This window comes from Octopus sinensis, linkage group LG8 (assembly GCF_006345805.1).
Source record: "Octopus sinensis linkage group LG8, ASM634580v1, whole genome shotgun sequence".
Lineage (NCBI taxonomy): Eukaryota > Metazoa > Mollusca > Cephalopoda > Octopoda > Octopodidae > Octopus > Octopus sinensis.
Window position 1 is genome coordinate 16,944,970 of NC_043004.1, and position 72,089 is coordinate 17,017,058.

Genomic DNA, 72,089 nt, shown 5'->3' on the forward strand with positions numbered 1-72,089 from the left:
TTATATACATACATATATATACATACATACATATGCAGATAGATATAATATATTTGTATGTATGTATTTATATATTTATGCATAAATATATGTATGCGTGTATATATACGTACACACATACTTATATGTGTATGTACATATTATGTGTGTGTGCATGTATATATGTACGTATGTTGTCCCAGCCATAAGACTGATAATCGTTTACATTCTCATTCGCGGATGTCGTTCAGGAGACTTCCGGCTTCGCAGACTACTAAAGGAGTTGGGGAAATTGCAGCAATTTGGTTTGGTTTCCTTTAACTTCTTGCTCTTACTTAAGTACGAATTCTCAATATTTTATTATCTTTTCTTTTTTATTTTCCATTCCGTTTCAATGTACATCAAAACCAATATGTATCTGATAATAGTAGAAGTTTCGTTATTGGGCGTTGTTGACGTTTTTCGTTAGTAATTCCCTATAATATATTTTGCGATTTTGTGTCTGCAAGTTTTACATTCTATAGCGATTTAAATAAAAACTATGCTCCAAAGTGGTCACTAAACTGTAAAACTAAACATACAATTCATACTTGAAATTTTGGTGGAGAAGACAAATCGATCACATTGCCTCCAGTGGTTAACTGGTACTCAATGTATCGAGTCCGAATGGATAAAAAGTAAAGTCCACGTCCGGGGAATTCGAACTTTGAACATAAAGACCAGCGAAATATCACTTAGTATTTTATCTGGAGTGCATATGATTCTGACAGTTCGTGACCTTAAACATGCAATAATGAAAATATAAAATCCGTACCTAACCATGCATCTGCACCTGGACTGAACTTGATGTCTTCATTTTTTTATTCACAAATACTCGAAATATGCTTATATGTCTGTATGTGTATTGTACAAGGACAGAAAACAGCGGAAAACAATATTAAGATGCATACATTTATTTTTAACATGAAGATTATCCGCTGCAGGATTTTGTGTCAGAGAAAAATCTGTTTATAGATTTAGTGAGTAAAAGTTCATCGAGCTACATGACATATTGTTTCAGCGTAACTTCGCCTCCTCAGTGGTAGACATCGCTTCGGTCATTTGGATCTAGAAACATCTGTTCTTATATACAGAAAATATGATATATTGTTTCAGTGTTGTACTATATCTACAGAATTTATCTATATATTTTTAGCTAACATTTATGTATATAGAGGCGTAATAACCTGCGCTTCATATAGATTGCCTTTATAGTAAGTTACAGCATTGAAACAAAACGCTCTTAACGTATCCGTTGCTTATTCCTCGAACCTGCTGTCAACTATGAGTTATGTATGAAAACTGCTATATTTAATTTATTCGAAATCTTAGTAAAGGGAGAATTATAACAGAGCCTCCGTAAATGACTAAATATAGGTATAAAATCCCAACACAGGACTGTAACAAGTCTAGCTGATACTGTATGTAAAATCGACGAGGGTGTACGTAAAAATAACAGGTTTACATACGCCTCCGTTTGTGTGTGTGTGTGTGTGTGTAATGTTGGTTTAAGATCTATCCTACTCTCCGTCGTCATCTTTCATAGCTTAACACGGTGTGATTTGACACACATGATCTATAAAGAGAATTTATTTCTCCCACGGCACTGTTTCGGCAGCGAAGTTTTTTTCGGTGTTTCAGTGTACACAAACATGCTAAATATAACTGTTCACCGCTTTATTTTAATCATCGTTGCTTAGTATACCTGTAATTATTTATTTATATTTTGACAAAGCTTTCCATACATCAGAAGTCAGAAATTTATGTGTGATCGAAGATGGATTGGGTGTCTGTAACTGATGAAGCCTAACGACGCAGAAACACGTTTCTTATAATCAAATGATGGCGTTCACATCCCAGTGTAGTGTGATACTATACCTGTTGCTCGTAATGTGAATTTCTCTCTTGGGACAGTTTCTGCAGCAGACTTGTTTCGACTATAAATGTACAACGAACGTATTAAATATAATTGCACACAACTTTATTTCTTTGTGACATAATATTAAGGTGCACGGTTTTATTTCTTTTGTACAGAAAGTTGTTGTTAATAAAACAGTAATTTATTACTCGAACTTGATGTCAAGAATACATTATATATGCAAAGTAGTATGTTTATGTCTCTAGACGTCTCATTGATAGTGGCATTACAAACTGGGTATTCAGTTGCTGATGAAATCCCAAAACGAGATTGAAACAAGTCCAGTAGCTCACTCTTTAGCTGCCTACAGATATATAGTATATATATATAAGCTGTGTATACCTCTCTATACAAACTATGTTGGTTAAAAACTGAGTAGATATATTCTGTATATATATTATCATACATATTGTGCGAGTGTATGTGTATGCACGTGTGCATATTAATCCAACGATCGTGTATAGTTAGTATTTGATACATTATATATTACTATTTTTCATTTGTTTAACGTTGCAAAATTTTTCACTTTAATGTTTAGCTATTTATCTTTTGATTCTTTCAGTCTTAGAGTATTTAAAGAGTTAATATATTTTTGCTGTCAATTACTTTTCTGCTATCAGATATTTCTGATTCATCACTATAAAACATACCATTAGGTTATATTTACATAAACCGCAAAGAATAAAATAACTTTATCCATTTACCTGGCTTTTCCTCTTTCCGCTTTGAGGGTGCGATTCTTTATTGCTGGAACAAAGGCCTAGTCTTTTAATTTTCCTTTAACGTATTGAATAAATATCTGGAATATATGAAACTGTACTTCTCACTATGAACAGAAAATAGAGCTAAAGTCTATAAAGTTAAATCATTTTATATACACTATTCTGGCATATTGTTCAAGATTCTTTGTTCTCTATGGTAATTTTACTGTACATTAATTTCATATATGTTACATTGCCGTTTATCGAACGAACGCTACGTTGTATAGTTTGCTGAAGGTTTTTGTTAGTCATAGAAATTCAAAACAAATTAAATCACAAGTCTCCCACCAACTGTGTGAAATAAATTCCATTGAATGAAACTTGTATAGAACATTGGGTATTATATAGTTCAATATTGTTCTTGTGTATCTTTCTATGATGGATCTTAGTTTCAGTAGACAATAGCTGCAGCCTTTCATCACCTATACAGAAAACTGACTTCAAATAAGCAGGTAAAAATATAGCACCTACCAACTCTGCCGTGTTCAATCAAGCATCAGGTTCACCTCAGCTATGTAGGTATACCACACAAACAGAAGATAAAATTACTGTCATGAACTACGATACTTCTAAAAAGAAGCATTGAAATTCCCATAAGACAAATCAAATATAACGAAACGACTGAGAAATTGCATTCAAAACTCTTACAGACACCACAGTTAGAAAATATAGAGAATATAATACTAATGCAGAGACAACATACTGTGTAAACCATGGATTATGTAGAAACTGACAGAACTCTAAACTCCTCAACACAAATCAAAACCAAACTACGAAAACAAACACAAGACAGCACTATGCACACTGACAATCTTTTCACGTCATAGAAAGGAAACGTCGTCATTCAAAATGTAAAGCCACCTCATCATGCGAAAGATATATTTTATTGCAGCAACGAGCTCTTAAGCACTGTCCTTATAGGTGCATATATTCCCTTATATTGAAACAACCGTTACATCTGCAACACCGCCAGAACATTATTAAAATATCGTCCTTAGATCACTTCAATTCCAGGCAAGTGTACACAATGACAATACAAAAGAAACTAACCGTCCATAAGAAAACATTAGTGTTGAACATCTTACTTGTATCTATTCCAAGTCATTTATTCCGTCTCAGATGTGGTAGCCTTCCCAATCTAAGAACATACAAAATTATACTATAATGTGGAGAATTGAATAATTCCCACAGTACTTATACCTGCACGAAACCCTGTATGTTAGAATTGATATTAATGTCTTCCATTAGGCGGATCGATTGAATATCTGGAGCGCAGAATATGTAAATAAGAGTACACGAGCATAAGAGACCGTAACTATAAGATAAAATATCCATGAATTAATAAGAAAAAATTCAGATTTAGCAAGTTTTTTCATTGAATGAATACAGGCAAACGCTGCCATATTCCCGCACCTTTTCTCTTTTTGTTTGTAAGAAGCCATTCTCCCAAACTAAAACAGATTTAAATGTTACAGACAAGATTAAGTTGCAGCCACAGACGGTATTATATTACTATATTAAGGCGGCGAGCTGGCAGAAACTTTAGCACGCCAGGCGAAATGCGTAGCCGTATTTCGTCTGCCGTTACGTTCTGAGTTCAAATTCCGCCGAGGTTGACTTTGCCTTTCATCCTTCCGGGGTCGATTAAATAAGTACCAGTTACGCACTGGGGTCGATATAATCGACTTAATCCGTGTGTCTGTCCTTGTTTGTCCTCTCTGTGTTTAGTCCCTTGTGGGTAGTAAAGAAATAGGTATTATATTACTATATGAAGGGGCCTTTGTGTCCTGTTTTCCACTCGAGCTACATCCATACATAAACCTATATATGCCTAATATATAAACCAAATTATGCCTAATACACCCCGTTTCGAAATCAAGTAATCTTTAAATTTCAAAAGCAACCTGTACACCGTATCTTTACTCACTATAAATGATGGTCGATTGTACCACGAATCAGAAAATACTGACTTAAAAACAGAGGAGGAAATATTAATGTAGTACTAGATATATACTGCCTGAAAATAAGTAGCACGGTCGTAGCAGAAATTATGATAATTGGTAAGAAAATACAATCAGCTCAAACGGATCAATAACGAAAAAGGACAAAAACTGGGAGAGTAAGACTTTACAAAAAACAGAGAGGAAAAGATAAGAGAAGCTTATAAGAAATAACGCATCAGAATAGTTTAGTCCAGAGTAGATAACGCTTGGAAAAAACAATGGTTGGTCAAACATGGCATCCATTTATCATAACTCGTTCCTGTCAGAGCTGATATGAAGGAACGCCTCAAGTCTATAATTTACATCGTTTGTCTTTTACTTGCTTCAGACATTAGTGAGCAGTCATGCTGGTCTGCGGTCGTGCGACTAAAACCTTGTAAGCTTTTAGTCGCACAAATAGATCCTAGTACGTTTTTTTTAAGTCTGCCGTTTAGTTTATCGGTGCCTTTTGCTGAATCGCTAAGCCATTGGAATGTAATCTAGCAGCCAAGGATCGCTTATTTCTATTTACTACAGATATAGCTCCACATATAACATTACTCGTAACTCACATAGGCAAAAGAAGGAGAATAACGAAAACAAACAGTCTTCGGTCAGTTGTGGACGCCTTTGTATATATATAAAGAACTTTTTGTAAAAGTTCCTACCGATGATGGTTCTATTTCCATACCGAAACTACTTGGTAATGATTATTAATTTTTTAAAATAATTATTAGTTACCCTTATATTATTAATAATGAAAATTGTCACTCCCTTATAACAAACCACAGTTCTCTTTCTATGTCAAGTCGACCCTGAGGAAGGAGTACTGAATTATTTGTGCCAGTAAAAAATTGATTTCCACCAGTCTGTCATGGAACTGGTGATGAACTGATACAAATAGTTCTGAGAGCAAACCCGAATTCTATCGCTGAAGCTTCAGTTTCATGTAGATTGTTGTTTATTCCTTATATTATTAATAATGAAAATTGTCACTCCCTTATAACAAACCACAGTTCTCTTTCTGCAGCACTATTTTGTGACACACATGGTAATCTTGGAGGGAAAATACGATTTCATTCGTCTATATGGATTTTGTTTGTGCTGACTATCTCCTGCTATCTCCGATGGCGCGAGATCATGATGCAAGAGGTGGGTTAATAGCATTTGCAAATCTATAATTTATAGGATTGTTGTGCTGATGACGGGAATCAGTTCTTTATAATTCTAACCCAGAAACGCGTCCACGACTGACCGAAGACTGTTTGTTAACGTTATTTTCCTTCTTTTGCCTATGTAAGTTACAGTAAATAGGAATAAGCGATCTATGGCTGCTATTTCTAAATTTTCGGTATGTGGCTAAGCAACGTGTTGCTTAACCCTAATTATAGATATATATATATAAATATTATATATATATATATGTATGTATGTATCTATATATATATCGTGACCATGTGACAGACCAGACCATGAGATGTTGCTAAACATCGCTGGTCACAATACGTTTGCATTGTTTTAGCCTTTGAATGACGCCACCTCGCTGGCTAAGCGAGCAGGCCAACAGAAGAAAGAGTGAGAGAAAGCTGTGGTGAAAGAGTACAGCAGGGATCACGACCACCCCCTGACGGAACCTCGTGGAGCTTGTAGGTTTTTTCGCTTAATAAACACTCACAACGCCCGATCTTGGAATCGAAAGCGCGATCCTACGACCGCGAGTCCGCTGCCCTAACCACTGGGCCATTGCACCTCACACACACACACAGGCACATACACACTTAAATCTAATGCTCGTAGCTTAGTTTTTCCTTGGGGCTGGCCGGATCGGAGCGATCTCAAGATTAACCAGCCGAAATTGCTAGGATGATCCGGTTCTTGACTGAAGATTGAAGGCTTCGAATGTCCCGTCCGTGTATTTTATATCGTCTTCTAAATGTTTTACGTTCTTGTCCCAGTTTGTATTTTTCTACATATAATATATATATATATATATATATATATATATATATATATATATATATATATATATATATACATACATACATACATACATACATATATATATATATATATATATATATATATTAATAATAATATTAGGGAGTAAATCCAAACTTACAGGGAAAAATTAGATTGATTTGCATAATAGTGATTTTATCTCTAATTTAATTTAATATATATATATATACGACTGGCTTCCACACCGCTTGTGTCTATTCACTTACATGGCTTTGGTCGGCAAGGGACTAGAGTAGAAGTCACTTGCCCAAGGTGCTGCACAGTGCGACTGAAGCCTAAGTTATGTGGTTGGAAAGCGAGCTTTTTAACCTCACACAAATATGCTTGCGGATAGGCTTGAAAAAATATTTTTACATTCTCACTTAATTTTCTCAACATTATTTGAGCCTCCATAACAAACACACACACACACACACAAATACACACCACATATACACATACACACACATGCCGAATACGCTTATCAACGTGTTCAGTTAATGCAACCAGCAAACGCGCTTTTGTTTACAATTTTACGTTCCAAAATTGTACTTTGTCCTATCATGTTACTCACATGTATCTAAACCAGCAGCAACAAATGTTGGTGCCATTTTTAGTGAAACGAACATGTCTGTTTATTTACTTTCTTTACAATCTAAATTTCATTTCCGTCAAATCAAATTTTCAACTTTCCCCAAACTGATTCTTTGACAACTACCTCATCGTCACAATATACAAGTCTTTATTTTTCCTCTCTTCTTGATTTCGAACTTTAAGACTTGACTCTGATTGATGTACTGTGGAATTTAATATTGGTGCAATTCTCCTTCCACTGTTTCTATGGGCTTTGTAACCCAGATGGCATTCATTTCCATCCCAGAATGTGTTCTTGACTCTCTGGAATCTTCTCCACTCTTAACGGTTTCTTTATTCTCATCTTGCTTGACGCCTACACAATTCCTTACTGGGTAAGCCTGTTAAGTGCCAAATTAGTCGTTGTCAAGTCGACCCTGAGGAAGGAGTACTGAATTATTTGTGCCAGTATCAAATTGATTTCCACCAGTCTGTCATGGAACTGGTGATGAACTGATACAAATAGTTCTGAGAGCAAACCCGCATTCTATCGCTGAAGCTTCAGTTTCATGTAGATTGTTGTTTATTCCTTCTCGAGCTATACGTGGCTCATAAGGGCCGGTTTCCCGGTTTCCTTGGCGTATAGGTTCCCCACCTGGACGGGACGCCGGTCCATCGCAGGTGAGCTGCAAGATGCAGAAGGAAAGAGTGGGAGAAAGTTGTTGCGAAAGAGTCAGCAGAGGTTCGCCATTACCTTCTGCCGGAGCCGCGTGGAGCTTAGGTTTTTCGCTCATAAACACACATATCGCCCGGTCTGAGATTCAAACCTGCGATCCCTCGACCGCTAGTCTGATGCTCTAACCACTAGGCCATGTGCCTCCACCATGTAGATTATTCTTGGTTAAATAATATTTCATGATTATCTTTCAGTTTTTCGATGAAATGTGGCCATGTATGTGTATTTTCAGCAGATTGGATCGAATCACCCCCTTTTGCTGTCTAATCACGCTAAAAACACTATGGACGCAACGCATATATGCCTTGTTTTATCAAGTCTGAAACAAAACCCCGTTGAATCATTTATAAATAAATGTGATACCCTTATTCAAGCAAGCAATTTTGAAACTAACCAATAGAATTTTTTGAACTTCATTAAGAACGTTTCCGAGACAATACATTAAGAATGTTTCGGAATATTTAGCTTAGTTTTAAACGTTTTTAATCTTGTCCAGTTCTACAGTAGACAAAGAAGAATATATGAATACAAACTCTATTTTGTCTTTTTATTAATAATAAGTGCCGACAAAACCTTTTCTCTAATATTTTTATAGGACTTAGTATTTTATCAATTTAAGAACCATTGTTCTTGATGACGTTCTAAATTTCATACGCCTCGTAACTTCAGAAAACCATTTTCCCAAAGCAAGTAAAACTCCACATGCTAAGTTGTTTTTTCGAACTCACAAGCATTACTTCTGAAAATATCTTTTTTCCTTAATCATGGTTTTTCAAACTACATGTTTCTTTGCTAATCAGCTAAAAAAATCTATGACGGTATGCATCACTGAGTGCATTTCATGAGAAACTATTTTAATCTCCTTACATTCATTATGTCTCTTAAAATCATCACAAGTAGAAAAGAATCAATAAAATGTAAACGGAATTCTTCTCTCTGATTGTGGCTCCATTGTTATTCTAAATTACCATCAATACAGCTAAAGACAAATTTCTTCTACAGCTTGCAAATGTCATAGTGGAGAATCAAATAAATACACTTAACATAGAAATTCGTGCAGTTTTTGTGTGATATTTTATTTTCAGATAAAATACGGTGATCCAGCTGTGGTGGGATTATCACAGAGTTGCATCTATTTGAAGTTTAAGTAGAAACTGTGGTTAGAAGTGACAAATACATTGTGTGTCAAAGATTTTGAATGGTCGGTTAGACAACTATGTACCACCTTATAAAAGAGCTGGATGAAGAAGACTTTAAGCGGTTTTCACAAATTATGTCGGTAAGTGAAGGAACAGAATGCTAAAACTTGTGGCGTTTGTCGTCCCCGTAAGAAAATTGACCAGAGAGATGGAAAAAGAGATAGAAAGGGAGAGAAAGAGAGGGGCGTACTTTTAGAGTGGGTGTTAAATTCTAAAGAAACTGAAGGGATCAATACCAAGAAGATCAATATTTTACTGACCTTACAGCGTAACAATAGTTAGAAGAAAGACACTATAGCGTTCCCATTGTTAATGGCGGATCAAAGTCTTCCTTTGCCAAACGGATGTAGCATGTAACACATTTGTGTGAAAGAGAATCCATGACAACAAGAAATGTTTGTTGCTTCTTGATTCAATTGATGTCAAATGGATCGAAAATATTATCCAATGAACATTAAAGCTATTTAGCTGCTACATTATCTTTGCGTAAAAGGATGGCGTTTCAGTGATAGAATACTAGAGAGGGTAGATTGGGATGGCAGCTTTGAGACATGCCAACAGTTTTATATTGCACTTGCTATTAATGGTAAAAACGATACCAGTTGTTCTGGGGCGTCATAAAATCGATATTATTCAGCTTTGATAATATTTCGCCAATAATTACATATTCACACACGAAATGTTAAGTATTATCACAAAAATGCAGACACTTGAAGCAACATCATATTCATTCTCTTTTAATATGTCTTAACAATTCTTTTTGTTAAACCTTGTCCATCCTTCACCAGCCTTTTTTTATCATTATCATTTTCTTAAACACCTCTACCAAAATAACCACCATCTCTACGGCAAAGATGTTTCTATCAGCAGGCAGACATCTCTCCCTTCTGTGTCTCAAATATTCATTATCAGCTGCTCACCAGACATGATATTGTATCAATCAATTTTTCACCCAAATGTTCGAGCATTTTATTCTTGTATTTTCACTCCCAGACCATCATAAAAGTTATTCTTTTCCACCAGCTATGAGACACCCTCATACTTAACCTAGAAGTGTTCTTGATTTCTTGCGTTCCTTTTATAATCTATTTGGTTTTTCCTCTTCTCCAAACTTTTCTATTTAGGATAGAAATATATTCCAGCTAAAATCTGTTTATTTCAATGAAGGCTTCCTATGTTTTCTCACTCACACACTATCTCTCGCTCTCTTTCTCTCTCCTTCTCTCTCCCTATCTCTCTTTCTCTCTCTCTCTCTCTCTCTTTCTCTTTTTTTGTGTATGTAACTAACTCCCTTTCTAAATATTCCCTATCTATTGCATATGGACGCTAACCTGTTCATTTCTCCATCGTTAATTCCCCTCCCACTAAAGAAGAAACAATTCCGTAGCCATTATAGAAAAATGAAAGCACCTTCTTGAAAAATAATCACACCGAATTTCCAGGAGTAAAACGAGTTCTTTGCTCCATAAGATAATCTACTCAGTAGAAGTTTGCCTATAAACACCATTTCATTCGTTTTCTCATGTAATAATACCCAACATGTCACCAAGTTTAAGGTCAATTCGATGTGTTTGATTGTTTTTGCAGAGTTTTATCAACTGCAAATGTCTGCACCAGAATTCTGTAAGACAATAACTTAATATTCCCTTTCTTCTCTAAACTTCCAGAAAAGTCTTTACCGTTAATCTGTTTGACCCAACTAACCTGAGTGGTTTCAGTCACAAATCTCCCTATACGTTCATCTGTATAAGCTGCAGAACAAATTTGCACAACACCAAACTCCACAGTTGATTAACTCACAGGAATTGCACTTCTTCACAAGCTGACATTTCTACCAACAATTCTGGAAGAATGGAATCGTTTGTTGCGCCACACGACAATTCATGCAATATGGCTATCATTAAATTAAAAGATGCATCTGTGCATCGTACATTCTGCAAACTACATTTGGATTTTCTGCTGCGGTTTCGGATTTCGAGAACCCAGCTATTTAACTTTTATCTGTCTAAATTGTATTGTAAATAGCATCCATGATCAAGTCACTTCATTTGCTGACTGATTTGATTTGAATTTTACTTCGTAAACTGCATAACATTTCTCGCAGTCATTTATAGCTGTAGCTACCTTGTTACCTTGCAAACAATATCTCTACAAAAAGAATCACTCAGTCGCTACACCACTACAGGTAGCGCCATATGTATTGCCTCTATCACTCTCAGACAACAATTTCTTAAACTGGTCAGCTGGCTTCTATTCTCATTAAATCTCTCGCTTTTCCGCACTCTCTCTCCTCTTCTCCTTTTCTGTCTCTCTCTCTCTCTTTCTCTCTCTCCTTCTTTCTCTCTCTCTTTCTCTCTCTCTTTCTCTCTCTCTCTTTCTCTCTCTCTCTCTCTCTCTCTCTCTCTCTCTTCGTAGTTGTATTTACTCCCATTTTCTCAGACTGAGTGAGTTATATGACCCTTTTAACACTCTTACTTTGAATTCTCAAACGATTCAGACTTTTATCTAATTAAAATTCTTCTAAATTAGCAAACACCATATCACACTTACTCAGTTCGTTTCTCCACCCACTCAATCCTCAGAAAATGCACAAATGCTTGTCAACCACCTAACCAAGCGCTAAACACATCAGTCACACCTGCCTCTATTTGATTGTAACTCAACTGAAATACAACCCTTAGCTAAACGTCATAAAGCTTCAGAAATAAATCCTTACATGCACTTCTCATCAATATAGAGAGCCCTGCGTACTGTATGAGTGTGTTTGTTTTTTCTTCCCTGGCTTAGATACAAAAATATATAAAAATGAAACCTTTATGTATTTTACATTGACTTTAAGTACATTTAATACGAGTAATAATCACTTTAACCGTCGATCCTATTAGAATACTTTGTTATATCAACTCCAGAAAATCAGAAATGTAAATCTGACTTCGGTGGAATGGGACCTTAGAACGTAGAGGGCCACTCTAAAAATGCCGAAACGCATTTCTCCCACACTCTGACGAATTTGTTAACTAATCGCTCTCGCATTCTGTATAGTAATCTAAGTATATTTATACAAAATTATCATACAGATATATTTATAATTTAACATAATTCAGAGACAGATCACTATAAATAGTCTGTGATATAAGCTACATTTGATGTTATTAGGTTTAATGTTATTTTATTTATTAGCTAGTGTCACTTATTTTTATCCTAACGGGGTTTTCCCTGCGTAGTATTAAAACTCCGCTGTGCTAATTCGCTCAAAATCTAAAAAATTCTTAATAAAAGAGAAACTAGAATAGCCACTTTGAATGACGTTGCTACAGAATAATCTAATTTAGTCTATTGTCTTATCGCCAACTCAATATCAAGTTTATGGTGAGATGTCGCTTTCTTTTACAGAGTGATAAAGTATTAATTCTTCACATTTCGCTTATTTGTGATTTCTTAATATACGTATCAAATAACAAGACACTAATTCATAAAACAATTCTATGTCACCAGCATCAAACAAATTCAGTCGTTTGATCTTCGAAGTCGTGTCATTTGATATTTCTATGATTCATTCAAATAGTAATAGATTGGTTACGGTAGCATTATAATGTGCTTCATTATACGTATAATGCTGTGTAGCAAAAGTGACAGCTTTTCAGTATTTTAGCTTATAATTTAGCTCTCTTGTGAAGGAGACTATTCAATTATTTTGAGGTATAATATTGTTAGTCTTCAGACACCAGCTCTAGGCGATTTTCATGGGGACAGTGTACTAATAGTATCAATAATTCGTACGTATGAATATATTGTATTATAATTCTGTTACGTATAGGTAGCAAGCTGTTGTGTCAACGTCGTTCGTAGAGCAAGGTTATTTTTGGAAAAATCTTCGTGAAATGATAAGAACTTACTCTAAAATACAGCTGCATTATTCTAGGTTATAATTCTACACATCAACGTGGAAACACACAGAACTATTTAACATGCATGCTTTAAGCGAATCTCCCACAATCTAATCCACTTGGCACTTCAAGATAAAATGCACTAAGGTTCGAACATCTCAAGGTCGACCAAGTCTTAATACATACCAAACTGTAACGTGGGGATTACTGACGTTCGAAAATAATTTCTGAAAAACATGTGACAAACTAATCCGAAAATGTGGCAGATTCCTTTCTGTTCATGTTTCTTTCTTCTTCTTTCCATATTTTTTCCAAATTTTTTATTTATTTATGTTTTGTCTATTTTATCATTGCTTTAAAAGGTCTCTGGAAATTCGTTTCTTTATATATTCTTTCATTCATCTTCTGTTTTTGCCTGTTTTTCTCTTTTTTCTACACTAAAATAGATTCGTGGAAAATATGTACTTCACTGGAAGTCATCACTTGTAATAGCATTTTAATCTGATTACAACTTACATGTTTTCGATTCTGATTAATTTTTCTAAAGCACATAATAACTAAAACATCCTCTAGCTGAACAAAAATTTAAAATAGAAATTTGTTTTACCTATTTGAATACGGTTGCGAAAAATCTCTCAAGTAGATCCTTTATTGACTGGTGACCTTAGAAACGTTTAACCCATTGAAACCAGTATTTTATATACACATGTATATATATATATATATATATATAGAGAGAGAGAGAGAGAGAGAGAGAGGAGAGAGAGAGAGAGAGAGAGAGAGAGAGAGAGAGAGAGAGAGAGAGAGAGACGCGTGTATTTTTCCCTTGTTAACAATTAACACGGAAAAAGATATGAATAGTTACCGGGGTAGCAAAAAATCACACAAGTAAAAAGGTTGTAACTCCTTGTTTTTAAAGGTAGAAATTTTCGGTTTACGTGAATTTTTTTTGTATAATATATATAAATAAATAAATGGAGTTAAATGCAGTTGTTATTCAAAATCTTTTATTTCTGGTATTAGGATACCTCTGATGATATATCCTATAACGTTTTTTGAAACGATATTAATAGTGTTCAGTTAATCACTATACATATCCATCATTTTCTTTTAAAATGTCTTATTGACGAGTTCATTTCTGGTGCTCTAAGATGCGTTCATACACAGATTGAAAAAAGTGATGAAAAGCCTTATATATATAAATATACACACAGATACATACACAGGTGAGCACACAATTGTACTCGACTACAAGAGGTAGACCAATTTATTACAGCTGCAAAATTATCAAAAAACTGTTACTCAGAGTTTCCCGTTCGTCGAACAGTTGTAATAAATCCTCTGGGAGCTCGGTCATCCATAATAATGGTGGTAGATTTAGTACATCACAATATGTTGTCGTATGGATGCAGTACACATAGGACGAGAACAAGCCTCCGTCATCAGGGTTGTGAAGATATCCATACGACAGCATATTTTGATGTACTCAATCTGCCAACATAATTATGGATCACCGAGCCGCCAGAAACAGCTGTTGAACTTATAACAGCCTTTTTAATTTTCTCTGTGATTTGCACTGTATAAGTTGGACCAATTAATATAAAAATCTATATATTCATACATAAAAATTCATCATCTGAAAGTTTCCACATTTTGCTTCTTCTTGTTTTGCATGTATTCATATATACATATTTTGTATTTGATGTTTAATATATTTAATATATTCTGTTGTGTCTGGGGAGAGTCATTCTGTTTTGGCGCGTTATAATTTAACATACTCACCGGTAAAATTTCCACTTATTTTTTTCCTATTTTTCAAAAATTTTTGTTACGTCTTGCAACCTTTCAATAGAGTCATATATATATATATATAAGCAAAGTCAAACACACACACTCAGAGTGTATGTTGTTAGTTTGTGCGTCGGCTGCGGTTTTTAGGCGTAAGCAAATATATTGTTTATGCGCCAGGTTTAAAAGAAACCTGAAAGTCAGTCATAGTCCAGCGAGAGAACTCATATAGATCGCTTCTCGAAGCAACAGACATCGATGTTTCGTCACTGTTGTGCATTATCAATACCACATACTGAACAAGGCCCGCTTCAAGCCATATCGCCGACTTTGACTATATGATAATTTACTAGGGGGGTCTCTAAAGGATCTGAGAACAGCTGCTTGAAATAACCGAAGTTTTCCGTTATATCAAACCCTACAAACGTAAACTTAATGGAACGAAACATTAGATTATATAAACAAGTATGCTCTAAAAATGTTAAATGAAGAGCACATCAGATTTTCATTCCCAAGTCTAGCTTTATCCGAAACAACAACAAATACAAAAGCAGCAACGATTTCTGTTCATTTACTGAAGTAATTATAACTGTAATATGAGTTATTTTAGTTTTTGTTTTTTTATTATTTAAGCTATTATGTTTTTTGGACATAGGTGCATAGTGTCATTTCCTCTAGCATGGCTGAATGCGAACATAAATTATTTCAATCGACAAGAACATCCTTCTAGACCCCTACTGAAAAAAATTTCCCAGATTATCATGGTACTGGATGTATTAAACGAATACGCTAAAATGGTCGCTGTAACCATTTTCTTAACACATGTATCTCCAACATCACCAGATCTTACGGCAACAAAAATAAAGATGGACGCTATTATTTTATTGATAAATAAGTGCGATCTCTAATTGATCTTAAGCATTTTTCTTCATTATTTTCTGGTTGACTTACTTCGTCAATCACGGAATTAACTGGAGGTGGGTTTGTTTAGTGTGGAAGACTTTCTTTTATGTTGAACAATATAGTAGGTTTTCAGCTCCGGTCAACCATTCTCTCATCAATCATAGTTGATATTTGCTTCTAAAATAAATTTACAAAGCAATATCTTATATTTCCGTCAAGATATAGTTAAAACGAAATAAATATTATTTCATCTTATCTACTTATTCTACTTTAGAATGACGATTTAAATTACGATTTCGTAGATTCTATTAAATATTTACTTTGAAGGAGAGAAGAAGCATAACTTTTAAATGTCCTTCATGATGGTGTGGTCAACACTGCGGTCTTCTATTTTGAAATTTTGTGCGACGATACTTGTAAAAGATGTAGGTAAGAAGAGAATTACAGATAGTTGTAATTTGTTCTTTGGAGAAACTACTGGTATATTGGAGAGTATTGTAGTTCGCTTGAAGCATTGTGTATTTTTTGTAAAATATATGTGTCTTGAATGTCACAACAATGGACTATAATAACTGTTATAATTTAATTATCCACAGTCTGATGTAATAATGATATTTAGGAATACAAAATTTCCTCCTTCAGAATTCGCTAAGAATTGTTCGAGTCAATACTATAATCGGTTTTCCAAAGGTTACTGAAATTTTTTCCCGAAGCGTCTCTGCAGTGGTCTCACGAAGCTCCTTCCGGAATACATCATGAGAAGTGCGTGAGCGGCCACGTCTCGAGATTGTCTTTGTTCGCACATCCGCAGCGCTTCTTCTAAGATATGTATTATACGTACAGCTTCTGTTTTTTCCCTCTTTCATTTTTCTTTTAATAATACATGAGCACGTTATCAAAAATGAACCTACACGCATCCAAATGTAGCTAAATAATATATTGGTTACCAACCTCCAGCCTGTTGTTAATTTGGGGTCCTAGTCTGTCTGTGAGGATAGCTTCCTTAATTCTTAGATTACCCAAATTTCTTTCATTGGCCTCAGTTGTGACTATTATACTTTCGTCAGTGTTCCGGCATCTATCTAGATGTTTTCTGAAGGAGGAGGCTCTCGTGTTCAGATGTTCTGCGATGCGAATGTGTAACAGTCTTATTGTACTACCCACATAGAACTTATTGCATTTGTTACATTGTATTCTATACACAACATTTATCCGTTGGCATAAATCTGTGTCACAAATGGGTCAATTAGATAGTGTGCATTGATTGCTGACCCTTGCTCCTTTCTTTAGTAGGTGTCTTCTCAGAGAGGGGCCAGAGTGGGCTAGTTGTATGTCTAGTCCTTCTCTTCTTATTGCGCTTTGGATGGCTGTAGTTATCCTCTCGCTAAAATGGGGTATTTTAAGGAAGCATGGGTTGCTGGGTTTTCTGTGTGTTCGGCGTGTTTGTCGTCTTGGGTACTTAAGCCGATTTACAATGGATATAGGGTACCTGTTGGTTTTCCATATCTCTATGAAGCATGTAGTGTGGGTCACCTTGTCCTCTGTTCTGCTGCACTTGCTCTGGATGCATGCAAGTTCATTTCTGGCGTATCCTATTTTGGCACCTAGAGGAAGGGATGAACCGTACTGGCTGCTTTCCTGTAGAACTCGGTGTGGATCTCACCTTCTTCTGTTATTTTCAGTTGGAAGTTGAGTAGCGATAGGGATCCAGTGTAGTCGGGATGTTCTGTAGGAAACCGTATTTTCATGTCCATGTTGTTGAACTTCATGAGTATTCTGTCTGCCTCTTCACGGGAGGATATAAGTATGAGGATGTCATCTACATACCTGGTGAAGAAGGCACATGAACGGCAGAGGTTGAGTGCTCGACGTTCCAGATGGCTCATATAGGTGAAGACTAGTAGCCCCGAGAGACGGGATCCCATTGGGAGGCCTGTTGGTGTTTTTATATGTGATCATGGAAAGAGAAGTAGGTGTTGTCCATGATGATGAACAATAGTTGATGTATATTAGCTGCGGCGAGTCCGAAGCAGTGGATGCCGGACGCTACTATGCAGTCAGTCAATAGACTGACTACCGGGTGTGCTTGTACCGTTGTGTATATTGAGACAGCGTCAAGATTAAAGGCGTATCTGTTTTGCCTGAGTTGGTCTAGGGGCAGTTGGTGCAGTCTTTTGTTCACTTCGTCGGAGTTCTTGATGTGACTAGAAAAGGTGGAGAGTATGGGTTTCAGGATGTGAGAAAGTGGCCAGGATATCTTATATAGAGGTTCTTCCACACTGGAGACGAAGGGTCTAATCCTTGTGTGTTTTAATGAGGTTATAGAATCTGGATAATATACTGTTCTTTTTAATGTTGTTCTTGTATTTGCTATGTAGTTGTCTCCGTCTACAAATGTTAGTCCATGGGGTGTTAATTCGTTTCTCAATCCTGGCCGCTGTTGTATTTGTCACTTCAGAATATAGTCCGTCATTGCTTGAATGTTCAGTACCAGTCTGTCGTAAATTTCACAATAAATCGCGCAGATTTCTTTCCTTTTATCTGATGGTAAGTAGATAAGGTTTTTATTTTAGTTTTGTCAATGTTTAATGTTGTGCTTTGGTTAAGTTTGGTGTCAATTGTTTTCGATTCCTTCCTTAAGAGGAATTCCGGAAGGAGCTTCGTGAGACCACTGCAGAGACGCTTCCGGAAAACAATTCAGTAACTGTTGGAAAACCGATTACAGTAGTGACTCGAACAATTCCTAGATCTGAAGAAGGAATTATTGTATTCCGAAATATTAATATTATATCAGACTGTGAATAATTAAATTATAGCAATTATTATAGTCCATTGTTGTTATTACAGTGCATTGTTGTGCCATTCAATGCACATTATATTTTACTGGGATATTGTTTAGTGCGATGTTTACAGTATGTGTGTGAGAGACATTCTAAATGATGAGAAAAAAGGATTGCTCTCGGATGAATCTATATCAAGAATCCAGTAACGCAAATGTTACTGTATTCGTGGTTTAAAAAACAAAGGCCAAGGGAAGAAACATGAGTCGGTTTAAAATATTTTTTGCTGATTAGATTGCCGTGTATAATAATCGAACTAAAACTGATAATTTCGAAATAGAACCGATAAGAGCTGAAGTATTTTCTGGCTTTATCTTTTAGACGCAGTTTTCAAAATGTCATATAAGCTGTCACTGTAAGAAATCTTCTGAAATTTGGCGAAGTTCAGGATTGCACACTTTAAAGACTTTGAAGGGGCGCCATCATTGCTGGATATGTTATCGGGTTGAAAAGCTAGAGAAAGTTTACATTTGCCAAGTGTGTGTGTATGATAAAGAGAGAGAGAAACAGAAAAAGAGGGGGTGATATGAATGGAAAATAACGGATACATTGCTGGATTAATCTGCAGCGGCACTAATAGCAGAGACATCTTATTTGAAAATAGTTATTGTAGATAGGGTTCGAACAGTTTACTCTAAGCCCCTTTAACAAAGAAAGGAAACATTCGCTTTTAAAGCAAAAAATGTGAGACACTAAACATAATTTGCTTTCTTAATGGTCGTTCTGCAGAGAGATATTGAAGTACAAACTATAAGAATGGTATTGATCCCCCTGTTAACTGTTTGCGGCGGGTCAGAGCTTTAGCACATTTGTTGTGTAGATAAAAACAAGCATTATATAATGACTAACATATGAATTATACCTGGTCTAGTTATCATTATTCTACAGATGTTGAAAGGAATGCGACTACTGTTCACACCACTGTAGAAATCTCTTCCTATAACATTTACCAACAAAATCAATATCTTCTCTTTTTTCCACAAGAATCAACGACATCATAAGACTGTTGCAAAACGTAAAAATAATAAATTTTCATGAAACTCCACTTTAAATTCTTCTACTCATGTATCAACCGATTCACAAGAGAAATATTTATGTCTAAGTTTAAGTTTTTAATGGCAAACTCACAAATCCTAATAATATAAAATTATAACCCGAATGTATTAAATATTTTCGTGTCACATTGAAAAAAATATTTTCCATTTCAGTCATTTTTCTGTTCCCGCAATGTAGATGCCAAAATCTCATGACTGTAACAAACTCCCGTTATTAACAGTCTCTCTAAACGACCTTAATTCCAAGGATATATAGCATGTTCAACGGGAGCCTGGTGCAGCCTTCTACCTCACCAGCCCTCAGTCAGACTATCCAGCCCATGCCAGCATGGAACAATAAATGCAACACCAATTCTAACCGAAACAAATAATGTAGGTTATTAAACCAATAATGTAGGTTATTAAACCAATAATACGGAAAACCAAGAAAACAACCCCGACTAAAATGAAATCTATAAACGTCAACAACACCGGAAAGTACAAGATTAATACGTTAGTTTAAAGATTAAATGGTCCATCATGTTTAAGACCTCGTACACTGTGAACTTATAATGATAATAATGCCGAAATATTGATAGGTATTTTAATGAATTACATTAAAAGAATCAGACATACTGGAAGAACTAAAGAGAAATTATGAAGTATACTCCCTAAGTGAATCACTATTATGAAAACAGGTAACCATGAACATTACTAACCATGAACCATACTAACCATGAACATTAATCTTATGAACATTATTTAAATACAAATTCTATAAAGGCAAGATCTTCAGAAAAGTAATGATCCACGTGGTTTATAATTGTTAGAAATCTTGATAGAGGGCCGTTGTTTGGGGAATGATTATGAACACAGACATGATTAAGATGTCGGTATGTTAGTTTGCTTCCAGTATGGAAAGGGTATACCATAATATATGTGAGCTGTAAAACGACTACTTGAGATTCACAGAGTTTGTTTTCATCCAGAAAAAGCTTACACCTCTTTATACCTTCTGTTTTCCATGTATGTATGAGGATATATATTTTTCGTTTTCTTCTATAGAAACTAGATGATTGTGATTCTGTTTAACCAATGCACATTTATATATTATTAGAAGTAGTGGCATCATTTACAAAAAAAAAAAGATTTCATACGGAATGTAGACATAAATTCCGACATTTAATGCATGGTAATGGAATTAACGCTGTAACATATTTTGGATCACATATTTAAAGAAAACAAAAAGAATTTGGTTTTAATTTGGCAGTGCATCAAAGGAATTAAATGGGGTAATTATTTTAACTTCGGCCAGTTATAACTCATAAAATGCTTAAGTTATTCAGCATTACGAGCTATTACTAATATTTAGATTTTTATTCCTGATGTAATGTTATATTCTAGAATATGATATCAGAATTCTGTTTTAAGTGTCACTTTGAATTAGAAATCTATCAGGTAGCCGATATATGTATTTTTAATACATCACTTGAAAGATGTATAATCATCACAGACCCTGGTTGAATAAATTGAATTGTTAATCAACCTTCCAATTTCTCCTCTCTGAACTAGAAACATATCATGCAGTGTGATCATCCATATGTGAACAGCCTGTTCGAATTACTAAGTATGAACTGAGGCAGTTGCTGACAATTGCGATGATGATAGCTTCGAAGTTTTACATCATGAATTACAAATTTTTCTTTTCATTTAGGAAAATTGCGGAACTGCATGGCAAATAGTTATCAGGTCAATGGATTAAGTTTGCTATTTAGGATTTTAGCAAAAACTTTTACTGCATAAAAATGGCAGTAAAATAAAATGTAAACTAATTAACATATATTTTTTGAATTTGTTATATAATATAAACTACGAATCCATACATTTGTTTTAAATTCTCCATTTTTACGAGTAAAATCAATCCTTGTTAAACCAATTATATAATTTTCGTGTTATTTTATAATTTGTTAGTTATTTTAGTTATTCCGCAATTAAGTGTTATGGTGGGGGTATCCAATTGAAAAGCGCGTGGAATAATGATGATTCATTTCATTATTTATCCTGTAAAAGATTATACCAAACGAAATTGTGAACACAAAACCTTTTCAACAAATCTACATGTTACGAAAAACATTGTTATCACCCGTTATTCATTCTTGCATATCACCTCATGAACCATTACAGAATAATATTTCTCTAGTTTTCTAACCACTTTTATCTTTCATATAAAACTAGGCTTCACGCGTGCTTCCTTGTCAAATTCAGAAGTCAAACAAGCGAAAATGATGTTTCAATTATCATACACAACTCCACAAACATTACACATATTTGTGAACTCAACAAGCATCACAGATATGAATATGGCAGAACAAATAACATTAAGATCACTATATGCAAGTTACACAAACGCATACTAAAAGAGACAAGGGAATGACACTAACCGACTATAAACGCCATTATTTCCTTCAAATAAACCTGCTTTTAATAAAATATAGATTCCTAATATTTGGTAAGAGATACATTTTATGGATGATAATAATAATAATAATAATAATAATAATAATAATAATAATAATAATAATAATAATACATGTAATATAATTTATTTCAGTGCATTAGAAGATCAGAGGGAAGACAGGGGAAATTCGAGCTTACTGTACCAGAAAATTTGGAAAGCATGTAATTCATAGAGAGAAGGGACGACAAGATGTCCAGTATTGCTGTGGTTTGATCTATATTGGTGACCTATTCAAGTGGATGACCTATTTGTTTATACAAAAGTGTACATTATTCCAGTTCTACATTTAAGAGATGGAGTATTATGTGCATTATTTATATTATTTACATTTGACGGATATTTGTCCTCCTCTTGTTTGTTGTTAGCACAACGTTTCGGCTGATGTAACCTCCAGCCTTCATCAGGTATCTTGGGGAAATTTAATTTACTGCTTCAAATGCCCGAATTGTGAAGAAATATACGTTGGCCAGACTGGGAATGCATTATCGGCGGCACGTTCATGAGTTCACCGACAACAAATTAGCGTCTTCTGATGTCCTTCGAATCTCATTAAGCAACCATCTAGCAACATGTGATCGGAAAATGTTTATAATATACCAGTTCTACAAACTACACAACTCAAGTGAAATCGAGAGAAAAGTCAGAGAAAAGAATTCTATAGATAAATACAAATCCGTCTTAAATGAACAATAATAGTCATTTCAAATTTTTGCCACAAGAGCAGCTTGGGGGAGGTGGGGATGAGTCGATTACATCGATCACAGTGTTCAACTGGTACTTATTTTATCAATCCCGAAAAGTTGAAAGGCAAAGTCAAACTCGGCGGAATTTGAGCTCGGAACGTATCAACAGCCGAAATACCGCCAAGTATTTTGTCCAGCATGCTAACGATTCTCCTAAGTCGCCGCCTTTAAATGGACAATAATAATAATAATAATAATAATAATAATAATAATAATAATAATAATAATAATGATAATAATAATAATAATAATAATAATAATAATAATAATAATAATAATAATAAGTTGGAGTGCACACATCAACAAGAAGGTCGATATAGCTCGTAGGATTAGTTCCTGGATCTTAAGAACTTTCCGGTCCAGAGAACAAGGCATCATCATACCACTTTTCTCCTCCTTTGTACGGCCACACCTCGAATACTGCTGCCCACTATGGTCTCCCCATACAAGACAAAACATCTCGAGGATTGAATCACCCCAGAGGGCACTCACTAAACGAATTGAAGGCATGGCTGCTCTCGATTATTGGGATCGCCTTAAAGCCTTGAAACTCTACTCTCTCCAGTGTCGCCATGAGCGGTACATCATTTGTACGGTGTGGAGAATATACCGCCAACTTTGCCCAAACGACCTAAACATTAGCTTCAAGGTTCATCCAAGACTGGGACCACAGGCCATACGTCCCCAGCCCAATTCAAGATCACAGCATACATGTACACTGCAACATAATTTCTTTTCCTCAACAGGCCCTGCCCTATTTAACATTGTCCCAAAAGAGATCAAAGAGGAAAAGGATCCCATCAACTTTAAACGGAGTCTGGATAGATTCCTTCAAAGAATACCAGATAAGCCACCCATAATTGGATACAACTCACCCAACAAAAACTCACTACTTGAATGGACCATAAACAAAACTTGACTTAAGCAGAATTCAAATAATCCTATCAGGTGGTCTATCAAGTCAGACATGGCCTGGACCAATCTTTGGTCGAAACATATCTAAGTTTATCTAAGTTCATATATATATATATATATATATATATATATATATATATATATATAATATATATATATATATATATATATATATATATATATATAGAGAGAGAGAGAGAGAGAGGAGAGAGAGAGAGAGAGATACATATACATATATCAATCTAGCAGTAACCCAGCATTGCTACAGCTCTGAAGCTGAAACTAGTAAAAGAGTAAATATATACACATTGAAAGAGAAAGAAGAAGATTCTGAATAAATGAAAAAATTAGGAGCGACTGTGTGGCAAGAAACTTTCTTACCAACCACATGGTTCCGGATTCAGTCCCACTGCGTGGCACCTTGGGCTAGTGTCTTCTTCTATAGCCTGGGGCCGACGAAAGCCTTGTCAGTGGATTTGGTAGACGGAAACTGAGAGAAGTCCGTCGTGTGTGTGTGTGTGTGTGCATATGTCTGTGTGTCTCTGTATGTTCCCCCCTCCAACATCGCTTGACAACCGATACTGGTATGTTTACGTCCCCGTAACCAGCGGTTCGGCAAAAGAGAACCGATAGAATAAGTACTAGGCTTAGAAAGAATAAGTGCTGGGATCGATCTGCTCGACTGAAAAGGCGCTACTCCAGCATGGCCGCAGTCAAATGACGGAAAAAAGTAAAAGAATAAAAGAATAAATGAAATCTGAAACAATGTTGTCTATTCTATTCTCTTTTACGCCTTTACTTGTTTCAGTCATTTGACTGCGGCCATGCTGGAGCACCGCCTTTAGTCAAGCAAATCGACCCAGAACTTATTCTTTGTAAGCCTAGTAATTATTCCATCGGTCTATTTTGCCGAACCGCTAAGTTACGGAGACGTAAACACACCAGCATCGGTTGTCAAGTGATATTGGGGGGAGGGATAAACACACACACACACACATAAATATATATATATATATATATATATATATATATATACGACGGGCTTCTTTCAGTTTCCGTCTACCAAATCCACTCACAAGGCTTTGGTCGGCCCGAGGCTATAGTAGAAGACACTTGCCCAAGGTGCCACGCAGTGGGACTGAACCCAGAACCGTGTGGTTGGTAAGCAAGCTACTTACCACACAGCCACTCCTGCGCCTCCTATTCATAGTTAAATTACTTTAAGAAGTCAATAACAATCATAACACAAATAACAAATAACACGAAAGAAACAAAAAATGATGCAGTGATTTTGTATTTTATTTAATAAGATTCACATAGTTATTAATTCTACTTTATTCAAAACATTATTACACCTTAGTTAAACTAGTTACATACAATTTTTGACTTCCTCTCTTAAAATGGTTATAATAATATCATTGCTTCTTTTAAAATAATTACATTCTTAAATTTTCTATACTTAAACTAGTTACAGTCATCTTTTCTTTTGTTAGAATGTTATTTGCTGCTACACAATTGGATATGGTAGTATTATTGCTGTTATTAATCTGGCAAAAAGAAAGTTATAATTGCGTCTGTTTCACCGGTCTGGTGTTATCCTTGACTGTCCTTCTAACCGTTATATTATTACTGGGCGTTCTCCGGAATGCATGTGAACAGTTGAAACTGCAAAATCAAATATGAATAATTAAATATTGTGAATCGGTTAAAGTGATAATTAATGAATAAACTAATGATGAATGTTCTTGCTATTATCACGATGTTGAACGTGCAGAAGTGAGAGGATAACGTTCTAACTTCATGACAGCATTCACCAGTTTCCTCGTTCGTTCTTACATTTCTCTCGTATTTCGAATGCACTGAAACGTTTACTGGACGTTTACAATGACCCAGTAGTTAGGGCAGCGGACTCGCGGTCGGAGGATTGCGGTTTCGATTCCCAGACCGGGCGTTGTCTGTGTTTATTGAGCGAGAACACCTAAAAGCTCCACGAGGCTCCGGAAGGTGGGGGGCGACCCTTGTTGTACTCTTTCGCCACAACTTTCTCTCACTCTCTCTCTCTCTCACTCCCTCTCTCTTTCTCTCTCTCTCTCTCTCTCTCTCTCTTCCTGCTTCTTGGGTAACGCTGCGATGGATTGGCGTCCCGTCCAGCTGGGGGGGGGGGCACATACGCCACAGAAACCGGGAAACCGGGTCCATGAGCCTGGCTAGGCTTGAAAAGAGCGTAAAAAACAAAAATATTTACTAGTAAGACAACTGTAATCAACACAATCAACAATGCTTTCAGAATACATTGTTTCTCCTAAAGCATGTATATATTCAAGAACAGTAGTGTCGATCACATGGTAAGAGAAGTGCTCACAGGGTGTTTAATTTACAACATGTCTTCTATTCCCAAATGAAGTCAAACATCTTTATATCAAAGTCAACAGGTTGAAAGCCAATCACTATAACTCAGTTTTCATATAAGCGATGAATTTATGCTGAAAGACAAACGTGATCAATTTATCTGTTTTGTGTATATGCACCTATATACGTATGTCTTTTTGCTCGAATTATTTGAATTATTCCTATAAAAAAGCGGCTAACTTCTAAGTCTGAACAAAATCTCCAACACTGCAGTTTTTGAATAACACAACGTAACAATTTTCAAAACAAATTTGTTTATTGTACTTTTTTATTGTTTATCAATCCATTTTTTCTGCTGATTCCAAAAATGAAATTATTTTTTGTATATCATCAACAGTTAAAAAAATCTGTTGACTTTCAATGTTATTATATATTCGGTATTGTTATAATGTTCCGCTATTAAATGTATGTCTAATTTCCTCTTTCAGACCAATTACTAAGTTGTGCTACTCTCAGGATGGCTACTAAAGTATGTAAAAATTCTCCAGATACATTTTGCTATGTGTGTGGTTATTATATTGGAAAATAGCAGGTAGTACATAAGATCGTGAAGGGTGCTAAATTGTGGATAGCGTACAGACTATTTCGGAATGCCCATGGATGACCAGGACAAACCATGGGCGCCCACATGTGATATGTGGAAGCTGTCAGTCTACTCTAGAATGATGGTTAAGAGGTACAGGAAGGTCAATGCCTTTTGCCATTCCAAGGGTATGGAGAGAGCCAAAGAACCATCACGATGACTGTTACTTTTTTATGATCGATGTGACAAAGTACAGAAAAGTGAAAAGAAGACAAGCTCTTACCGCTAGTAGTATGATTGAACTTGTTCTGTCCAGCTTTAGCCACTTGTAAATATATCGGTAGTGATGTGTCTAGTGTAGCTTGTAATTTTTTCTTGTTTACAATTATATAAGAATATTTGTCCAAAATCCATCCCTATGTCTTCTGAGAATGTTGCAACTTATTACTCTTATGTCATTCATACTTTTAGCATAACTGTTCAGCTTATCAACAATAATGCTTTGTAACTGGTTAGTGTTCGTGTCTTGTATGTCAGAACCATAACCCTCAGATTTCTTCAAGAGAAGAGATAAAAGATTTACTACCTCTATAAACAACATAACAAAGATATCATATAATCGCTTCCTGCATTATATATAATATAATCACTTCCTGCATTATATATAATGTAATCGATTCCTGATAATGACCGAAGATGACGTCATGTTGTTTTTGGTTTGATTATGGTTTGTGAATCTTTAGCAAATCGTATGGCCACTAGCCACTATGAACGAAGAATACTTTCTTGTAATATAGCCACGCTCTAACAATATTCGTTGTAGGCCGTTGGACCTCTCATGCGACATTTTGTTGATTAGAGGTTGGTTTAGCACATATACAAATTACTTTCGCTCCAGCTGTTATTTTGACCGTAATTATGTTGTTGTTATTGCGGAAATCCTAGAGAAATAAGCTGAAATAGGCAGTATACACTTTATACATTAGCTTCTGACATGCAATTTGCCGATAGCTCTCCGTCATGTGAGCAGCTTTGTTCTTTGGTATCAGAATTGTTTGCGCTAATGCCATCCAGCTTCGTATATTGATATCCCCACTGAGAGCTTTCTTTTAGAAATTGATAAGATATCGCCAATAAAATGTCAGTTTTATGTGCCAGTTGGCAACGATCAAGTCACATTCTGAATTCTGTCATTTTCACACTGTATTAATCTAACCAATTCCTTTTATTTCCCCTTTCTTTTGATCCTATAGAGATAATTTCGTATATATGTAGGTATTTTATATACAATCCTTTTTTTTCTGATCATACAACCATGATCAAAATGTACATTTGGCAACTAAGCTACAAATACAATACGACACTTTTCAGATTTGTGCATGTGTGCCTGTAGTCGTATATAAAAGAATGTTACTTTAACAATCTTTCTACAGAAACTTTTCAACGTTTGAAAAATGTAATTATAAGCAGCTCTCAGATTAGACAGTGGAATTTGGTTAATCATTATTATATTCTTTTTGTTTCTTCTTTCGAGGAACAAGCATGTAAATAGGTACTGTCTCGAGTTCTAGGACTCATAGAAATGATTGACCGTTTTGAATGGCGTATAAGTAACCGAGTTCACAATTTATTCTTTCAACGGTTACTCATTTTCCGGACGTGTGGACTGGACTGGAATGGACTGGACTTAACTGGAACAACATGAAATGATGTGTTTTTTGCCTAGTCTGGAAATCAAACCTTGATCTTGCGATCGCGGGTTCAAAACCCTATCCACTAGACTGCACCCCTTCAAATCAAAAAACATTAGAAAGTTACACAAGCAACAAAAGCATTAGTATTACACCAACAATCCTTCCACCACACATTATTATTAAATGTTCATTTCAAGCGTTTATACTTACTTCCCCAAGTTCGCCCGTAAATGATTTCCCATTGAATCCACCTATAGTTAGAGCAGTGAGTCTTTTACGGATAATTCCTTCAGAACATAATGATAAAATAAGAAGTATAAATATTAACATACAGAGTTTTGCGATTTATAATAATTTATATACAATTTCTCACACAAGATTTATGTTTTTCTCTGGCAAAAGAAAAAGATATTAATCATTCAGACATAGATATGATTTATGATTAATTTGAAATATTATTATTCCAATATCTAAATTGCTACTAAACAGAAATAGGTTATTCTTTATAAAATGCTACGTCTTTGTGGTGAGGAAACTAGTTTGAAGTATATAATTTGTTACTTGGATATAATTTATCTGACTTAATGAAGAACATATTGATATATGTGTATGTGCTTTTGCGCCATGGACAATATATGCTATACATTTATCAATAACTCCATATATATATATATATATATATATATATATTATATATATATATATATATATATATATATATATATATATATATATATATATATATATACAAAGTGAGAGAGGGAAACATTCTCATATACACGCATACATATATATACGGATGGATATATATAATATATATATATATATATATATACGGATGGATATATATAATATATATATATATATATATATATTATATATATATATATATTATATATATATATATATATGTATATATATAGATGTATATTACATATAAGTATATATAATATATATAAAAGGCTATCTATGTGTATATATATATATATATATATATATATATATTATACACACACACAAACATAAAAATACACACATATATATTATAAAGAGAGAGACAGAGATATAAAAAGATGAACTGAGATATTCTAATATTGTATACATGAGAGAATAGATGTGTGTATATGAGCGAAAGAGAGATAAAGAGGGGTGGGTAGAGACAGTGAGATAGACGGATAGATAGGTAAGGAGGTTATAAGTTATATTTTTACTATTTCTACGTTTTTAGGTTTCATGATTGTACATGTGCGTATGTATGCGTGTATAACAAAAGTCCTGGACTTCAGTCAGAGTTATAGTTACACAAACAAATACACACACACATTCTCCATATGTGCGTGTGACTATGTATAATTATGTGTTTTTCTGCATATGCGTGCATATACATATCTATATGTATGTGTGTGTATCTAAATTTAAACTGAGGAAGGTATTACGTAATGGATTCATTTCCTGTTATATATCATGCAAACTTGAAACGTACGAATTAAATTATTTCAAAATCATCAGTATTTGGTTTGACTTCATTATTACAACTCATAAGACTCGCTGTCAATACAAACTAGCTGGTCCATACTCTACTTATGCAGATACTCTATCAACGATTTGGAGTACTTTGCTGTATTTGGCTCGTGTCAAAAATTCCAGCAGTGTGTGTATGTGTGTGTGTGTGTGTGTGTGTGTGTGTGTGTGTGTGTGTGTGTGTGTGTGTGTGTGTGTGAAATATCTTGTGAAGTCTCTCATGAGTGCTACAAGTAGCAGAGAATAGAGGTACTACTTGTAACATAGTGGAATCATTGACATCTAAACTAGCTCCTCATCGGCGAGTCTGATGAGGTGGGTTGCTGGAAATTCTGCAGGACTGGAAGCAAAACTTGTCAAAGGGACAGATTAATCCAGTGTAGGTTAAACCGGGTTGGTGTCCTATGTGCCAGAAAAACACTGGGAGGCACCCCCACCACCACCACCACCATCACCACCACTACTATAACAACATCCTAAAAGCCCTGACTCACCCTCTTAAATTGATTTAGACGACTCTGACGAGAATCCATTAAGATCTGAAGATCGATTAAGGATGTTCATCATTTTTTTCTAATCGAGAAACAGCCTAATTAGTCTTGTTTATATTGGTACTGTGGAGGCGCAATGGCCCAGGGCATCGGATCGTGGTCGTAGGATCGTGGTTTCGATTCCCAGACCGGACGTTGTGAGTGTTTATTGAGCGAAAACACCTAAAGCTCCACGATGCTCCGGCAGGAGATGGAGGCGATCATTACTGTACTATTTCGCCACAAATTTCTCTCACTCTTTCTTCTGTTGGCCTGCTCGCTTAGCCAGCGGGGTGGTGTCATTTGAAGGCTAAAAAACAATGCAAAGCGCATTATGACCAGCGATGTGTAGCAACATCTGATGGCCTGGTCGGTCATGTGATCATATGATATAGGTACTATATAGGTTACATATTATCCTATGTGTACTTATCTTTTCTGCTGTCATGAATGTCGTTAATGTCAATGAATAAGCATTAATTTGGACAGCATGCACGAAAAGTTAATACCAAAAATGTCACCAATTTTGGTGGGTCTAAGGAGATCATAAGTACTACTGCTTCCCACCGTGACCTAGCTAAGAAAAAACAAATATTTATACATGTATATTATGATTTATTCTATTTTCACAATTTTACCGTCAGTCAAACTTCTTATCCAAGAGTAAGTTTGCTTACCTGTAAGTTTGCGTGATACAGTCACATCGTTGCAAGAAACGCGAAGTTCCCGGCTGTTATACATTAGAGTTAGATTGTTAAAACCGGGTTCCTATGGAGAAAGTACAGAAACATTTAAACACCTGGGTTATATTTTCTTTTTATCTATTTCTTTATAACGGTTGAAAATTTCCCATTGAAATTCAATGGCAATATTTGACGGAAGTGTTGTATTAAAAAAGATGATGATGATAGTGATGATGATGATGACGACAACGACGGCTATGAAGACGACGATGACGAGACGACGACGACGATGACGAGACGACGAGGACGATGACGAGACGACGACGACGAAGACGAGACGACGACGACGATGACGAGACGACGACGACGACGATGATGATGAAGACGATTATGGTGATGATGGTGGTGATGATGATGATGACGACGATGATGATGATGTTGATTATGGTGATGATGGTGGTGGTGATGATGATGATGACGACGATGATGATAGTGATGATGATGATGACGACGACGACGATGATGAAGGTGATGAAGGCGACGACGATGATGATGATAATGATGATGATGACGACTTTATCTTTCATCGTTTTGGATGTTTTAAAATAAGTTACCAGCTGAGCGCTGGTGTGATGTAATAAACTATCCCCCTCCTCAAAAATATCAGGCCTTGTGCCTAGAGTAGAAAGAGTAATTATTATTATTGTTATTATCATCATCATTATCCTCATCATCATCAACATCATCGTTGATGTCGTTGTCATCATACAGATGCTGCAAAGATCAGAAGATGGTCTCACCACGACAAACAGAGTGTCATGGAATGTGATTACAAAGGCGAGTCTGCCAAAACAGGAAACAAGGAAAGGATATATAAAAATATGGTTAGGAAAATGTGTGATGCGTGTCACAGAACAAAAGCTTTTTAGACAAGAAAATTCATGAGAATACACCAGGTGCTCCAGCTCGAACAGGCAAAGAAGAAGAAGAACATAGACACAATCCCAAAATTTTATGAAATAAAGTAGAAAGCAGATTTGATCTTTAACCGTGTCGTGAAGTTTCAGTATTCTGAGACAGTATTTTGGTGAAGCATAGTCCTGCAATACATCTATAGGTTTGTAGTAAATAAACACTATTTCTAGTCCAGTGAAATGCTTAATAATACTTAATAACTACCCTGCGCGCGTAAGCGAAAGCAAGTATTGTATTCGCTCGCCTTTGTTTGTCTGTGTGTTTGCAAAATTACTGGAAAATGGCTGTACGGATTTTCACCAAATTTGGCAGAAATACTCATTGGGTGAGTGGCTCGAACTCATTATTTTGGTTTGATTATCTTCAAAATTGGAGAATGGGTGAATCAAAATGTTTTATTATCTTTGTTTACATATGCACAAACGATAAGCAGAGGAATTAACTCTTGATGTCATTTTGTTGAAATATGAATTCATAGAGAATCTATTTATTAAATTAAATACTATTTTATCACTGAGTGCGCATAGGGTATGCATCACCGCTCCGATCCCATTTTCTTTTTTTTTTATGAAGTTGATGTGAATTCTGATTACCATTATTTCATAAAATCCTATGGTTGTTTTGAGAAGTTTGAAAATCTCATACTGAAACAAAAAACTGATCTTGTTTCTAAGTTCAACACCTTTAAATACATTAATACTATAGCAAGTAGAATCATTAGCTCGTCTTCCGGCTCTTTATATTTTCCCGTTATAATGGCAAAACATCTATATCACTAAAATATTTCAATGTTAAATTCTTTTAACACCTTTGAATTATTTATATCGCTACTTATTAAGCCGTGTATGTTAACCGAATATAGATTATATTCACGATACATCTCACGTCAATAGTCAACAAAGTACCTGACCCTTTTGAAATATACTCATTGCTGATTTTACATAATCCAGCTGTTCTCAAATTAACAGCAATTCTTAATGAAGCAATACAAAAGAATAGCAAGTTGAAATGGTCTGTTACGTGTTATATCTAAGAAGTTATCTATAGAGCAGCTATCTGATCTTGCACTCAATGTTCCAACTATTGTTCGGTTATAAAACAAAATAATAATCGAATTGATATGTACGACTTCTTTTTGAATTTACTGAAACCGTGCCGACGTGGTTTAAGTGGTAATTATATGAAACGTATTGTTCTGTTTTATCATCCCTTGTAAACGGGGAATCACTATAAAATATTAATGTGTCTAAAGAGGTTGAAATTACTTAGAAACAAGATCAGTTTTTAGATATAAACTAAGTTTCGTTTTATCTAAGAATAACATTTTTTACTAGCTTTAACGATTTTCTCCTTTGTTTATCATATATTCTACAGTATCTAGATTTAAACGATTATTATATTTAGTCTATAAAAGTACCAGATGACTGACAATTACACATTATTTCATTCAAATAAAAGGTGGTGGCTTGGCACAGTTATTAAAACGCCATACAAATTACTTTGCCGTATTTGTTCTGCTTCTTTACGTTTGGAATCCCAATTCTAATGAGATCAATTTTACCTTCCATTCTTCTGGGGTCGGCAAAATAATATACTAGCCAATTACTGGGATCAATTAAATCGATTGAATTCCTCATCCCAAGTTTCAGTCTTTGTAACAGTGTTACAAATAATTGTCACATTCAAATGTGAAAAGAATTCTGTGTGTGTGTGTGTGTGTGTGTGTGTCTACGTGAGTGCGTGTGTGTATGTGACTATGTGTTTATGTTTCTCCTGCACGCTACTTAACATCCGGCGCTGGTCTGTGTACGTCACCGTAACCTAGCAACTCGGTAAAAGTAACCGATAGATTAAGTACCAAACTTTAAGAATTCAGTACCATTTGTTCTGCGAATCCCCTCAAGGCTATGCCCCAGCATGACCGCAATCCAAGTTAAAGATAAACGAATTAGTTGTACAAACATCTACATACGAAATTGCCTAAATTATGAAAATATGAACATTATGAATGCATGTATCGACATGTGATTAATGATTTCAATTTGCAATGACATGGTACTGAGTTCGATCTTGCTATGCTGCACTTTGGGGAAGTGCCTTCTAATACGACATTCAACAAAAGCAAATCCGGCGAATGAAATTCTATAGATGAAAACTGTGTGGGATCATGCCTGAGGCACTTTACTTGATCTAGTGTCGTTTGACTTAATCCGTTACTCGACTTAGCATCACTAACTCGCTTTAAGTAATGTTGCCGTAGTCCACTCTATTCTAAATACGAGTACGAAGTCGCTGATCTTTGGGTAACTCATGAGTTCCTCCTTTTATTTTTCAATTCCAATGCCCTTTAAAATGGACAAGAATGGTCAAGGACGCTATCCTTATTGCTCTTACAAAACAATGGAAGAAAATGTGGATTATAATGAAAACTGTAAAGATATGGTTTACTAAATAATCTTTCACTCACGCTGTAACATGTAAAATCACTCACCTTATCTAGCGTTATGTTTTCTTGCCCTAGGTTGGTTACAACTTGAAAGACATATTTCTCTCCCTCAATTGCAGCAGAAATAGACGGGCCATCCAGATTTGAGCTTCCATCATTTGCAAAAATAATTTGTCGATCAGAAGTTTGAGCTGTACTCAAGATGGATAACGTAATGTAGAGACCTTGACGAAACGCAACATCGGAAAAACGCCAAATAGTCATTCGACTATTGGGGGAGAAGAGAGCTGTACCATTATTGGAAAGCATGACTTTGACAGAGTAAAGTGGTAAATTATTATTAGATTTATCGAGGAGATCAGCTTCGAAATTAAGAAGCAAAGAAGGGTTGCATCGGAGTTGATCTAAAAATAATATATTTAGAATGAATCAAATCAATAAGTTAAGATTAATGGCGATATATAAAATTGTCATTCATAATATGCATGAAATGTCAAAACTGAAACATAAAATGTTTGTGATTTATTCTCATTCAGTATATTGGAAATAGTTTAACGTAAATACTTCCCCTAAGTAATGATTCACGTAAAACCATATGTGTGTATCAGAATAATAATTTTTTTTTGGTCTGGTAATTATAAATGCCAATCAATCGTACAAACACATACAAGAAAATGTACACATATATATGTAAATATGTTTAGACCTATAAATATATGTATCTGTGTGTATGTGTGTGAGATGCCTTTTAATGCCTCCATCGTTTCTTTTTTTTTTTTTTTCGCCATATCCACATCTGCAAATTCCACAGCCTCAGCTTTCGTCACCGATGATGATCTTCAAATAAAACGCCCGGATCAACTTCCAACTGTTCTTCTAGTTCACGACACGCATTCATTTGTGAATAATTTTGATTTCCTGTGAGCAAGCGAGGCACAAATTTTGCTGCAAATCTTCTCATTCGCAATTCCTCGCTCAAAATTCGTTGGCAGGAGCTCCAGGACACACCAGCCATATCAACTAGTTCGTGAATTATTTGGTGACGGTCTTCCAAGATCAATTCATGAATTTTCATGATGTTTTCATTCGTCTGGGAGGTCGACAATCGCCTTGAACGAGATTGGTCATCAAGCGACTAGTCACCATTCTTAAAGCGTGACAATCACTCATAAATGCGTGTTTTGCTCGTGGCAGCAGCCTTGTACGCTGTTTGAAGCATGACAACTATTTCGACCGCCGTTTTCCCCAGCAGAAAACAGGATTTCACGGAAGCATGCTGTTCCTCCATTTCAGCCATCGCAAATATCGACGAACAGGTTGAGAGGCACTGCAAGAACAGGCGTAAAAGGCCACGGTATGGCTACTCCAGAAGACACTGGTCGCATCCAACGGCCTCGAACGGAGGAAGCCTGAACTACAACAGGCTTATCCCATTGAGGACGTTTCTGTTTACTTGTGGTACCCCTTCGTATGTTCGCTTGTATATATGTATTTGTATGTGTGAGTATGTATATATATATAGGCGCAGGTGTCACTATGTAGTTCAGTCTCACTGCTGGGTACCTTGAGTAAGTGTCTTCTACGATAGATTCGGGCGGATCGAATACTTGTGGCTGGATTTGGTAGACCTCCATCACTTGACAACCTATGCTGGTGTGTTTACGTTCCTCCGTAAATTAGCGGTTCGGCTAAAGCGACAAGTAGAATAAGTACTAGGCGTACAGTGAATAAGTCCTGGGTTCGAATTGTTCGACTAAAGGCGGTGCTCCAGCATAGGCGCAGTCAAATGACTGAAACTAGTAAAATAGTAATATATATGTGAATATATATATGTATGTATGTATGTATGTATGCTTATTTTTCCTTATTCTTTTCTGTTGAGGAGCGTAAGCTCGAAACGTAAAATACTTTCTCACTTCCCGAGCGCCACACTGATATACCTACTTGTTGTTCATACACCTGTCTTCGTCTTATATTTTTCTGTAAATTTCAACGATATACATGACACCTACACATCAGAAAATTCAGTATTTCTGACATTGGCTGAGTGTTAAGTAGCTTGCTTCCAACCACGTGGTTCCGAGTTCATTTCCACTACATGGTATCTTGGGCAAGTCTCTTCTGCTATAGCTGCGGGCCGACCAAAGCCTTGTGAGTGGTTTGGTAGATGGAAACTGAAAGAAGCCCGTCGCATATATATATATATATATATATATATATATATATATATATATATATATATATATATATATGTATGTATGTATTACGGACATGTACTTGCATACCAAGTGACCTGATCTTAGATCGTGTGCTGAAACAAAAACAATTGCAGCGTGGAAGATATTTATAAACCATTTTAAAACACAAAAACCGTTAGATTCACTTCAACTTTTAAATTTAATTTGTCAAAATATTTTCGTCGCTTTCAGACCGCGACATGTTCAATAACAAAATTCCGTGCTGTTTGTGTTTGTCCCCCCTTTATCGTTTGACAACCGATGTTGGTGTGTTTGCGTCCCCGTAACTTAACGGCTTGGCACATGAGACCGATAACATAAGTACAAGGCTTACAAAACAATAAGAACTGGGGTGGGCCGATTTGCTCGACTAAAGGCAGTGCTCCAGCATGGCCGCAGTCAAGTGACTAAAACATATAAAAGAGTACAAGAATAAAAAATTATCAATTCATTAAATTAACAAACTTTCAGTGTACAAAGTAATTATTGAGACTGCATCAAAACCGGATGCAGATTGCTGGATGGGAATTAATTATAATGCCACATTTCATTAGGATTATCTCCTTCCTTTTCCTCGATATTATCATGATTATCATCATTATCATTATCAGCATCAGCAGCATCCTTGTTGGATAACTTATTCATATACTCTTTTACTCTTTTTCAGTCATGTGACTGCGGGGGTAATGCTGGAGTACCGCCTTTAGTCGTGCAAATCTACCCCAGGACTTATTCTTTGTAAGCCTAGTACTTATTCTATCGGTCTCTTGTGCCGAACCGCTTACGGGGACGTAAACACACCAGCATCGGTTTGTCAAGTGATGTTGGGAGGACAAATAGAGACACACACATACATATATACATATATACGACGGGCTTCCTTCAGTTTCCGTATACCAAATCCACTCACAAGGCTTTGGTCGGCCCGAGGCTATAGTAGAAGGCTATATATTACTGTGATTCCAATCAAGCTAACTTAGTATTCCATATATATTTATTGAGCCAAGGGCTCATTGGACCAGTTACCTTGTTTCCCGGTTTTTACGGCGTATAAGTGGTCGAGAAAATATTCCTCCCGATAGGAACTCCAGTTCGAAGCAGACTTACCTATACTCATTTCACTAACTATCCTAAGTAAACATGATTCAGAAGACAAATCTACGATGTAGTGAACTTTGTTATGTTGTATCACCTCAATTACGAAAGTTGATGATTTTATGGAAAACTACAAGAACTCCGAAATTTATTATTTTAGGGTCAAAAGTTTCAATGAAACTAATTGCGTCAACGTACAATATAAGAAAGAAACAATTTCATTTGATAAATATACATCTGAATACAAACCTTCGTGTCTTCTGGTGGCATTTGTGTCAGTAATACATAGGCAATGATCTTTACTGTAAATGGTTCCTGGTGCACAATTCCGTGTGAAATTTCTATTAACAGTCATTTCTATGTAACTGTATACGTTGTGTGGATTAGGTAGAAATGGGCAACTTCCTGAAAATGAAAACATGATGTTTAGTATTTATGTTTGTTATATTATATCATATTATATCATATTAAATTATTTATAGATGCATGAAGCTCTGCACCGTCCTTAGCACTGATAGTTTGGTTACCATTTACGTGTGTATACACAAATCTATATATATATGTATGTGCGTTGGTTCAAGGGATAGAGAGAGAGAGAGAGAGAGAGGCAGACAGACAGACAGATAGACTGACAGACAGATAGACAGATAGACAGAAAGACAGGTAGACAAACAGACAGACTATTACAAAGAAATAGGTCTTGAATAACTGTCCTACGTTTAATTTTCTAGTGTATAAAGCGTATTTAAATCGTGTGTAGATTAAGATCTTACTAGAACTACACTTACAAAGCCAGACATGTTTTACTCAAAAGTTTCTACATCGTGCATCTAAAAACATATCCCCATTGGTCATTAAACTATAAATTAATCATCTACTACCAATTATAATTTCTAAATTTCTCTTATTTTCTTCTCATTTACTTCCTTCCATTAATATTTCCTTTTCAAATCTTCCTATTGTGCGCGTCCTACTATCATTTGGCATATTATACAATGGCTGCAGACCATTTATTTAAGAGTACACGTCTACTGAACAATAGCACTTAGTCTAGTCTGTTTTAATATACTTGTGACTGTTTGGTTGTATGGTTGTCTGTGTATGCATGTGTGTGCATGCCTGTACGTATGCGTCTGTATGCATAAACATGTGTATGTAATAGGTGAATAGAACAAACGCCAAAAATCTATTAAAGTTGCTTTAGCCGAGTTACTTCATTTTGGAAAATATTATTGCTACACCTATTCAAAAGGCAACTATACAAAATGTATTCCCCCGTTTACGAAATAAATAATGTAGGTGGGGTAAAAGATTGATTCAAAGCATTGAAGTAGTAAATTGTTTCATAAGATAAACCGGTTCTAGTTTAACTGAAGTGTTTAAAACGAATTAATTGGAGATAAATCTACTGAGTTATTAAATTCTTTGTCGCAATTAGAATGGGAAACTTCCTTGCTTATTATTCTTTTTCGGGAGTATTTTTAAATTCCAAAGAAGTTAATATTGGCTGGAACGTTAACACGTCTGTTGCGTCTCTTTTAAATTGCGTGATCACAAATCATTTTAAATTGCTAAACTTCGAATATGAAAGTGATTATTTCCCTTTTATTTCTGAAAGATAATATTCTTTTAAGAAAGTAATCTGCTTTATACATGTAAAACTATTCAGCCTCAAATATAATATTTAGCGTTATTTTTCTAATTTGGATGTCAACCAATACAAGACGTTAACAAAAGCTCATGTGACTGACATTTACAATTAATCTACGGTTCATTATGTCTGGCAACAAAACTAGTTGCTTATGATCAAATACGAGAGTTGTATGCAAAGTAAAACAAAACCCAGAAATTTGATAAGAAGTTGAGTACAAAATACCTATGTTAATAATTATTTATTAATTGTGGATATACAGCGACTTGATTTGGAAACATTTTTATGGACAATGAAGTGTAAGTCAGAAAAGGCTTTATCAGTGCACGCCAGCCACGAGAATTTGTCGATCTAAAAGATGAAAGGTAGCTGGAACTAATAGGCAGGCAGTTTAAATAGGACATTCGCGCAGCAGACCAAGTCAAACGTTAGCTAATATTATGAGTAACAACACTGAATCACCAAATTACCCCGGTGACTATGAACTGCAACGGTCTGCTGAATCAGAACTGACTTGAACCTAAAGGACGATTATTGCATTACCTAAGCCGTTGAAACCAAATTCTTTCAAACATCCCACTATTGTCACTTTTATATGTGCGTCGTATGATTAGGAATCTACTCAATATAGTTTGCGAGCTATCTACCCTGAAAGAATTGTGAGCTGTAAAACTATCAACTTTCACGGTAAAACTTTAATACATATTAGAAAGAAAACCAATTAATCGTTCTGTGATGTACCATCTATTGTATCAGACTGGTTCAAATTCACAGATGTAGATATTCAAAAGGGATTGCATAGTTTCTAGCAATTTTTAAGTGATCATATTAAATTTTCACGAGATAGCAACGCTAAAGATATTGGCAGTATATTATTATTATTGATAACATATCGAAGAAAGCAATCTTTGATGCCACAGAACACCAGCCAGAGACTACTTATATTTGTATCTGTTTTGACTTAGCGGGAAAACATCTTTTCAATAATTAAAACCTTCCTAAAATTTAGCGTGAATGAGACTGTTTCGACAAATACAACATTGCTTACGACTCTATTGATCGTATGACTTAAATTGATCTAAGCCTCTCTTGACAGTATTATTATTTTGGTTGTTATATTTATTTCGGCTGCATTATTTCGATTGATGTACAAGTATATGTGTGCGAGTTTATCGTAGAGCGATAACAAAACCTGACGATTTGCTGGTTTTCAGATTTACCGTTCCTATTATAAATTATGCCATTCTGAAACATTTACTCCATGAGAATAGAAGTTTGAAAAACTTAAATGTATTGAGAATTACCTACTTTCAGTTGCGTTTTCCACAGTAGATTGTTCTTCAAAAACTGTTACGGTATTTTCTAATAAGTAAAACAAAAGAAAGTGTTTAAAAATTCGCATAGAAAATCATATTGAATTAATTATATCTTAAAATATTCTTGTTTAATTCAACATTTGTTGAGATTTACAGGGAATATTAAAAAAGAATTTTGAGCTATATTGCGAGGTTTTAATAATATTCTAACACTAACTGGCTTGAAATTACAGCTGAAAAAATATTTAGAAATATGGTCTTTACTTTTACCTTCATATTTACTATTTCTCAATATAATAGTATGTCAAACGTTGCTCCACTTGATACTTCAGATCAGTGAGCCTCAGCAATTTGTAGCTCAGCGTCCCTTTCCCATATTTTGCCCCAAAATGCAACAGAATATCTTAATCAAAAACTAATTGTAATGATTCTAATTGCAATGATTCTAAGTGTTTTTAAAGTAACCCATCCATCACTAGCCTCTTTTCACATATTTGCACTAATACCTCCTAAGGTAATTTCTGGTAGAAATTAATAAAAGAAGGTTAGAAAAAATATTATGAAATTATACTAGATTTTTGTATATCATTAATCATGTCCCTTCTTCTTTATTAAACACTATATACTATTCACATTCTAATTACAACGAAGATATAATATCTATTTAAAATATAAATTTTTTGCCAGGTTTAAACATTTTACCTCTAAGAAAATTCAGAACCCATTTAAATACCCAGAGGCCCCTTGAGGCCTGTACCCCTTTTGTGAGACCACATGTTATTAATCGCTGCTTTAGATCACAATGAGTGACGTAATTTATAAGTATGTATTGCTAATAACGACACAGTTCCAAAATTTCTCTTATAAAGTGCTTTTGTTTTCTCTAGCCTTCAACTATAAGTAGATTATATATGTGTTTTTATATATACGTGTGTGTGTGTGTGGTGTGTGTATGTCATTATTCAGTTTTATTTCCAGTGTTCTTACCAATAGGGAAAGAACCGGTTTCTAACCTAGATCCAAAGCTCCTTCATTGGAAGTTCAACATCAGCAACTGGGTAAATTTTTACGCATATATACATGCATGTATGTATTTATGTATGCATGTATGTATGCATGTATGTATGTATGTATGTATGTATGTATGTATGCGTGTAGATTTGTATGTTTTGTTTTATGTCTGCTCATGCATCTACTTACATATCTAGATATACTCATGTATACATAAATGATAAACTTCCGAAAAGTTTTACATATCTTTACTGTTCCAGTTATAGTTTGGATCTGTAGTCTTCGAATCAGTTTTCTCCTTTCTGGTTTTCAGAAGCCTAACTTCTCAAGATTAGTATCTAGGCAGTTTGTTACATATGCATGTATGTATGTATGTATGTACGTACGTACGTACGTATGTATGTATGTATGTATGTATGTATGTATGTATGTATGTATGTATGTATGTATGTATTTATGTATGTATGTATTTATGTATGTAGGTATGTATGTATGCGACGTGCTGGTAGTATCGTTAACACGCTGGACAAAATGCTTAATATTTCGTCTGCCGTTACGTTGTGAGTTCAAATTCCGCCGAGGTCGACTTTGCCTTTCATCCTTTCGGGGTCGATTAAATCAGTACCAGTTACGCACTGGGGTCGATATAATCGACTTAATCTGTTTGTCTGTCCTTGTTTGTCCTCTCTATGCCTAGCTCCTTTTGGGTAGTAAAGAAATAGATATTTCGTCCGTCGCTACGTTCACAGTTCAGTTTCTGCCGTAGTCGACTTTGCCTTTTATCCTTTCGAGGTCGATAAATTAAGTACCAGTGAAACACTGGGGTCGATGTAATTGACAAATCCCCTCCCCAAAAACTTCAAACCTTGAGCTTTTAGTAGAAATAATTTTTTTTTTGTAAGGCCCAGTACTCATAAGACCTGTTACCGGTTTCCATGGCATATAAGTGGTTGAGCAGATCCGGTTCCTTTAAGTTAACACATAGAGAAATGTGCAGGTAACATCAAACCAAATTTCAAAGTTTTCCCCTTCTACCAGTGCAAAGATACAATTTCTTTACAAGAACGTTTAAATAAAGGACATTTTTTCATCGAAAAATACAGAACACGTCTAAATATGCACGCATAACCAACTTTGATCTGTATACATATTTTAATTCACAATTACATCACTACATATTTATCCCCACTAAATTAGTTTTCGAATTTTTGTGTATATATACATTTCCTCAGCCCATCGAAAGCTGAACAGTTATTTCCCCTGCCCACAATAATAACGATAACCAATTACCTCCCCTGAGATTTTTCTACTTGTTGAATCATTCACTTATAAATTTCATGCACAACATGGACCAAAACATTTGTTAAGAGCATACGTATTTAAATAAATGTTAATGTCATGAATAGACAAAGTGAAACCGGTCGACAAACACAATACAAGATATATTAAAAATGATATTATTAAAACGATGTAAACTGTGTGCATTTTTCTTCTTATATATATATATATATATATATATATATACATATATATATATATATATATATATATATAATATATATATATATATACATACATACTTATATACATACATACATATATATACATATATATGTGTGTGTGTGTCCATATATACGCCTATAACTTCTGTTTGTGTGTGTGTGTTTGTGTGTGTGTGTGTGTGTGTGTGTGTGTGTGTGTGTGTGTGTGTGTGTGTGTGTGTGCGTACAGGTTATAGTCGTAGCATTTTGCCTTTAAATCAACGACACAAAATATATTACATATGGAATGTTTTAACTTAACTATGAATGGTAATATACCACGTCAGAAATTGTAGCATACAAATGTATATTTGGACACATGCCTAAATTATTATCTTTCTTTGGGTCATTGGTATTTCCCATAATTCTTATTTCGAAATAGCTATTATATCAAAATACATTAAGCGAAAACCCATAAGTCGTTGCTAGGTATTTTCTTGAACAATACATAATTAGTAATTATTTTCTCTACTACCGTAAATAATACGAACTGGCTGATTTCCAATGAACATAATACATCGATACACAGAATTCTGAAAAAAATTCAGTCTGCTCTTAGTTTTCTAGTTTTAAATTCATTGTGAAAGACAGCTAAATCCAACAACACAATTCTCACATTAACGTTAATATCTGTATTAATAATGAACAGTCATGAATATTTAAGGAACATCAAGTCTTGCGAAGTGGTTTGAATTAGTTGGTGCCATATTGTGTCCCATATGTCTGGCGTAAATGGACATTCATACGCAAATACAGATATCTTAATACGATTTGTACTATCTCTTGTATTTAATCTGTTACTTGTTTCAGTTATTGGATAGCGGCCATGCTGGGGTACCACTTTGAAGAGTCATTTTAGTCGATCACATCGACCACAGTGCTTATTTATGCCTCGCACATAATTTATAGACCTCTTTGGCCGAACCGCTAAGTTTCTGAGATGTAAACAACCAACACTGGATGTCAAGCTGTGTGGAGGACACAAACACAAACACAAAGTCACACATGCACATACACACACATATACACACGCGCGCACGCACGCACACATACCGTATACACACGAGGGATTTCCTGTCTGCCAAATTCATTCACAAGGCATTGGTCGACCCGTGACAAGGAGAAGAACTTGGCCCAAGCTGCCACGCATTAAAACTGAACCTGAAACCACATTGTTGCAACGCTAGTTTCTTAACCACATCCTCATACCTACGTCAATAGATGAAGGTCTCTTGAATGAACTTGTAAATGGCTTTCAGAAATATTACAAAAAGTAGGAGTGGTTGTGTGGTAAGTAGCTTGCTTACGAACCACGTGGTTCTGGGTTCACCTTGGGTAAGTGTCTTCTACTATAGCCTCGGGCCGACCAAAGCATTGTGAGTGGATTTGGCAAACTGAAACTGAAAGAAGCCCGTCGTATATATGAATATATAAATGTGTGTGTGTGTGTATATGTGTTTTGTCGATGCCCCCAGACGATGAAGTAGTCTAGCCCAATACGTAGATATAGAGGGAGAAGACTAGAGCTTAAGCAATCGGAGTAGGAGCAGAGAGTAGTAGTAGAGGTCATCGGAACGTGCGACATAACAATATGTTTGTGTGCCTGTGTTTGTCCCCCCAACATCGCTTGACAACCGATAGTGGTGTGCTTACGTCTCCGTAACCTAGCGGTTCAGCAAAAGAGACCGATAGAATAAGTACTAGGCTTCCAACGAATAAGTCATGGGGGACGATTTGCTCGGCTAAAGGCGGTGCTCCAGCATGGCCGCAGTCAAATGACTGAAACAAGTAAAAGAGTAAAAGAGTTATGCAAGAGTAGACTTTTCTATTTATTTTACTCTGTAAAGCGGTTCGGCAAAAGAGACCGATAGAAAAAGTACCAGGCTTTAAATAATAAGGACTGGTGTCGATTCATTGGATTAAAATTCCTCAAGGAATGGCCACAGTTCCATGACTGAAAAGAAGTAAGAGCTAGAAATTCAACTAACGACCGTGTATCTCAGAAGATCCAGGTTTCGTATTTTACGAGTTAGCTTTCAGAAAACGTACCAATTCCTCTAATCAGTGTCATTAATTCATAGACAGTTAAGGAATTATTTGTTACGGCACTTATATAATTTTGAAATCAAGTTGAAAATAATAGTAAAATCCGTCGTAACACTTATATGAACACGGTTTTTACTATTATTTTCAACTTGATTTCAAAACATTGGTTACTCTTTTACTCTTTTAATTGTTTCAGTCATGTGACTGTAGCCATGCTGGTGGAGCACCGCCTTTAGTCGAGCAAATCGACCCCAGACCTTTTTCTATCGGTCTCTTTTGCCGATCCGCTAAGTTATGGGGACGTAAACACACCGGCATCGGTTGTCAAGCGATATTGGGGGATAAACACAGACACACCAACATACACACACGCATACATATATATATATATATATATATATATATATATATATATATATATATATTCATATATACAACGGGCTTCTTTCAGTTTCCGTCTACCAAATCCACTCACAAGTGTTTGGTCGGCCCGAGGCTATAGTAGAAGCCACTTGCCCCAGGTGCCACGCAGTGGGACTGAACCCGGAACCATTTGGTTCGTAAGCAAGCTACTTATGACACAGCCACTCCTACGCCTATGGATGGAAAGACGTTTACAGCACCTAGGTTTTCCAAGCGGTTACCCATCTAAGTACTAACTAGGCTCGACTTTTCTTAACTTCGGTGATCGGACGAGAACCGAAGCGTAATTTTCAAAGTTCCATTTTGTCTGTATTAGTGCATAGGAAAACATTATTTCAGTGTGGCATTTAGTAAGGATAATACCAAGAGAGTTAATCACACCTTAAGAATGGTTAGAGCAGAATATAAGTGGCATTTATCAACCACCATATTGTTTGCTAGTAATAAGCATTGCAGTACAATAACTTTTGGTATGTAAGATTCATTACGTTTCTCTGGAAATATTCTAAAACTTCTCACGTTGATGAACCTCGTAAATTAGTTTATCTTTAACAAATGTTTTAATAATATGGAACAACTGGGATGAGGATACTCAAACTGTGTGCTTCATTTCTAGCAATTAATTCTCCAGAGTCATCAATTATAATTAGTGACATTCGTGTCTTGGAGGATCCGAATTCTTCCTGCTACACTACTAATTATCATTGATAACAATTGAACGCTTGGCAATTTTGGTCAGTAAATCAAATCACTCAGAAAAATACATAAATTGGTTGTTCACATTTGATATTTTTAGATTGGTACTTTGTTTACAGATTCTGTCTTCCATTCGAATTGATTGCCAAAATAAAAGTTTCATCCCCAACAGATGCCATCAAAATGTTGCCAAACGTTTAGAGCCACAGAGAACCACATAGCTACACAAAAACACATACACACGTACGCACACACGCGCTCTCTCGCGCACGCATATATACACATTGTTGAGATCATAACAAGTTTATAAACCTCGAGAGAACGTGAAATAATTTGCCCATCTCCCAAGAGACAGTATAGCTGAAATCCAAACTATAGAAAAATAGGAAGCCGCAGATAAGCTTTAGTATATTTTTATTTATTTATTTATTTATGCGCCCTTTTCATGCCTAGCCAGGCTCTTGGGCCCGGTTTGCCGGTTTCTGTGGTGTATGTGTTCCCCTCCCCAGCTGAAAGGGGCGCCAGTCAATCGCAGCGTTACTCAAGAAACAAGAAGAAAGAGTGAGAGAAAGTGGGGGCGAAAGAGTACAACAGGGGTCGCTACCACCCCCTGTCGGAGCCTCGTGGAGCTTTAGGTGTTTTCGCTCAATAAACACAGACAACGCCCGGTCTGGGAATCGAAACCGCGATCCTCTGACCGCGAGTCCGCTGCCCTAACCACTGGGCCATTGCGCCTCCACCTTTAGTAGATTTAAATGATGTAATTGAAATCCTTATCATGCAAAATAATGTGGTTGCTTCATGATATATTATCTGAGTACATAGCTGATATATCGAAAGATCTTAAGACAGCATATGACTGCAACTTTAACAAATGAACCTTTCCCATCCACGAAATCATATATTGCGTATTGTAGAAAGCATATTAGAGATACTGTTGTACATCATACAGAATGGTTGGAAGTCTTCAAAATCACGAAGGAACACTATTGTTCTCAAATAATTCTTATACGTAAACACACTAATCTTTCTATTATATAACTATCTTCATACAAGGAAATCAATGAATTCCCATGACACGGGTTTATTGATACAAATAGAAACATCAATTGCGATGTATAGAGTATTAAAGACGTTAATATGAAAATGAAAATAAAATCTCCGTTGGAAGCCGATTAATTTTCTTTCGACTTTTTAAAAGAAATTTTGTTTACTGTTGTCAAAATTTCTAAAAATTGTGCACTAACAACGCTTTCTTGATTCAAGATATATACCATTTCTGAAGCCATCAAGACACTCGTCATATCAGTCAACATGCCGCTCAAAGAACAATACAGATTGGCCTCTCTCGGTTAAAACTGTATATCAATTGATAAGTAAACTCACTAATGATTATCAAATATTTCAAGGAGAAACAAACAAGCAAAAAACAAGAATTGCCATTAACGCTTTCCTTCTCACTACAGGTATATTTTCATCTGTTTAAAACATAATCTCGACTTACTAAATCCGGTATATTAGCCCATTCTAAATGTATCACAGACTGGCAAAGTTTATATAACATTATGATTTTACTGTGTCTATATCTTGTATGATTTATCTTGTATCTTTTACTTGTTTCAGTCATTGGACGGCAACCATGTTGGGGCAATGCCTTAAAGGGTTTAGTCGACAAGATTGACACCAGATTTTCTTTAATCTGGCACTTATTCTGTCGGCCTTTTACACCGAACCTCCAAGTTACGGAGACACGAACGGTGAAACACAAGAACACTTATACATGTATAGAGGACGGGATTTCAAAAGATTTCCGTCTACCAAATTCATTCACAAGGCATTTGTAGGAACTGGGCTCCAATAGCATATATTTGCCCAACGGGTTGCACTGTGACTGAACCCGATGCTGAATGGTTGCAAAGCAAGCTTTTTAATCACTCAGTCATGTCTGCGCCTGCGCAGTCATGCCTGGGAAAGAGTTTGAATACAGAATATACCTACAACAAAATATTAGGAAAAGGAAAATGTTATCAGCACTTTCACCAAAATTTGCTTTAATTTGACCTCACTGCTTTCAGCCCTCCTGTGTGACAAGGTGGTGCTATTGTGGTTATGTAACGGAGGTTTGATCTTGATCGCTCCAGCTTTCTTCCTTGCGACACAGAGTAAACATGGCCGCTACGCTGGCAGTGCGTACCAAGGAAGAATAGAGATCGGTGGTCCTATTTCTGTGGTCTGAAGGTGTATCGGGGGTTGAAATTCATCGCAGGCTTTCAATACAATATGGGGAAAGCGCTCTACCACTTAGAAGTGTGTATGAGTGAATCTACAATTTTAAAACAGTCGGACATGTATGAAGCACGAAAAGGGGACGAGATACCCAACAACCTCCACCGATGACGTGAAGATTCAACAACCTCAATAGATGATTCCGGCGAACCGACGACTAACCATCGATGAAATGGCATATTCTCTGCAAATTAGTCATGGTTTTGCACACGAAATCATTCACGTCAGTCTTTGCTTCGTGATATGGTTGCTTAAAAGAGCTTACCGAAGCGCATAAGCACAATCATGTGGAGATCTGTCTACAATTACTCGACAACTGCAGTGATGAAACCGATGCCTTTGTGGAGAGAATAGTCACGTGAGATGAGATCTGCGTTCGTTACTTTGAGCCAAAATCCAAATGGTAGAATGTGGAGTGGAAACACCGGAATCTCCAGCAGAAAAGAAATTTAAGACAACTTCCTGCAGGAATAAGCGATGCTAGCCCTCTCGGGGGACGCTAAAGGGTCTATACTGGAACATTATCTGAAAAAGAGATCTACAGTCACCTGTGTAGACTACAGTGAAATGCTGGTTAACAAACTGAAACCAACAATTTTCACCAAATGTCGAGGTCTACTATCAAGTATTATTGTTGCACGACAATAGACACCCTCACACAGTCATCCACACACTTTTAAAATTGAGTTTCGTGTTGCTGGAACATTCTGTATACAGTCCATATCTTGTCTCTTCAGACTATCGCCTCTCCGGGACACTCAAACATGCTTTACAGACGAAGAAAACCTCCGATGGAATAAGCAAACTTGTGGACCACTGGAAGAAGTGCATCGAAAAGCAAGGAGACTATGTCGAAAAACGGTATAATTGTTCAACCCACTGCTTTTATTTTAATACATTACAGAAACAAGAGTGCGAATAATTTTCATAAGAGATATAACACAACTAAACGCTGCTGTCTTCCGTACCAGTTATACCTTGCAGTAGTTACATATCTGGGAAAGAATTCACTCATTTCAGACAATACTCTAGAAACCAACAATAAATTTTATTTCACAAAACATCACTTAAACACTGCAACTATCAACCCAACGTTGAGCCGTAGTCTCTCTCTCTATCGTTTCGACTGATAGTATATCTGTCTTCACTTTCTCAATAAAACATCAGTGTATTAATTCTCCACCTAATTTAACTCAACACACCTATCTCTCTAGTTGCCAATTTCTATTACATCTCAGTAACAAAGTCTGCACTAAACTATTGCTGAAATGGTTCTACATTACATTGAACCTCTCACTAGAACACATTTCAATAAATTTCTACTACTCAACTCTACTTTAATTGTTTAACCTGAGGAGCTAAAATAATAGTTTTCGTAATGTTTTCAAAAGAGGAAATAGGAAAGCACGCTTTTTTGTTGCAGGAATAGAAAGTGTATTAAGATATCAGAAAATATTTAAAGAGGAGAATGTTTACAACAACGTTGACTCTACTAAGAGTAATTAGTAGCTAGGAGGTGGTGTTAAACTATGAAGTCTACCACTAAACTACAATGCACTTTGCCTATAAGAATTTGAATAGAAAATTCCGCTTTACTTCGGCCTATTACCCTATATTTGGTGCTCAAGAAAACCAGAAAAGATATGAGCACCACCCTTTCATCTCGGACTGAGAAAACATACATACATATATACACACATATATTTTTTTTAAACGGATGATATTGGTGGATGTAGAAAATGAAAGTTATATTTGGTAAAACTTACGTTGTGCAAAGCAGGAAGAAGAGAGAAAGGTAAGGAGAACTATCATAAAACTGAACTTCATGTTGTAATGAATACTGATCTGAAAATAAAGAATTAAGAGATTGTAAGATTGGAATTTAAATCGTAGAGGAAATATAATACATCACATTATAAATATCTCTAGTTGCAAAACCCAATAGATATGTATCTAGATACAAACATTATACGACCTTTTACTTTTCTTTCCTTTCAAATATCTTGATAACAAAACTTCTAAATAGCTTCTTTTAAAACACTTTTACGAAGTTACATTGTGATTGGAAATTCAATAAATACATGTAATGAAAATGTTAGAAAGCTTGCTTCATTGAAATCATGATTTCTACGAATTTTAATGGAGCCACGCTTTCTTTAAGTTTCTGTTAGTTTTGAAAATATAAACAAATGCTAAATATTGATTTATTTTGATTATGTAACAAGTCAATTTGGTTTAAAAAGATCTAACACAATAGCACAATGAAATAGTAGTATGTAGCAACATTTAAGATCATTATTCATATCAAATACACCCATACACATGTGTGTTTCATATATATATATATATATATATATATATATATATATATATATAGATATATATATATATATATATATGTATATATATATATATACAGACATACATATATATGTATGTATATATATATATATATATATACATATATATATATATATATATATAGAGAGAGAGAGATAATATATATATATATATATATATATACATAAACATATATATATGTATATATATATGCACATATATACATATATATATACATAAATACATATATACACATATACATATATACGTATATATACATATATATATACACATATATATACATATATACATACATACACACACATAAACATACACACACACACACATATATATATATATATAATATATATATATATATATATATATATAATATATATATATATATACTCATATTGATCTTCTTGAACTATTGTCTTCGATGGACTAGATGCGAATGATCTTCGGTAATTGATGCATGGCTCCCCCAAGAGAGCTATTACACTCACTTTTTGAGTCGGAGCTCTATCATAATTTTAGATAAGGATGTATGGTGATATTATGTGACTGTACTGTGGTATCAGATAAAACCCGTACGTCAGGCTAAAATACATTATGAAAATTTGTAAATACATTCTCGAGTACAAGTGAGTGTAGTGAATACGATGAGTAGATCGAAGATATACGTTGTTAATGTGTGTGGGGGGGGATTAATATTACTACGTTTTCATTATTTGAAGGACATTTTAATCATATCTATGGGGAGAAGATTCATCAAGTAGAAACTATTGGAATGAATGGGTTTTTTTTTTCAAGTGCTCAATGATCTAATTAGTATGAAACTTAAACTTATAATAATTCATGTGAATATAGATACAGATAGATAAATATATATATATATATATATATATATATATATATATATATATATATATATATATATATATATATAGATAGATAGATGATAGATAGATAGATAGATAGATAGATAGATAGATAGATAGATAGATAGATAGAGAGAGACGAAGACAGGCAGACAGACAGAAAGATAGATAGACAGAAGACAGACGGACAGACTTATAGATAGATACATTCAGACAAGCATACAAGCGGACGGACGGATGGACAGACAGGCAGACAGATAACTAGATAGATAGATAGATCATCATCATCATTGTTCGACCGTGGTCGAGACAATGGAATTTACCATGCTACGCCAGACTTCACGGTCCATCATGGCATTACAGAGGTCCTGTTGCTGGATGCCTGTATCCCTGGAGATTACATCACGGTAGGAGAGTGTGCGCCCTCTGGTATTGCGAGTAGATGGCTTCCAGAGGAGAAGAGTAGAAATTACCTCTTTTTCAGCTCTACAACAATGTGGACTCTCAACAAACTGGACTCTCCTACCTTTCACAAGAGATGACACAAGTGGTAGTTTCCCATATATTTGCATTTTGGTTGGATGGCGCTTCCACGAGAGATTTTGAGCTCTCATAAGGAGGCGAGTGTAGGTTCCATCCAACCGCCTCTCAAGCTTCTTTGATAACGTCCAGGTTTCTGAGCCATATAATAGAATTGGTTCGACTGTGGCTTTGAAGATTTCAAGTTTGAAGTCTCTACTTAGATTTCATGACCAGATCTTATGCATGCCATTACAGGCTGACCAGGCCATACCCTTTCTAGTTAGAAAATATTTTCCAGATGATGATATGTATGACCCAAGATATTTGTAATCAGAAACCATATTTAACGGCGCATTGTTGAGAGTATGGATGATGCAATCACTGTTGGACAGGCCCTTGTTTATATATTCAGTCTTGGCCTCATTGAGGTAAAGACCTACACAATTTGAGGCTTGTTCGAGAGATTTTAAAAGAGACTGGGCATTGGAGAGAGAATCACTGATAAGAGCGATGTCGTCAGCAAAGGCAGTGTCTGTCAAGTATTCAGCTGGGTGTCTGGAACTTCTTCTTGGTTTTATTTTAAAGCCCTTGCCAGAGATGGTATCAACTGACATACGTAGCACATAGTCAACGACAATGATGAAAAGAAATGTGGCGAGTGTGTCTCCCTGCAGTATTCCGGCTTTGATTGAGAAAGATTATGCTCCGTCAGGGGTTAAGATGGTTGAAGACGTATCTGTGTAGAGGACCTTGATGGCAGAGATGATTTTGTCTGGTATCCCATAGAGCTTAAGGATTTCAAACATCTTGTACCTATCTACAGAATCGAACGCTTTAGAAAAGTCTACAAATAACATTGCAAGATCGCGAATAGATAGATAGATAGATAGATAGATAGATAGATAGATAGATAGATAGATAGATAGATAGATAGATAGATAGATAGATAGATAGATAGATAGATAGATAGATAGATAGATAGATAGATAAACACACGCACACAGGCAGAAAGACAGAGAGAGAGATTGACAGACAGTCAGACCGAGAGGTAGATGGGTATTAAGAGAGGGGTGGGAGGGGAGGGAGGGGGACGGACAGACAGATAGACGGATAGATAGATAGACAGACAGACAGACAGATAGATAGATAGATAGATAGATAGATAGATAGATAGATAGATAGATAGATAGATAGATAGATAGATAGATAGATAGATAGATAGATAAATAGATAGATAGATAGATAGATAGATAGATAGGCTGCGCATGGAACTTTTTTTTTAAGTTTGGCATCACTATTCGTTGATTTATCTTTGTAATTTCTGGAGCCATATGAAAAGGAAGAAATATTGTGTATTTGTGAACCGTTACTTAAAGTAGACATTAACGTTTCAAGATAAGTCCTTCATGAGAAAAGAAATCTTCTTTGTATTATTGTTGCCACCGAGGTCGACTTGCCTTTCATTTTGTCGGGGTTGAGAAAGTAAATACCAATTGAGCACTGGAGTTGATATATAATCGACTAACCCGTCCAAAGAATTTATGCTGTTTTGGATATCTTTATATCTGTCTGTCTTTCTCTTCCACTCTCTGTCTCTCTTTTTCTTTTCTTTTCTTTTCTTTTATTTATTTCACTCATTTGACTGCGGCCATGCTGGAGCTCCACCTTTAGTCGGGCAAATCGACCCCAGGACTTATTGTTTGTAAGCCTAGTACTTATTCTATCGAACTCTCTTGCCGAACTGCTAAGTGACGGGGACGTAAACACACCAGCTTCGGTTGTCAAGCGATGTTGGGGGGACAAACACAGACACACGAACACATACATACACACACACACACACACAAACACACATATGTATATATATATATGTATATATATATATATATATATACGACGGGCTTGTTCCAGTTTCCGTCTACCAAATCCACTGACAAGGCTTTGGTCGGCCCGAGGCTATAGTAGAAGACACTTGCCCAAGGTGCCACGCAGTGGTACTGAACCCGGAACCATGTGATTGGTGAGCAAGCCACTTACCACACAGCCACTCCTGCGCATGTATCTATCAGTGTGTCTGTCTTTCTATCTATCTATCTAACTATCCATCTGTCTGTCTTCTGTCTATCTATCTATTATATAACGAGTCTATAAACTTGCAAGTTTCGTTCTGTTTTTGATAAAACACTCAAAATTAATTACTAAATATGCTGAGCTCAAAAATCGATCCGATCCAGTTATCACCCTAAGAACATCCAAAGAATTAACTATCAAGACATTCAAATAAAATGTAACATACTGAGGTGATAATCCCCAAATAAGCAAGTTCACAGAATTTTGATTACATTCAAAAGGCTATAACAACTACAACTTTCCATTTATTACTCACGCTAATGCTAAACTGTGATGATTCAACCATCATTAGTTTCATACTTATGTTTGTTAATGATGTTTGTCTCAAGTTCAGAAACCGCATACTTATCCGAACGAGAAATGCCTTTCTCAAATGATGTAAAATCTACGCTTTTCTATGCAAGGTGATAATCAGTTCTTGTTTAACCCGCGCACTACATTCCAGTTTGTAGATTTTATGATTTTTCTTTTCTCTTTAGTTCACAATTTGCTGTGCAACTAATATCCTAGTTGATAATATGATACGAAGAAGCTAACTTTCTGATATACTTTAATTGATTTAGAAACAAAAATAATTTCACCAGAACTGATAATTATAAGAATATTTGGTAGGTGGTAAGCCTTCCCAATCACTATCCAGATAACAAAGATACCTATCAGAAAAATTAATGGTTTCTTGGGCATATAGCAAGCAGAAGGCCATATTAAATTACACATGATGGGTTACAGGAGGTTTATTATAATGAAATCTACATTTCTAAGCAAGCAAATTCCTTGTGGGAATTGTTTCCAAAAGAATTGGTCTTACACTTCTCTGGTCAATAAACTGCAGTAATGATGTACGTAGCGTTCATTACAAGCAGGGTTATCTTTCTTTTATTTTCTCTCTCTGCTCTTACATCCACTAATTCTAACAGTTTTCATTATGTATACATATGTGTGTATATATGTATATGTTTGTATTCTTGTCTATCTACAGATATCTGTCCGTGTATATATGTGCGAGAGTACGCGTAAAATATATACATATGTGTGTGCATGTTAATGTGTGTATTTGTGTGTATATATATATATATGCATGTATATATATATATATATATATATATATTATATATATATATATATATATATATATATATATATATATATATATATATATATATATATATATGCATGCATATTTGTGTGTGAGAGAGAAAGTCAGAGAAAGGGGGAATAACAATAGTTGGACCCTTAAGCTAGAAGTGCATCTTCGTTTAAAGTTCTCTTTCCAAGAATCAATGCTAAGGTAGGAGGTAGAAATATGTTACTACATTATACACGCATATACACACGCATAGACAGACAGACAAACCGGTAGACACTCATACACACATGGAGACACACACATACATATTCACAGCCATATATATATATATACAGAGAGGGGGGAAATAGACTACTTCCATATCAATAAATTCCAATATAAATATAAATAGCTTATATATATATACATATATATATATATATATATATATATATATATATATATATATGCATATGTATTCACACACACATATTGTCTACATATATATATATATATATATATATATATATATATATATATATATATATAAGCCCGCTTCGTAACCTCTTTCGACACAGAAGGTCTTTTGGAATTCCAATTTTCTTTATAGAAATCGATGCACCAGCATTTCCACATTTCTCCATGGTTCGAACCAAAGAAACAACTAATAAACTATGTTATTAATTTTCTAGGAGAAAAGAATTCAAAATTCCCAGAGGATTTTATGGCTCTGAAGGAAATCTTATTTTCTCTATGGAAGCTGAATAATTATTTCATATCATTCTATAAGAATAATTGCGAATTGTAGAACTGATAAGTGATGTAGAAATTAAACCTAATTCGTATGCTTCCAGGGCCGAATCTCCTTCTTAATTGTGGAAATGATTTGAGCAAATAATCCCCTTTTCAGTTATGTTGCAACCTGTATATGGATGGATAGATAGATAGGTAGATAGATAGATAGATAGATAGATAGATAGATAGATAGATAGATAGATAGATAGATAGATAGATAGATAGATAGAAACCGCCTGCGAACAGAAAAGAATTATGAATATAAAGCGTATTATTATCTAAAATCAATTATGTACATGTGTATGTGTGTACGTTTGAATAAATTTGTGTACATATGTATCAATACACACATACATGCATATATATATATATATACATATATATATATATAAATATATATATATATACATATATTATGCATGTGTATATATATACACACACACAAGCACATACATTTGTCTGTCCACACCCGGACGCATGTGTGTGTATGTGCAGCCGCGCGTGTGTGTACATAGAGTGTACGTAAGCGTGTCTGTATGGAATTGTGTGATTGTACATAAAACACTGATAATGTGATTCGCTGTGAAAAGTTCATTAGTCTGTTGTTCATAGATCAACGGGTAATAATTGCCAAGGAATAACAAAGCTTATTAACAGTATTGAGATGAAGGATTTCATCGTTAATCGGCTTCGTTTTATGAAGATGTTACTCAATAGTAATCTTCTATCTAAATTGGGTCTTTTTCCTTCCGCTTTAATTATTTTATTGCTCCTCTTGTTTTTTAATCTATTTCTGTAATTATGAATTATTTTTAATCGATTGGTAACAATGGCTCAGATACCTTTAATGTTCTTTATAACCTGGTTAGAATGATGATTTCTGTTGAAGCTTCACAATGCGCCAACTCACAAATACTATAAAATCTGTGTTCCAATAAAATTCTTTTATGTATTTTTGCATCCTACTCACTGATTCGACGCATATAATTTTTGCTCCCCCACTTATATCATAGAGGTATTTACATTAGAAGTAAAATAAGTGGATTCTGACACCTAAATTCATGGTAACATTATTTTGTATTTACAGTTCTTAACTTGTAACTAATAAGTAACGATGGGCCCCTTGTATTTGTCAAACCATAGAAATGTCGAAGTCTGAGGAGATAATCTTCACGTTATTGATATTTCATAGATGCGGATAATATAATCTGTTTCGTATTAGCTTCATTTCAAGGGTTTTAGGAATAGCCATCAACACTCAAAATTGTGAGAAACCGTTCGAGAATATTTCCATTATAATCAAAATCTATTTCATAAATATATTATGGTTATGTAGGTTTATAGTAGAAGTATTTTATTAATGAAATTGATAGTTTGTCTAAGCTGGTTGTTTAGTATGTTAGCAACATTAAAACGTGTATAATTTCTATGTTGATATATCTTCTAAAATTGGTTTCGTAAAATACGAAGATACTCACCGTAAAGTGATGCAAAATATAACGATGTAAAACATGGCTATATATTTATAATTTTCAAAATTGAGCCTTTCCTGAAGTCATAAAGGGTTAGATTAAATACCTTACAGTATTTAATGATATCTTTTTTATGTCTGAGGTTCGAATAACGTTGCAGCTAGATATACTATTCGTCCAGCTTAGTAAATATTATAACCTCCATTCTAACCAGTCAAATATACCACGCGTATATCCGCAAATATTTTCCCTTTGACATATTAAAAGACATCAGAAATAATAATCGTCAATTGCTGACCTTTCCATTTGTGTTTCATTCAGTGCCAAAAATTGGGTATAGAATGGAATATTTTGTGTTTATCATTACAATTCTAATTCAAGAATGTATTTATTTGAATTTTCTTTAAACTCTCGATGGTTAAGCCAGCTACGTTGTCATTTTTCTTTTCTCTAATCTTAGTCAGTGTATTTCAGTAAAACTGCATTGATTATTATACAATACCAATTCCTGGCATGAAACGCATATCAAGTTTTATATGTCTGCTTGGAGAGCAAGCTTAGATTTTGAAAAGTATAAAAGGAAGGGGTCAATCATCAAGACATAAAACATAAGATGATCCTTGTGAGATTTTAGATAGGAGCCCATATAGATTAAGTTAAATACTAAACTGCATTGGGCCAGCTCTCTAACATTTTGTTCATATTCTTTATTTCAATTTGTATCGTAATGCAATCAGTGTTTCTTGATAACCTTGATACAGGATCTAACAGCCATAAAATCATTTGAGTGAACTACATAAAACCTGATCTGTATCTCAGACAATCATACTTCTTGGATGATCGTGTTCTACTGGGAATCATGTGCTTTCTGAAAACATACTTCTATTTCAGTATAAGCCTAAATACTGTCATCAAAATAAGTTTATGTACAAGCATTCAAAGACATATTTGGTCCTGCTATTTCTATTAAGGAGGTCGCAGTAACTGATGCGAACAGTAGATAAGACCACTTCCATTTTCTCTAATTTAAATATCTTGTTTTGTAACAGACAGCATACTGTAACTTAAAGGCAGCTAATAAGCTCATTTAACTTGTATACTTTAGCAGACATAAAGTGGTTTTTGATTACTTGAAATGTATTTCTAATTCATCATACTTTGCCAAGGTAATATTGCTTTCTTGGCACAGAGCATCAAATTTGCTGGACTGGGTTTCAATTATTCAGTAGCAGAGAAAATTAATTTACAAACAAAATCTTATCTTTTGAGTTGGCAGAGAATCCGCTACCATTCCGAAACAGATCCTTTAACACAATGAAGGATTAGAAACTCATGGATTTTGAATATTCTAGAGCCAGTGTTTTCTAAAGAGTTTAAACACCTTGATAAATCAATATTAATATACATTCAAAGAGACGAACTGGTAGAAATGTTAGCACGCCGAGCCAAATGCTTAGGGGTGGTTCGTCTGTCTTTACGTTCTGAGTTCAAATTCCACAGAGGTCGACTTTGCCTTTCATCATTTCGGAGTCGATAAATTAAGTACCAGTTGCGTACTGGGGTCGATCTAATCGACTGGTCCCCTCCCCAAAAATGTCGGGCCTTGTGCCAAGTGTAGAAAAGAATATTCATATACATTCGTTAATATTTCACCTTTAAACTTCCCGTGATTGTATTCCACCTCAGCATTCATTGGAATCGTTTGTTTACAGTTACCTTTGCTTTTTATCTTTTACTTGTTGTAGTCATTGTATTGCGGCCATGCTGGGGCACTGCCATGGAGGGTTTTAGTGGAATAAATGCAACCCAGTATTTATACTCTTAAATCAGATATTCTATCGTTCTCTTTTCTCGAATCAAATCAAAACTTTTCTCGAATCAAAACTGGCTGCCAAGTGGCAGGGGATAAAGATGGACACAAAGACACACACACATACACACAAAGACACACAGATATGTACATACACACAAACATACACACACCGCTTGTACCGTCGGCGATTTTTTTCCTCTGTCTTCCCTTCTTTGGATCTTTCCTTTTCCTATGTTTCTGACGAAGAGCTCCGCTCGAAACGTTAAACCCTCCTTCTTTCCTTCTTTCCTGAGCGTCCAATAATACTATATTTGTTCCACGTCCTCACGTTGTTGTGTTTTCTCTTTGTGTTTTCATGTTTGGATTAACTATATATATATATATATATATATATATATATATATATGTATATGTATATGTATATGTATATATATTCATATATATACGATGGAATATCTCAGAGATTCCGTCAACCAAATTTCGGCTCATGGCATTGATTTACCCATGGCTACTAGAAAACTTTTACTCAAGGCGCTACGCAGTTAAACTTACTCAAAACCACGTCGCTGCAAAACGAAATTCTTAACCACACAGCCATGCCTGCGCCATTTTGGCGCAGTTGTGTTTTTGCTATCACTGAAGGAGTTAACTTAATTAATAGCAATATATTTCCTGGGGAAATAATATTTTAGCTCGACGTATATTATTTCGATCTGATGTAGGCAAGTAGGGATGACAACTGTGGGCATGTTTTGCTCTTATTAGACTTCCTCAATGACAAAATCCTTCTCAATATTCACCACATCAGTGATAAGAGAATCGCTATATTAATGCACAATGCGTAATAGACAGATTACCAAACAGCATTCAGTATACGATAAATCAAGCCGTTGAAGAATCTCATGATTAGGATAAACTATGATATATATCTATGAACTTGTGTTTATTTGCTATTAATATTATATAATCTATCACTTGCTTTCTTACTCTAATAATATATAAAGTGATTAACGACAATCATTGTTTAGTGCTGCAATAATATCAAATTTCATATATCATTTATAATGTATTATGAAACAATATTTCTTCTCTCAAAAGAAACATTATTTAATGCAGCTTCTTATGTGATACCACATTTTGCTGTCTCATATAATACATAACCAGAGAAGCAGGCATCAGCATAAGTTTCCCCGCTGGTGTTGATTAATGGAATCTAATGCAATCGGCCCACATTATATTTTTATCATGACAATTTATCAAAAGTATGTTTATTCAATGTTCCATTTATGAAATTCATCTCTGAGTATCTTCGTGAGGAGATAACAAACTCGTGTGGCAAATTACTTCATGACAGATTAGGATATCAAACATAAGACTACACCAGAGAATATTTAGAAGTAACTGTGTAAAACATTGCTCAAAATGATTTATCATGGAATCAAAGAAATATTCTTGAATGTTTTCTTCGCAAATAAATATAATTATCTTCATAAAATGATTATATTGATGGGGAAAATGTATAAGCTTCTTGATTAAAATTGGTATGATACATATATAAACATACTTTGCTCGGATCTTCTTAATCGTTGATGCCTCAGATATATCTAAAGGTAAAATTACGAATCCTCATCAGCAGCATCGTTGGGAATAATTTCCTCTGGAAACGAAAACTACATAGTATACTTCGAAAGCTCAATTATATATACAACTAGGAACAAAAACAATATATATAAATAACGCTCCAAACTTCAAAGCAATTTGTAGTCAATTAATATGAGGAATCGGATTTTCAATAAAATCTTCAACATTAATACAAAACGAAGCAACTAATGTTACTTAATTAATGAAAACAATACCGCTATATATTTAGAGAGAGAAATGTTATGTGATTTTATAAATTGCTCATGTTAACCATTTTATATTAACGTTACGTATCGAATATTAGACACAGGGATAATCCAAAATTTATGAAGAAAAGCAATGAATGACGAGTCATCCTTAAGAAAAACTTTAATTTACATTGCTCTCGTGTTGAAAGTCAACCTGTTAGAACCTACGAATTTTTTCTACTTACAGGGAATAGTGATGTCGACCTAGTGGGAATATAAATTCAGCTGAAATAATTATTCTAGTCAACAAAACCCATAGAAGATTGTAGCGACAACTATTTCTTGCCTGTTGATATACATAGACATGTGTATGTATGTTTGCATATCTATATATACACGTGTATGTGTGTTTGTAAGTATGTATATATTTTTTTTTCGTCCTTTTCAAGCCTAACCAGGCTCATGGGCCCGGTTTCCCGTTTTCTGTGACGTATGTGTTCCCCCCAGCTGAGAGAAAGTTGAGGCGAAAGAATACAACAGAGGGTCGCCACCACCTGCTGTCGGAGCCTCGTGGACCTTTAGGTGCTTTCGCTCAACAAACACACAACGCCCGGTCTGGGAATCGAAACTGCGATCCTCCGTCCGCGAGTCCGCGGCCCTAACCACCGGGCCATTGCGCCTCCACATGTATGTATATGTATATATATGCGTGTGTGTGTGTGTGTGTTGTGTGTGTGTGTGTGTGTGTGTGTATGAACCACTCCGAGTGAAAATGATTCAAAGGAAGCTTATCAGATTTGGTTCAAATAAAAGTGCAACGTTAAAATTTTAATTGGACCGATTCGCTTAAGCAGCATAAACGCCATGACACATTCCACCAGCACTAAGAGTAAGAGGAGCATCGTCCTGGCCAGTAAACATCAGCAGCAGCATATATGAGATGCAGCATCTTCGAAGCTACATTTCCTAATCTTAATATCCGCTCTTTTTGTCATCTGTCACAAAATATAATTCATTATTGAGAAACATGTCAAATTATACGAAAACTACCACAAATATCAGAATAACGTAGCTACCACCATCATCAGCAGCAGCAACAGAAGCAGCAGTATGATGGCCATTGTCGACATCAGCTTTACCATGTCATCGTATTATTATTATTATATTATTATTATTATTATTATTATTATTATTATTATTATTATTATTATTACTATCAAGGCAGTGAACTGGCAGAATCGTTACCACGCTGGGCGAAATGTTAAACGGTATTTCGTCTACCGTTACGTTCTGAGTTCAAATTTCGCCGAGGTCGACTTTGCCTTTCATCCTTTCGGGGTCGATAAATAAAGTACCAGTTACTCACTGGCGTCGATATAATCGACTTAATCCGTTTGTCTGTCCTTGTTTGTCCTCTCTGTGTTTAGTCCCTTGTGGATAGTAAAGAAATAGGTATTTCGTCTGACATTACGTTCTGAGTTCAAATACCACCGGGGTCTACTTTGCCTTTCATCCTTTCGGGGTCGATAAATAAAGTACCAGTTACTCACTGGCGTCGATATAATCGACTTAATCCGTTTGTCTGTCCTTGTTTGTCCTCTCTGTGTTTAGTCCCTTGTGGATAGTAAAGAAATAGGTATTTCGTCTGACATTACGTTCTGAGTTCAAATACCACCGGGGTCTACTTTGCCTTTCATCCTTTCGGGGCCGATAAATAAAGTACCAGTTACTCACTGGCGTCGATATAATCGACTTAATCCGTTTGTCTGTCCTTGTTTATCCTCTCTGTGTTTAGCCCCTTGTGGGTAGTAAAGAAATAGATATTTCGTCTGACATTACGTTCTGAGTTCAAATACCACCGGGGTCTACTTTGCTTTTCATCCTTTCGGGGTTGATAAATTAAGTACTTGTTTTGTACTGAGATCGATCTAATCGAATGAACTCCCAAATTTTAGGCCTTGTAGAAAGGATTATTATTATTATTATTATTATTATTATCATTATTATTGTTTTTGTTGTTGTTGTTGTGTTGTTGTGTTGTTGTTGTTGTTGTTGTTGTTGTTGTATTTGTCTTTGCACAGCTTCTAACGTTGAAAATGTACTACGGTGTCAGCTGTTCACTACCACTGAACATTCCGCAGAGGTCCGTTACACTTGTGTGGTATATATTCTTTTTCACTGAGTTGTTATTCAATGTCTAGTCCTGATTAGGCTTTCAGTATTCTTTTTTTTAGGTCACCCTTGTTGAGCCACTTTCATGATGCTTCCTGATCTTTTAATTTGTTGGTTTCACGGTGGAACTGACCATGTAATTCCATATGGAGCAGGGTTTCTTCTCTCTCATTGACTGTTCTTGATCGGAACTGTGTCCATTTCAGGATGAGTGCCCAAGGACAGCGAGCTGGCAGAACCATTATTCTGAATTCAAATGCTGCTTGGATCGACTTTGCCTTTCATTCTTTCAGGGTCGATAAAATATATGCTACTTGAGTGTTGGGATCGATGTAATCGATTATCTCCCTTCTCCAATTATTATTATTATTATTATTATATTTTCTTCTTCTTCTTTCAAATTTGCTTCCATATCTTGCCGAATGTCTTCTCGACTCCTAGGGCAAAGAAACTCATAGTATACATTGGTAGGCCATTAAACTAAACTCACTAGTTCGTTCATTTTTTTTTTTTAAGTTAAATTAAAATACATGGGTAGTAATAGTTCTTACATCGACAATGCTCTTCTCAATACGTGTGATGTACCAGTTAAGACAATCTTTTGCGCTTCTTGCAGGGATGGTAAGTCAGGGATCATTCCCATATAATTTTCGGTTCCCTTCTTGATCATTCCTAGTGCTCCTACGATCACTGGTATTGTAACCGCCTTGAGATGCCACATTTTCTCAATTTCAATGAGCAGGTCTTTATATTTTCTGAGCTTGTCAAACCCTTTCGCCGATATATTATTATTATTATCATTATTATTATTATTATTATTATTATTATTATTATTATTAATGCCTTTGCACAGCTTCTAACGCTGGAGATGTACTACAGTGTCAGCTGTTCACTACCAGTGAATTAAGGAAACACCTCTTACTTTTCGAGCACCTTCCGGAGTATTCGAGCGGTTCCAATATTATTATTATTATTATTATTATTATTATTATATTATTATTATTATTATTATTATTATTATCATCATATTTGCTGCGGAACACATCGGACATATTTTCGAACGCTCCAAATAAGTTCAGTTCAAAATATTTATTTATTCCAGGATTGTTATTTTTCTTTTTTGTAATAATTGTTTTATTCTAAGTTGTGAAATAGAAGCACCAGGAACTTATTGGTTTTAATGGTTGTGTAGCCCCCAGAGGGGCGATTTTCAGCCCACCAAGTAAATTCGGTGAGTGTTAAAATTTAATGGAATCAATACAACTCAACAAGACGGTGGAGCGCGTCTTGAAAGAGTTAAGGAAAAACAAAACAAACCCTCCTACTAATATGGTAATGGATGAAGACTTCTTTCCCCTTCCCTCTGTTACGGACAACAGTACAGGGGAAGGGGAAGAGGAGAAGAACAAGACTGTCATGTTACAAAGTACAACGAAAAGAAATAGCAATAGTAGCAGGATCACTAACAGCGGTAGAAATGACAACAGCAGCAGCCGCAACAGTAGTAGTGGTGAGAGCAGCAACAACCACGAAAAAGAACACAACAGCAGTACCAAAAGTGACGAGAGCAACAACAACAAAACCAATACTTATTTCTTTACTACCCACAAGGGGCTAAACACAGAGAGGACAAACAAGGACAGACAAACGGATTAAGTCGATTATATCGACCCCAGTGCATAACTGGTACTTAATTTATCGACCCCTAAAGGATGAAAGGCAAAGTCGACCTCGGCGGAATTTGAACTCAGAACGTAGCGGCAGACGAAATACCGCAAAGCATTTTACCCGGCGTGCTAACGTTTCTGCTAGCTCGCCGCCTTAGCATTTTACCAACCTCATCGCTAAGAATGACAACAGCGGCAGCAGCAGCAAAAGTGACAACAACAACAAAAACGATAGCGAAAACAATACAAATAAAAATATCAAAAATAGATTTGCAGCAGCCAAGACCAAACACTGATGTATCGTAGACCTAAGAAATAGGGAGATGGCCGCTCCCAAAGGCATGGAGACCAATTAAAGAAGAGGAAAACTGGGCAAATCTGACTGTCTCATCAGAGGCAGTTGAAGCATTCGAGAGAGGAACGGTACTTTTCAAATGCATCTCAGCAGACACAGAAAGAGCGGCTTTGATAGCCCAAGTAGATATTGAGGCGGCGTAAGGTGCATAGGTATTGACATCGAATACATAGCGAGGGGCATTTATGTTCCCACCGTGGGCAATATTGCCTTTCATCTATTCAAGGTCACTAATCACCTGCGTCTAAAATTGCTGGTCTAAAATTTGAAATATTTTTTTTTTATATTTGTCTGTTATTCATGGAAGTGTTACAAAACTCTGCTACACTTTTATGATTATCAACAATTTTTATAGGAGGAAAGTTATTTCTTTTGGGATTATTTCACGAACTGGAGACATTACTGTCTGTCAACAGAAGGTCTGTGTTTAAGCGCAAATATATATATATTTCTTCCTGACGTTTATTTTGTTTACAACAATTTCCAATGTGACTTCTACTTCTACAACAGGAATGATAAGAAAGGAATTAGCAAGAAAGGAATTAGTAGTGTATACACGTCTCTGAAAATGAAACAGTCACCTAATCTTCGAACACACGTAAACAAATTTAAAAGAAGATAAAGAAAAACTTTTTGACGATAATCGGGAGAAAATGAAAATAAAACATATATTCTTAAATACAATCTCAATTTAATATTGAATAATGCAGACTTGAACGTCGTAGAAGAAACAACAATAACAATAGTATACACACATACACCAGCTTGTCAAATAAAGAAGATATTAAATAAGCCAGTAGTTTAAGCGTTGCTATTACTGTCAGTGACAGGCAGATATTGAAAATTAACTACTTCGCCGAGAACAAATTCCTCGGCAATATTTTGTAAACAAAGAGACATCTCTTTGCCAGAGCCTTTCATTCGAGAGCTGAGAGATTAAGAAAATTACCAAACGCTGGATCTCTTAAACGACAGGTTTTCTCATGCTCTTAAAGGAACGATCAGTAGCGAAGTATTTTAATTAGTCGAGGAAAGGGGTACGGAGACGTATGTCTATTTGTCACACTAAGTACGGTGGGGGAGAAAGAAGACCAAGCTGGCGTGTCATACATTCCCATACGACAGAGCCATAATGATCGCGTCGATTAAATATGAGGGTTACATTAAAACACATTTAGATGGTCGTCATCTTTGTAGAACTGTACTGACAGATTATGAACTCTGAGGTGGCCAGGAATGACAAGTGGTCGAGCCAGACCTCAAAGGACATGTAATTTCTAGTGATTCCTTGATATCATTAAACTATACTGGATGCGTCATGCCAAGGGTAAAAGTGAGTTCCTGATCGCGAGAAGCAGAAGGCCTGGCTACTGTGCAGAATGAATGCTCTCATATGGCTCTTACAGTCTATGGTTGTAAGAGTGAGAGGGAGAGAGAAGGGCGAAGAGAACAGCAGCAGCCTAGCAACAGTAACACCTAATCTGCGTCTGTTATAATAGTTATCCATAATGTTCCAGCCATTAAACCACACCTGTATGTAGCTATGCATGCGTTTTTTGAACATTGTTGAATCCAGAAACTTTCCATTTACATATTTTTAATGCATATTTTTCATTTTCTCTACAGCAATATATACCATTACCTTGGCATGTATTCCTTTGCACTTTTAAATTCCTGTACCGATCCGACTTACAGTGAAATTTCTTTACTCCAATTATCTAACAAAAAGGTCCTTGCTGATACAGCACTTAGTATATCATTCTCTTGATGTTCATTCCTATTGTTCAGCTTTTGACAAAATTTCCTTTCATTATTTCTGAAGAACCTGCTCAGATGATGTTCGTTTATTCATTGTTAGCATCTAATTTTCCTGGTTTGTTTTTACCTTACTTGATTTTGCCTTAATTCTTTGTCTTATCTCTAGCTAATCCCCAGTGGATCTCGTTCCTATGACTTTCCTTTGGCGTCTTCATTTCAGTTATAGCATTTGTCCTTTCAAGATCTCTAATCAGCCGTTCAATTTGATTCTCAAGTATCCATTTCCGCCTATGGTGCAAATTCAGGTGCTGCACAGTATATGGTCATTTATATGTTACATGGTCAACTTTAATAGTTTAAACAGTATCTTTACTGCTTCGTGCAGTTTTTAACTTTCAATTCCTCTGAAAGTAAACTGGTTTTATTCCCAATTCATAGGACATAAGATGGGATACGGTATCGAATTTTTAACTTACCCTCACATATATTTTGTATAATGTTTTTATCCTTTATTTCTGTTTTATGTAACTTTATTTGTTTCTTTCGATATATTTTGTAACCCTTGTAAAAGTTTGGAAGGATAGCAGATTCGTTAGTTCGTCGGAAAAAATGCCTTGTGATCTTCTGGTTCTCTATGTCTAAAGTTCAAATCTCATCGAAGTTACCTTTGGTTTAATCTTTTTTAGGTCGATAAAATAAAGTACCAGTCAATTATGTGATCAAATGTTCCTTTCTACCGAAGTTAACTTTTTACCTATATCAGAAACTATTATTATTATCATTATTATTATTTTTGTTATTATTATTTTTATTATTATTATTATTATTATTATTATTATTATTATTATTATATTATTATTATTATTAAAGTTATCATCATCATCATCATCATCATCATCATTATAATGGTAATGACAGTGAAAGCAATAGTTGCTGTTTTCTATTTCTTTACATTGAATTTGTACCCAGCAAGCAATACAATAGCGCAACTCCATAAGAATTCTTACAATTACATATTTCTATTATGTGCAGAGACTTCACATTAGGATTTTTTCTTTCATTTTTCAATTGTTGAATACAATTTCACTTGTTTAATGTGTATTTTGATTTACACAAGAACATCTTTACATTGTAATATATATTTGAGAACAGTTTTCATTTTTTAACACGTGATTGTTCATTTTTTTTATATAACATTGCAGCAACTATAATACATTAGGAGGTTAGTTTAATGTTGTTTCATTTCAATTCATTTTGATGTAATTTCTTCCAAAACATAAAGGAACTGGTACAAACATAATGTCGGATTAGATACCTTCAGGTATATATATATAACTATATATATTCTGCGTGTTTAAAATTCATTAAATTTTACTTTGCTTATCGTTCCTTTACAATTGACAGACTATCAATAACAGAAGTGAAGCTTATTCGATTAACTATACCTGTTCCTCGCAGCCTTATATCAATGTTAGATATAAATGTAATTCTTTTCATAATACGATCAGTCAAAGGAAGTTACAGCACTTGGTACGAACTAGCTTAGTCCTGACTGAGTAGGTCAGTTAACGAGAGTGTTACCGTTATGATGATCAGTTATATACTGGATCAAGAACTGGGCTACCCCTTTTTTAAATAGTGTAGTGCAGGAAGAGCCAATCACAATCGAGGGGGCATCTGTGTAAGACGTTAGTGAGTTTGTCTATCTTGGCAGCAAGATCACCAAAATCAGGTGAATCAGACGAGTACATCACAGCAAGAAGCAAGAAGGCTTGGCAAGCCTTCGCTATTCTTCGGCCGGTATTGAAGTCCACTGCCATCTCAACTCGAACTAAACTCCGCTTATTTAGTTCAAACGTAAAATCTGTACTTTTGTATGACTCTGAAACATAGAGATCCACCTGCAGCAACTACAAGAAGATCCAGAGCTTCATCAACAAAAGTCTCCGGCAGATCCTCCATCTGAAGTGGTTCGACAGAGTGCCAAACACCGATCTGTGGAAAAGGGCCAACCAGGAACCCATACATGTTCAGATTAGACGAAGGAAATGGAGATGGATCGGGGACACACTGCGGAAAGAACCCTCAAATATGACACGACATGCACTTGGCTGGAACCCGCAGGGGAAACGGAAGCGAGGACGCTCGAAGCAGACATGGAAGCTGAGCATTTTGGACGAGCTCAGGGCCACCGGCCTGACATGGGAAGCAGCTAACAAACATGCCAATGACCGCAAAAAGTGGAAAACAACTGTTGAGGCCCTATGCCCCACAAGGGGCAAAAAGGATTAAGAAAAAGTGTGATTTGATGGCGATTTGGTTGATATTTATTGCAGGTCAATTACCTCAACATACTCCTCCCTTTTGACTCGGTCCCCAGTGTATGGAGCAGTCAGATATATTTATTGAATACTCTTCACATTCTAGTAAATTAGTGATATTTTATAAGATTGGAGAACAAGCAGTAGCCTTTTATTTTAGATTTCTAAGGCCGATTAACCGGCATCCATGTTGTATAAATATCCAAAAAGGCAACAATCTCCTTGAATGGGAAAGCCAGCAATTATAAGAGGCGGTGACAGAACAATTACATCGAGCCTAGTACATGACTAGTATTTTATTTCGTTGACCTCGAACGGATGAAAGGCAAAGTAGACCTCTTATTACAGGCATGACTGTCTTAAAAAGAAGCTCTTTTTGAAACATATCGTTTCAGGTTCGGTCCCACTGTACGGTACTCTCAGAGCCCTGGCTGACCAATGCCCTGAGAAAAACTCTGGAATTTCATTGAATATATATATGTGTGTGTGTGCCTCTGGTTGTGTTCGTCGCATTTATATGTGTATCAGCGTTTGTCCCCCCCCCACCCTCGCTCGATAATCTATGCTGGTATGTTTACGTCCCCGTAACGTAGTAGTTCGGCAAAAGAGACCGATAGAATAAGTACTAAGCTTACCAAGAATAAGTCCTGGAGTCGATTTGTTCGACTAAAAAACCCTTTAAGGCTGTGCTCCAGCATAGCTGCAGTCAGAACAAATAAGAATAAAAGAATATATATATATATATATTTTATCAATGGCCAGCATATTAAAAAATACCTTCAAAGGTTAAAATTATAAACAACTTATAAATAAGGGCAAACGAAAAAATTTCTGATGCCAAATATGCCAAAAATTGGACATATTGTCCATTACCAAATAATTTTTCACAATACGCACGCTACTCGGAAAAAAGCCGACAGAAATTTCTAAAAAATTCCATTATTACCATATCGGACCGATTTCAGGGTTAGTTCGTTTTCCCTTATTTATAAGTTGTTTATAATTTTAACCTTTAAAAATTTCTTTTCGAAAAAATTTTATCCTACATTAAATATAAATTTAAGTGTTCACTTCCGGACTCTCTCACTCTATGAGAGTCTCAGTTCAAATCGCACGTGTCTTGAATGGGCTGGGATATTTCTATTTTGCATGTATTTGGGGTACTTAATTGTGCTCATGATTTTGTGTTTTGCTTCTTCCATGGGTATGAGTAAGTATCTCATTTATTTCTTTGCCACATTTATCACTGACGAAGGGAGGGTTCTTACGAACTAACCCTGAAATCGGTCCGATATGGTAATAATGGAATTTTTTAGAAATTTCTGTCGGTTTTTTTTCGAGTAGCGTGCGTATTGTGACAAATTATATGGTTAATGGACGATATGTCCCATTTTCGGGATATTTGGCATTAGAAATGTTTTCGTTTACCCTTATTTATAATTTGTTTATATATATATATATATATATATATATATAGAGAGAGAGAGAGAGAGAGAGTGAGAGAGAGAGAGAAAGGGGGAGATACATACATGCATACATACATATATATAAAAGCACTTTTTATCTTCATTCTCTCTGAGATTGCTAATATTCGTGGTTTGGGTTTTGATTGTCTTTTCTAGCGTGTAAAGTGTTCTTTCAAAGGTCACCTCTTTCGTGTATAAATACTTAATTGTTTGTACATATTATATATTATATATATATATATATATATATATATATATATATATATATTATATATATATATATATATATGTCTATACAGTGCACTTCCACACAGCACACCTTCCGTCTACTAGCTCATCTACGAGGTATTTGCCGGCCCAGGATCATTGTAAAAGATATTTACCGTGCATTAGTACTGAACACATAAGTATGTCGGTTCAAAACGATCTTCTTAACGACATACCCAAAATAAATATGACAGTGGAAGTATGTAGTTTATACATCCAAATATATTGAGACACAGAGAGAGAAAGAGAGAAAGAGAGAGAGAGAGAGAGACCATCATGGTTCTTTCTGCTTTCTTTTTCTCTAGGCAAACTTTAGAAAAGCAGGTTTTGCGATGTTCG

At 35.4% G+C, this 72,089-nt stretch overlaps 1 protein-coding gene across 1 annotated transcript; it reads right to left on the bottom strand.

Moving 5' to 3' along the window:
- Window positions 1-25,299: 25,299 nt before the first annotated feature.
- On the bottom strand, window positions 25,300-59,239 carry LOC118764496 (shell matrix protein-like). Its single transcript, XM_036505271.1, has 8 exons — window positions 59,233-59,239; window positions 50,663-50,741; window positions 40,886-40,939; window positions 38,176-38,331; window positions 34,640-34,998; window positions 31,168-31,258; window positions 28,650-28,726; window positions 25,300-25,478 (listed from the first exon to the last, which is right to left on the bottom strand). The coding sequence occupies exons 2-8, from the start codon at window positions 50,721-50,723 to the stop codon at window positions 25,440-25,442; spliced, it is 837 nt and encodes a 278-aa protein (XP_036361164.1). The 5' UTR covers window positions 50,724-50,741; window positions 59,233-59,239; the 3' UTR covers window positions 25,300-25,439.
- Window positions 59,240-72,089: the final 12,850 nt, after the last annotated feature.

What these genes read in the sequence shown, in the direction of transcription:
- LOC118764496 (XM_036505271.1), bottom strand. Translation starts at nt 50,723, where the DNA reads ATGAAGTTCAGTTTTATGATAGTTCTCCTTACCTTTCTCTCTTCTTCC. An exon ending in AAAACATAACGCTAGATAAG is followed by an intron (nt 31,259 to 34,639) that starts GTGAGTGATTTT and finishes CTTTCTCCATAG; the next exon opens with GAACCCGGTTTTAACAATCT. An exon ending in TTACGGGCGAACTTGGGGAA is followed by an intron (nt 25,479 to 28,649) that starts GTAAGTATAAAC and finishes TTGATTTTGCAG; the next exon opens with TTTCAACTGTTCACATGCAT.